The following is a 66,997-nucleotide window of genomic DNA, read 5'->3' on the forward strand; positions in this document are numbered from 1 at the left end:
ACACAGGTAAAAGATTCTGATTAAGCCAGGTGCCCACCTGACAATTCCCCATCCTCATTTTGAGGGCATTTTGGCTTACACCATTCACAAGCACTGTTTTGGTGCAATCTGTCAACCAGTTACAGATCCACCTACGGTAACAGGATCCAAACCACATTTTACCAAGTTGTCAACAAAGATAGTATGTGGAACCTTATCAAAGGCTTACTGAAATCAAGATAAATAATGTCTACAGCATTTCCCCGATCCAGCAAGGTAGTCACTTTCTCAAAAAAAGATCAGGTTAGTCTGACATGACTTGTTCTTGAGAAACCCATGCTGGCTCTTAGTAATCACATCCATTCTTTCTAAATGTTCCAGGACCGACTGATGATTTGTTCTAAAACTTTTCCAGGTATAGACGTCAAGCTGACGGGTCGGTAGTTACCCGGATCGTCATTTTCCCCCTTTTGCCCGCCTCCAATCTTCCGGCACCTCCCGTTCTCCAAGCATTCTCAAAAATAATAGCCAGAGGCTCAGAAATTACATCTGCAAGCTCTTTTAGAACCCTTGGATGCAATTCATCTGGCCCGGAGGACTTAGTTTCATTTAAAGAAACTAGGTGTTTATGTACTACCACTATGCTGATCCTAGGTTGGAACTTCATACCCTCCTTATATGTTCTGTTTTTGCCATGTTGAGCACTGTTTCTCTCAGAAGAGAAGACTGAGGAGAAGTAGGAATTGAGAAGTTCCACCCTCTCTTCATTACCTGTTACAATTTCACTTTCCTGCCCTCGCAATGGGCCTACCATGTCCTTGCTCTTTTTCTTACTCTAAACATAAGAAATGAACCCTTTTTTGTTGTTTTTAGCATCTTTGGCCAGCCTAAGCTCATACTGAGCTTTAGCTTTACTAACTTTTTCTCTACAAGCATTGGTGATTTGTTTATATTCATCCTTGGTTATAAGGCCCTCCTTCCAATTCCTAAAGGAGGTTTTTTTATTTCTCAAGTCTTTAGAGAGCTGTTTATGGAGCCACTTCAGCTTCTTTAGGCTTTTTCCATTTTTTCTTCTCATAGGAATCATCTGTGATTGTGCTTTCAGTATTTCGCTTTTAAGCGAACTCACCTTTGAAGCTCCAAGGCTGACAAAGTTCTCCGCTCGATCTGCCTTGTCTTTTCCCGCTGCAATAGGAAGCAAAGCTGCAAGGAAAATCCATTTCACATTTTCCTTGCAGCTTTGTCTGTGCTGCAATATGTTTCAATGGTCACTTTTCAGCATTCCTATATCCAGCTGAAGCTCATGCTCCCTGGGGTTGTGTCCTTGCAAATAAAGGGTTGGTGCTTTGCGCCAACTTGTCTCTGTTGAATGGACTTAACCTACTGAGTAACCTGGGAACCCACAGCCAAAGGGGGATATTACACTGGAGAGCAATTGCCAATCTGAGTAGACCACAGGTGGTGCGGGGGTGGGGGGAGGAGAAGCTTGCAATGCCGTTTGTTTTCCCAGGCTCAGAGCATTTTGTATTTTTAGTTTGTATTGTGATCCTTGTGCTTTTTTCTTGATGTTTTATTTTTAAAATGGCATTGCCAAATCCCAGTATTCCTCCATCTTTTATGTTTTCCCAGGTTCACAGCATGTTCATCATTGTGCTTTTGCTTGATATTTTATTTTTAAAATTGCATTGCCAAATCCCACTATTTCCTCCACCTTTTCATTTTAAACGAAACATTGGCAAGAGTTTTAAGTATGTTGTATTTTAAGTTTAAAAACTAGTATCTTTAGTTGTGTTTGTGTCTTTTATAAAGTTTACATCTCCGCTTCCTCAGATTACACTTTATGACACACATGGCCTGGCCCCACAAAGTCCCATTTCTGTCAGATCAGGTCCTCCTAACAAATGAGATAGACACCCCTGAGGGTAGGGAAAGAAGTACTTTTCTCCCTTTCTTGTCATACAAGAACTTGTGGGCACTAAATGAAATTAATGCGCAGTAGATTTAGAACCCCGTAGCACAGAGTGGTAAGGCTCCAGTACTCTAAGCTCTGCTCACGACCTGAGGAAGCTGGTTCAGGTAGCCAGCTTAAGGTTGACTCAGCCTTCCATCCTTCCGAGGTCAGTAAAATGAGTCCCCAGCTTGCTGGGGGGGAAGTGCAGATGACTGGGGAAGGCAATGGCAAACCACCCCGTAAAAAGTCTGCCGTGAAAATGTTGTGAAAGCAACATAATTCCAGAGTCAGAAACGACTGGTGCTTGCACAGGGGACTACCTTTACCTAGATTTAGAACAGAGCCCGATGGCACAGAGTAGTAAGCTGCAGTCTAAACTCTGCTCACGACCTGAGTTTGATCCCGGCAGAAGCTGGGTTCAGGTAGCCAGCTCAAGGCTGACTCAGCCTTCCTTCCTTCTGAGGTCGGTAAAATGAGGGGGTAAAGTGTAGACGACTGGGGAAGGCAACAGCAAACCACCCCATTAAAAAGTCTGCCATGAAAACGTTGTAAAAGCAACGTCACCCCAGAGCTGGAAATGACTGGTGCTTGCCCAGGGAATTACTTTTAACTTTTTAGGTTTAGAACACATAAATGAAAGTCCTTCACCCAAAGAGTAATTAACAGGTGGAATTAATTGCTACAAGTAGTAGTGGTGGCTACAAGTACAGACAGCTTCAAGGGGGGATTGGATGAACATATGGAGCAAAGGTCCATCAGTGGCTCTTAGCCACAAGGTCTAGAACAGGGGTCCTCAACCTACGGCCCGTGGGCCAGATGCGGCCCGCTGAGGACGTTTATGCGGCCCGCCGGGTTATGGCAAAATCAGACCGGAAGTGACGTTCGACCTAAACTTGCATTAGCAACGCACACTTCCGGCACTGGGCTGAGGCGGCGGAGACAGAGTGTGAGGTGATACCGAGGTGAGGTGAGTTCCCAGGCCGGGGTGTGTGGTGTGGGGAAGGGAGAGAGATGCAGAAGACAGAGAACTGACGGCCCGCGGCCTTGTACAGTAACGGCAGTCCGGCCCTCCAACAGTCTGAGGGACAGTGAACTGGCCCCCTATTTAAAAAGGTTGAGGACCCCTGGTCTAGAAGATGGAACACTGTCTGTTAGACAATGGAACTTCAAATTAAGCAAACTCCATTTGTTACAATGTTAAGCCTTTATTTGATAGTTCATAGTTTCTGAGTGTAGCAAAAGAATGGAATTGATACTCTTCCCTAGAAGCATAGATATTTTAACGAGTTGTACATCAAAGGTTTCTAAACAAATCTACATTCCCACAATAGAGTGATACATTTCACACAGTTGTTGTCTCTTATCTCGTTGTGGTTCCCATTCTCACAGGGACAGCTCAACTGGCCTTCCCTGAGGCATTTTATCTTCAAAGGGAGTTTGCCTTTGTTAGTATCATGGACAGGAATTCACACCAGTGTTAGTAGCAACTTTGCTTCTGCTTTGATATGCAAGGTTTCTACTTGGGGTCAGTGACATATGTTAGAAAACGGAGTCAGTTAAGCTAAGCAGTTCATTACATTTCAGATCCAGCATCATATCATATCATGATAACTTTCCAGTGTCTGACACTGTCTGGGACAGTGATGCTCTGTATTCTTTGTGCTTGGGGGGGGGGGGGGGAGTGGGAGGGATTCCAGAGTTCTGACCTTGCTGGTGGACCTCCAGATGGCACCTGGGTTTTGGCCACTATGTGACCCAAAGTGTTGGACTGGATGGGTCATTGGCTGGTCCTGTTGCTTTCTTATGTCTGGGACAGTGATGCTCTGCCTTTTTGCTGCTTGGGGGACAAGAGTGGGAGGGCTTTTGGAGTTCTGACCTTGCTGATGGACCTCCTGGCGGCACCTGGTTTTTGGCCACTAAGAGACAGAGTGTTGGACTGGATGCGCCATCGGCCAGATCCAGCATGGCTTCTCTTACGTTCTCAAGTCAACCCCAGACGTCTTTCCTTCCGGTGCTTACGCAACCAGGCGCAGCTGTGCCCACCCTGCCTTCAGAACTAGGTAGGTCTCGCTTCGCCTTTTCCTTTGTTCTGTCCCTCTCGGCTGACCGTAGGAGGAGTGCCCGACAGGGAAAAGGGGAGGCGCCAGCGCGAAGGGAGCGCGCGACGGGCATTGTGAGTCGCCCTTTCCCGGCCGGGCCCTCCAGCGCGCCTGCGCCGAGCACCGCTTGCCTCCCCGTCCCCTCCCGCCCGGCGGCCGACCCCGAAGAGCCGCCGCCGCCCCCCTTCGCCCGCCGGAGACGGAGGAGGAATCGCCGCGCGGTGCCTCCCTCGCCCCCGCCCGCCCCGCCTGCAGGTGAGCGAGGGAGCGGCGCCTGGCAGGAAGCGCCGCCGGTGCGCCCCGCAAATCCCTCCCCGCGGCCGCGGCGGGGAGGAAACACCGGTGCCGCCTCGGGGGCTAGGCACGCTCCCGCTCGGCCCTGCACCCGCCCCGAACGCCATGGCGGCCCGACCCACGTTTGGCCTGCAGGGGAGGGAGAGGGCGCCCCACGTGCCAGTCCCGCGTTGGGATGGGGGCAGCGGAGGGGATGGTTCACGTAGGGAATCGTGGAGGACTGATCTGGGGGGGGGGGGGCTGTGTTTTGAGGTAAAGTAACCAAATTTTCAGCATCGCATTCAGTGCCTCTCCCCGAAATACCCCCAAGTTTCAAAATATTGGGCCAAGGGGTCCAATTCTATGAGCCTCAAGAGAAGGTGCCCCTATTCTTCATTGTTTCCTATGGAAGGAAAGCGTTTAAAAGGTGTGTGGTCCCTTCTATGTGTGATGGTCAGATCTCCCTTGCTCCTGGCTCCACCCCCAAAGTCCCCAGATATTTCTTGACTTGGACTTGGCAACCGTGGGGGAGGCGGCTCTAGCCTCACGAGGAGCACTTCTGCTACCGTGGCTTTCCCTGCTGCCAGCCAGAAGGTGCTGGTGATGCGGCTGCTGCTGCCAGAGTGCGGCTGTTGCTGATGCAGTGGTTTGGCTCTCAAGACTCGGAGGCTGTGGTAGCATTGCTGCGAAAGGCACCCTGGAGCACCCTGGCTGCTGCTGCTTCTCCCCAAACACAGAAGCACTTTGTACCAGAAGAACACACCCTCCTCCACTGCCCTTCCCATCAAAAAACCCACTCAGAGTATGCTCCATAGAAACCCAGGTTGTTCAGGAGAAAATGCACAGGTTACAGTGCTTATAGTGGAATTTTGTGCAGCAGTTTGCACTGCCGAACAGAATATTTTAGACAACAATGAATAGTAGGAATGTGTAGTAAGAATGGATTTTTAATTTGAGATATAAACTGGTTTAGTATATTAATTTTACAATATAATATTGTTATTTATCCACAGTTCCCTTATTGGTACATAATTTGTAACATATATTTGTATCACTTTTTAAATTGAAATTTATGTATTGTATTATCTTGTCTAGTGTTTACACTAGTCTATGACTGTAGTAAATTACTGCATTGAATTGACACCTGTGCTGTTCACAGCCTTATATGCTAAAATTGCTCAAATGCTTCAGTAGTGTTGCCAGTAATACAAGAGTAGTGATGTTGCTGCAGCTTTACTGTGAATACTATTGCTTCATTAGTGACTTGTAGTGAGCGCATCTTTTTTCATCTCTGCCAAGGAGAGATGTTTTGCTTTTATGCCTTGCTTCTGCTTATCCCCTTTTCTTGGCTTTTTTTGTTCCTCTGCACAAGCTCTTTTAAAAAATGCATGCTTAGCACTAAAAAAGTGTTAGTTCCTGTGACATATTTTGTTTTCTCCTTAAATAAGTTTAGTAAGTTTAGGGCATGCACTTTTTAAATGCATACACCAACCCAGAAGTGTCTCATGAACACACATGAAGTTGCCTTTTACTGAATCAGATCCTTGGTCCATCAAAGTCAGTCTTGTCTACTCAGACCAGCAGGGTCTCAGTCAGAAATCTTTTGCATCACCTCTGACCTGATCCTTTTAACCAAAGATGCTGGGGACTGACCTGGGACCTTCTGTATGCCAAGCAGATGCTCTACCAGTGAGCTATAGCCCACCCCTAGAAAAAAGATATGAAGTTCTAAGGCATTGATAACTGTGGCAGATTCCAAATTCTGTGGCTTTTCAGGGTTTATGTGGAGACCTAGAATGTACACAGATCTGTCGTCTTCCATCTCCTAGCTTCTCTCCTGTTTTCTCTAGTCCTCCACATTGCTATACATGCCAAAGGCAGTTTCCATCTGTGCTGTAAGTGAGAGAGAGCCTCCTGCAGTTATGGTTCCAGTTTCATAGAATACAAACACGGTATTTTGAGGTTGTGTTGGAGACAAAGTTTTGGTGAAACAAATGCCAGATTTTATCCATGTTCTGAGTAGATGGCTTGCAGATGGCATTAAGCAGCAAGGTGCAATCCTTCCAGCTTTCCTGTATCTCTTCTAGTGATGCCTTTGACTCAGAAGTCATGTTTTGATGGTCAAGAGCATGTATGTTTCCTGATTTTCACTGATATTTGCAGTGTTCTTGGAATCTGCCTATGTGTGCAGCTTAGTGCAGAGAGCCAGTTTGGTGTAGTGGTTAGAAGCGCAGACTAATCTGGGAGAGCCGGATTTGATCTCCACTTCTTCCCTTGCAGCTGCTGGGTGATCTTGGGTCAGTTACAGTTCTCTCAGAGCTCTCTCAGCCCCACCAACCTCACAGGATGTCTGTTCTGGGAGAGGAAGGGAAGGAGATTGTAAACTGCTCTGAGATTCTGCGTTAAGGGTGGGACATAAATCCAATCTTTTCTTCTCTCTTCTTCAGATGGGTAGGCAGGATTTACACAGTCATCTTTGGTTTTTTTAATGGAAAAGGATATGCACAAAGTGTAAGTAGAGAGAGAATTGGTTTTAAAAGACAAAACGTGTGAAAGAATATCAATTTTATGGAGTAAAAAGCACAAGCACACCCCTCCGGTTCCCTCTCCCCTTTTGGAGGTGTCTTATACCTCTGAGACTTCAAGAGCAGAGGGTGGTCTGTGCAACAATGAGGTTCAGAAATATGCATTTAAAAAGATTAAATTTCAAGTTCATATGTACAGTAGCCGCATTCTTCTAATCATTTGTATGTTGAAATCTTAGAAATTCCTGACATGCTGAGCATAAAAATGAGTCCCAATGTCAGATAATCAGGGGGATATGCTAGAAGTTTTATTCCAGTAGTTGCCGTTTGCAGAGTGCTCAGCTATAGAGGAGGCTGCCTCCTCTGTCTCTGGATGATTTGCAACCTTGGCTTTGCTACCTTTCAGTTGGGGCTGGATGATTCTGCTGTGTGTCTCCATGCAGTTGGTGGGGCACACTTAGTATGATAATTTTGTTCAACATCTTTATCAATTATTTTAATGAAGGAATAGAGGGAATGCTTATTAAATTTGCAGATGATACTAAATTGGGAGGGGTTGCAAACACAGATGGCAGAAACAGGATACAGGATGACCTTGACAGGCTGGAAAACTGGATTAAAATCAATAACATGAATTTTAACAGGGATAAACGTAAAGTTCTGCATTTAGGTAGGAAAAATCCAATGCATGGTTGTAGGATGGGGGAGATGTGTCTTAGTAGTAGTATGTGCAAAAAGGATCTAGGGGTCTTAGTGGATCATATGCTGAACATGAGTCAACAGTGTGATGTGGTGGCTAAAAAAGCAAATGCAATTTTGGGCTGTATCAACAGAAGCATAGTATCCAGATCACGTGATGTGATGGTATTGCTTTACTCTGCTTTGGTAAGACCTCACCTGGAATATTGTGTTACGGTTTGGGCACCACATTTTAAGAAGGACATAGATAAGCTGGAACGGATCCAGAGGAGGGCGACAAAAATGGTGAGGGATCTGGAGACCACGTCCTATGAGAAAAGGTTGAAGGAGCTGGGGATGTTTAGCCTGGAGAGGAGGCGGCTGAGAGGTGATATGATCACCATCTTCAAGTACTTGAAGGGCTGTCATATAGAGGATGGTGTGGAATTGTTTTCTTTGGCCCCGGAAGGTAGGACCAGAGCCAATGGGTTGAAATTAAATCAAAAGAGTTTCCGGCTCAACATTAGGAAGAACTTCCTGACCGTTAGAGCAATTCCTCAGTGGAACAGGCTTCCTTGGGAGTTGGTGGGCTCTCCTTCCTTGGAGGTTTTTAAACAGAGGCTAGATGGCCATCTGGCAACAATGAAGATCCTGTGAATTTAGGGGGAGGTGTTTGTGAGTTTCCTGCATTGTGCAGGGGTTGGACTAGATGACTCTAGTGGTCCCTTCCAACTCTATGATTCTATGAAATATGGGGGGATGGTCTTACTGCACGTAGATTTTACTGTAACAAACTAGAACAAAGTTTGAATCCAGTGGCACCTTTAAGACCAACAGAGTTTTTATTCAAGGTGTAAGTACATTTCTTCATATATAATGGAATGGAAGTTACCATACATATAGGTAGAGGGTGAGCAGTAAATTAACATACAATATACTGAACATGTTTAACAAATTCAAGGACCAACGGGAATAACAAACTTAGTTTATATGGTTACCCTTTGTTTGGTTTTAATCCAAGGAGGAAACATAGTGAAGGTAATTAATATGTCAAAATTGGAGATTGATGGGCAGATGTATCCTTAATAGTGAAATGCTGAGAGTAATTAACTGAAGCCTTGCCAGTATGCTCCATTTGTCTCCTCTCAGGCATGGAGGCAGCCTTAAAGCATCTTCTTTTCGTTTGGTATTTTTGTATATACTGGGTGTGTGTGTTTCTGCACCTCGAAGTCATGTTGACCTCTGGTGCTGACCCCTACTGGGGGCCTGCAGGATATTCAGAGAAGTGACTGAATACAGCCTGCCCCTATCCTCCTGAGTGAGTATTTCAAGGAATTCTCCCATCCCAGTACTTGCCAGAGTCACCCCTGCTTAGCTTCTGAGATCTGTCAAGATTGGGCTTGCCTGGGTTATCCAGGTCAGGGCCAGCATCCTCTTCTTTGATGTGGGGTGATTGGCTGTGTAAAGTTATCTCCCCTGTCCCCAGGTCTGAGAAATACTGTCAAGTCCCCAGATGCTTCAGTAAAAGAGACTCTTTGTAATTCAAATAAGCATTTTAATGGGAAGCAACATGGTATACTTTAGACACGGATCAGTTTGAAAACTGACCCGGGCAAATCATGACAAAGGTTATATAGGCTGTTTCTGGCAATTAATAGCATGCTGCACACAAGATGCAAAGGCATTTCAAACTACAAATGTTACAGGTTATACTAACAATTACATAGCCGGTTGGAATAGATAACATCCAGAGGTGGGGGAGCTGGCTTTGGTTCCCATTGTAAGGAGAAATAGGTTCTCAGGTTTCACTTCTCGCCTCCCCAGACGAAGCACAAGAGATACAAAACAGAGTTAAACAATAAACAGGAGTTGCTGCAACAGGAGGATCATAAAACAAAGGGACTTGACAAATACTTTCCAATCTACCATTCCAAATTACATTACATTCTACTATCCATTATGTTGCATTACAATCTACTATTCTACTATTTCAAATAAAAAATAGGATGTATGTCCTTTCTGGGTGATTGATACAGATGTAAGGACTGAATGAAGTTAACATAATGAGATAAAAAACCAATATCTCTGTTAAGTCCTGGGGATTCCATTATTCTGAGTGTTGCAATAACTTGTAACTCAGCAATTTCCCTTTCTAGTCTGTTCCTGAACATGGATATTCACCCAAATCTATGCTGTAACACTGTTTGAGTGCAGTGTGCTTCCACTTGGGAGGGGTGGGGGAGATGGATCTTGGCTGACAGAAGCTTGAGCAGTGTAGAGTTTAACAGTTGTATTCAGGTTGCTGGTTTTTTGTCTGTCATGCTGAACTGGGGCCTCTTTCTTTCATTTCTTTAGTGGGAGACATCCCTCTTTGAAATAGTGTTCTCATTCATCTCCTGAAGCATCCGAATCTGGCTTTTTGGTTTCCAGAGCCATGGCAACAGAAGAGAAAAAACCTGATGCGGAATCCACCAAAGCACAATCTACTCCTTCCTCCTCAACCAATCAAAGCAAGGTGTGTTTCAGGTTTCTGGGCAATAAGTACTTGGAATAATATTTAGACCTGATTTTTGATAGTGAGTGTCGTGTTTGTAGTATTCAGAATCTCTGCTGAACTCTTATAGCTAATCCTCAGTGCCAGTTGGATTCCATTGATAGAGTGAGCAGAGCTCTGCCTGATTTTCTAAACATATACAGTACAATGTTATCAATAAGACTTGGAAGCCTTTTTCTTCTGCTGGCTTAGATCGCATTTTCATTTAGTCCAGTAATGCATCCTCTGAGAGAGCCAGTTTGTTGTAGTGATTAAAGTGTAGGGCTAGGATCTGGAGGGCCCAAGTTTGAATCCCCACTTTGCCATGCAGGCTTGCTTGGTCCCATTGGGCCAGTTAAACCTTCTCATGTTAACCTACATCACAGGGTGATTGTGAGCATAAAATGGGCAAGATGGGACTGAGGTACACTGCTGAAAGCTCTTTGGAGAAAGGGTGGGATAAAAATGTCATAATTATGTAGTAAATAGACTCTCAGCAGCTCCCCAAGATCTCCAGCAAGGACTTTGCACCCTGAGATGCTTCTAAGCAGGGCAGGAACCTGATTCCCGACATGTGCAAACCACATACTCTCAGCACCAACCTGTCACTCCTTTCCATGTCTAGCAGTGTGTGTTCCGTTTCCCCCCCCCCCCCCCCCAACAATAATACAGTAATAGTACAGTGGTTTTCATAGTTATTCCAAATGCTGGATTTTGCCTTTGGACACTGAGATTGCTTTTGCATTTCTCTCTGGGTTTTCTTCCAAGGAGCAAACATCATTTTTTTTTCAATTTAACATTTTATTAAGCTTCAAAAAGGTACAATCAAAACAATGTTAAGAAAACATTATAAGAGAAAACACAGAAAATTAGCAAACATCTTCCATTTTATTCTCACAATAGCTCTGTGTGGTAGGTTAGGCTGAACGTGAGTGACTGGTCAAGATAATCAAATAAGCAAGTAGGGCTCTGAACCCAGGTCTCGTCTTAATCCAAATTCAGAAGAACATCCTGCCTCAGGCTTTACATCTCAGCCTCCAAGATCTTTCCAGGGAGGAGTGAAGTACATTCCATTTAAATATCATATATTAATATATGAAGCTGATATGTTCTGAATAAATTGTGCCTTACATCATGCTTAAGCTGAAACTCCGTATATTGCTCCGTTTGGAAAGACAGAGAGGGGCTCACAGCTGTGTCGTAGAGCATGTGTTTTGCTTGCAAAAAGGTCCAGGTACAATCCCTGGTGTCTTCAGATAAAAGGAAATGGAATGGCAATGGAAAAGACCTCTGCCTGAGACTCTGGAGTGCTGCTGCTAGGGGTGTGCATTTGGCTCTGCCTGAGCTGAAAATATTATCATCATCATCATTATTTTCCACCCATTCGCCATGGGGGCTCAGGGCAGAATATACCCAAAAAATACCTTATTGGAAACCTGAAAATACCTTATTGTATTCCTAGGGTATATTTCAGCTTCCCAAATGTATCCAGGTTTTCTCAGGGGAAAAAACAATCCTGAGAAAATCCTAGATATATTCATGAATTTCAGGTAGATACGAAAACAACAGATTGGTCCCGTCTCTCAGTTGTTTGTCAAGCAGTCTTATGCAGTCCCTTTAAACTTTAAAGATCAATTGGGGTGAGAGGAGTTGAGCCCTCCCTGCTGCCTCAGCTGCAGCTAGCTTCTCTTGCAGGCTGGTTTAAACTGGGCTGCAAGAGAAGCCAGCCCAAGATCAGCTGAGTTGGTGGGGAGTTGAGAGCTCCCTGCTGGTCAAGCTCTGCTCTGCCTTCTCCTACAGCTCGGCTTAAACTGGGCTGCAGGAGAAGCGAAGCCAGCCCCAGGATCAGGCTGGTATTTTTTACCAGTATTTTTTGGTTCAGGTCTATTGGATTAAAAACAATTCCAGATTTTTTGGGGCCCAGTAGACCCAGACTGCAAAAGACTGGTTTAAAAAATTGCTCATCCCTTGCTGCTGCCAATCTGAATAGATAGCCCTGACTTGGATGGTCAGAAAAATGCAGGTTTATATGCTTGTGTGTTCAGGGTTCTTTTGGCTTTTGTGTACTGCCTGAGATGTTTAGCTGAATTTATGGTAGTTGAGAGAACTGCTGATTTGGCCACCGTGATCCATAACAGATTAACTTACATGGTAGATGAAACCTGTATCTATTAAGACCAGCTTTGTTTTGTATTCTGGTCAGCTGGATACTTCTAGACATTCACATGAAAGTGGAAGCTATCCTGGGTTCTTTCCCCCAAATGTCTATATTCAAAGGTATACTGCCTCTAAACATTTAGCTATAATGGCTGCTGAACTCTGTGAATATGCATGATTACTTACAATGCAACAAAATTTGTCGTTGGCTGCCACTACCATAAACTACCAGACAGTGGCCCGCAGTTAGGGTAGGTCTACCCAGTCTGATCTGCCAAGCTAGAAGCAGTCTTCTCTTGTGGCCCACCAAAGGCCTGATAGACTTCCTGTTTGTGCTGCCTATCTGGGGCTACTAAAATGGGGAGGGAGGGTGTTTTGTGAAGTCCTTGACAGGCCTCTGTCAGTGACTATCTACCTGCCGTGGACTTGGTGTCTCCAGCTGTGAGGGATACACTTGAAACATTTCTCTTTCTGAAAACTGGATTTTTTTCCCACAGCCTGCCCCTGTAAAACCAAACTACGCCTTGAAGTTCACATTGGCAGGACACACAAAAGCTGTCTCATCAGTAAAATTCAGCCCCAATGGGGAGTGGCTGGCCAGTTCTTGTAAGTACCTCTTCTTTCCCCTCCACTAACATGTCTGCCAGGCCTTCTTACAGGGCTATTGTGCTCTTGATAAGAAAACTAAAACTCTAAGATGAGGAAAGCTCAATTGCATGTCCTGTATAATATGTGTAATCTTAAACAGGCATAACTTCTGATTTTCATAAATTTGCACTTAAAAATACTTTGCAAATCTTTTCTGGTTCTGCTTTCTGTTGAGAGGTGAGGAGATTCTTTGGTGTGTAACATTCATCTTTTTATGAATGGTGTTTCTGGTTTTTGTTTTTTAGCTGCTGATAAGCTTATTAAAATTTGGGGAGCTTATGATGGCAAATTTGAGAAAACGATATCTGGCCACAAACTGGTAAGTGCTGATCTGCTGACTTCAGAGATTTTGGGGGGCAGGGAGTGGGGGTGTTGCTGTTATTCAGGTATTCATGAATTTTAACAAATTAAACCTTTCTCTGTTACAGGGAATCTCTGATGTTGCTTGGTCATCAGATTCCAACCTTCTTGTCTCTGCATCTGATGATAAAACTCTAAAAATTTGGGATGTGAGCTCGGTAAGAGGCCCGAAGATGCACTTCTTTCCTGTCTCTACTTGTTGAAGAGTTGTCACAGTTACCAATAGTATTAAATGTATTGTTCTGTAGTTGAGCTAAGGCTATTTGTGCCCGAGTTGGGCTTCAGTACAAACATTTTTACCTTGATTGGATCTTTAACTGGTAGTATTTCCCTCAATTCCACAAGAGTAGCTTTGTTAATCCATAGTAGGAAAACGAAATAGTCTTTAAGGTGCCCCTGGACGTCTGACATTTATTCCAGCACAATAAGTAAAGAAGTTCTGACTTATGAAAGCTCAAGCTGGAATAAGTTTTGTTAGCTTCCTAGGTGTCAATGGACTTTTGGTTTTTTTCCCTTCCCAGCCTTGAGCCTCCTCTTGAAGTTAAGGACAGATTGAAAATTCATATGGCATTCTGCTTCCATTCCTTTCCTTCCTTTAATATCCTGCTCATTTAAAATATCTGATGAAGTGCTCAAGGCAGTCTAAGCATAAAACAAATATTAAACTAGCTTTATTTCTTTTTGGAAAGTGTATGATTTGGAAGTTGAGTTTCTCAAAGTTTGCTGTCAAATTTAAGCATCAGGATATCGAAGCAAGCATGTCTGATTCTGGCCATGCTCACAAAAGCTCATACACTGCCACAAATTTTGTTATTTGCTTAGATGCTACTGCACTCTTGCTCTTTTCTACTGCTACAGAAAAGCGTGTGACCAAATTCTGGTGAAGAGGGTCTTCAACTGATAATGAGATTAGAACTCTTTTCATGAAACTTTGCTCCCCAGCTTTTATTCTGTTAAGAGTTATGCATGTTTGTTTTTTGGACCTTGACAACTTATTTAATGTGACTGCCATTCAAATGTAAGAAGTCTGAGAGGTTTCTTTTGGCAGGATTACGGTGCATGTAAATTTGTGAGCACAGTTCCTGGTAGCAACATCCCGGAGTAAGTAATTCTGCCCTTGTGTTTCCCTAAGGACATAATGGCTTTGCGAGATCAGCCAGAGGTCCAAGAAACCTAGGCTTCTGCCTTCATTATCAATTCATTGGCAGTGAGTCAGATGTGTGTGGAAGTTCACAGGCACATCTTCCCATGTTCAACCCCAGCACTTGGTTCTTGCTTCTGAACACAGAGGTCCCCTTTTAAAAGTCACTATAGCCAATCAGTAGATCTTCTGTTCCATGCATTTGTCTAATTCCTTTTTAAAATCTTGTCACCATATCTTATGGCAGAGAGCTCTATAATTATGCATTGTGTGAAATACTTCCTTTTGTTCTGTCTCAGCTGTCAGTCAACTTCACTGGGTGACCCTGAGTAGAATAAGAGGGAGAAAAGAGATCTTGTCCATGGAGGCTTGTGAGAGGAGTAACTGCTGATGTTGCAGATGGGTTGCTGGTGCTGACAAAATCTCCTCTCCACCCCCCACAAGCAAATCTCTGAGTTTAGGATTGCATCTACATCCCAGTCCAATACGTGCCCTTCAGCTTCTGGGGCGACCCTACAAATAACTCTCTCTCTCATTTTAGGGCAAATGCTTAAAGACACTGAAGGGGCACAGCAACTATGTCTTCTGCTGCAATTTCAACCCCCAGTCGAACCTCATTGTCTCCGGCTCGGTAAGCAGGGAGAGAGGGCGTTTGGTGCTCGGGACTCCTGGTGTCAAGGGAGCAGGCAGGGCAGCGCTCCGTGGCTTGGCAGGCATGCTGTGGGGCTGCCGAGGGGGGCTGCTCCAGGTGACACCCATGGATGCTCTGACTTGGTTAGGAGAAAGGCAGGCTTATACATATTTTCAGTAGAGAGCTTTATAGTTGCTGCCGGGGAAGGAGCAAGTGAGCGAGGGCTCCAGGCTACAAATCGAGGTGGGCAGAAAAGACTGCTGCAGTGATGCAGAGTAGAGAGAGAAGCTGGGGGGCAGGCAGGGCTGGAATAGGAGGGGCCACCATGCCAGTGCAGGCTTCAGGGCAAGGTTTGGTTGGGGGGAAGGTGGCTCCAAAAGAGGATAGCCCCAGTGGCAGAGGAGGGGGGGAACTGGACTTGGGCAAGGAACTGGAATAATGCCGAGAGGGTGACTTCTCTCTTGAGGGATGGAATGGCTGTGCTACAGGAGGCGAGGAAAGGTTTGGAGGGAGGATGGGGGGCCAAAAGGCCGAGGAAAGGTGGGTGGGGGAACAAACCAAGAAAGTAGAGAGGCATCCTAAGGCGTGTGGTGGTGTGCTCCTCTTCATTTGGGCTCCAGGGGTGCTTGAAAGGTGACCAAACTGCTTTGGGCAGGAACAGGCCAAAATCAAGGACAGGGGCCAGCAGCAGAATCTGCTGGAGGCAGGAAAGGAAGCTGGGAAGGTCCACAGTTCTTCAGAGGCAAGATGGAGGGCAGTTTTGCATCTTGCCCCATCTCTGGCTCAGCCCAGAAGATGCAGGCTGGACTGCAGGCCTCTGGCAAAGAGGAGGTCCTCCTTGGAGTGGAGCCCAGGCAAGCATCTGGTGCTCCACCAGCAGGGCAGGCAGCCAACTAGATCCACCTGGCAACCCAAGCCTACTCTGAGAGGAGGTGGAATGAAGGGGAAGGGTGGCCTGGGAGCAAGAAAGACCTGTGCCATTTGAAAGGTTTCTCAACTCCATTTGTTGTCAAAGTGAAGGTGATATAGAGAGCTGCTTTGCCTAGTTGAGTTCTTGACTTCCTGCCTCGAAAAGAAGTGGAGAGCAGAGCAGTGCATACTGGTCAGGCCTTCAGGAAAGCATCCCCTGGAGCAGCTCACTGCTGAGAAACGGGGGCTGTCAGTTGTGTGACGTGACGCCTTCTGGAGCCTTTGGGAAATGGTGCGTTCTGAATCCCCTCTGCTTGTTCTTCAGTTTGACGAAAGCGTGAGGATATGGGATGTGAAGACGGGGAAATGCCTCAAAACGCTGCCTGCGCATTCGGACCCTGTTTCAGCTGTGAGTTCTTTGGGATGGGTTGGGCTGCCATTTCCTCTTCCAGTAAGAATGCAGGCCTGCTGCTCTGCCCCCTTCTGGCTTTTGGAAGCTGGACAGGGCTGAGAGGTGGCTTGTTCATATGTTGAGCACTGGGGTTTCACAGACCTGGTTCACCTGCTAGAGCTGAAATCTGAATTCCATGGTACCTGTTCCATGCGCTGGCCCATAGGAGTGCCCTGCATGGGTGGGCGTGTTAGCAGTCTCGTGCAGTGCAGCCATATTTGGAGGAGAACCACCACCTTCAGGCAGACTTGGAGACTGCTTAACTTGAGCCAGCCGCTGGGATGTTTTTTCTCAACAACACACATACAAATATAACAAAATGGGTGATTGTACTTTAAAATATTTCATTTGTAGATGTAAAATATGTCTCATAGGCACACAAAGAAAGACCATTTCAGCCAGGTCAGCATGAGAAACTTAATGTAGAGAAAGAGCAAGATTCATGTTCTGTAGTACTTTAAAGACCAGCAAAATTTCCGGGGTATAAGCTTTTGAGAGTCAAAGCTCCTTTCATCAAATACGTGAAACTTAAAAGAGTGGGTTACATAGCTACTTCAGTCATTCTTTGCCTTTGACTTCCTGTTTGTTCCCAGCCTTGAAGAAAGAGAGAGAGGCTTTCATGCTGGTTTGGTTCCCAATAAATTAGTCAAAGGAGGAAAATGCTCTCTATGCTTGCTGCAGAAGAAGCCGCTGTGCTTAAAATCTGGGTTATCTTTTCCATAGTCTCTGAACCCAAGGGCTTCAGTGACCAGTTCTTCCGTAGTGTGATTTCTGTTAGAACCTCCTTGGCTAGCTGGAGTTTCCAGAATGGTCCCCCGTTTGCCTTGAAACTTACTTACTACCTCACTTTTCTCCCCAGTGGGGACCAAAATAATTTACTACCTTTCACTCTCTATTTTATCCCCACAACAACCCTGTGAGGTAGGTGAGGTTGAGAGTGTGTGACTGGCCGAAGGTCACCCAGCTAGCTTCCATGGCATGGCAGGGATTTGAACTGGGATCCTGGTCTGATGCTCTTGACTACTCACTCGTCAATATTAATGACCAAGCCCTTGGCAAGGCAATCATCTCAAATTATGTATTTAGACGTTATCATCTTAATTCCATGGTAGTTTCTGAGCTTTAACACAAGTTAAAACTATATAGGCTTCCTTGTTACAAATAAATTAGTCAGAGGAGGAAAATCCTCTATGCTTGCTACAAAAGAGGCCACTGTGCTTAAAAGATGGATTATCTTTTCCATAGTCTCTGAACCCAAAAAGACAAATATATATACTTAAAATATTTAATTTTTTATTGTTTAAATGGTTATTATAGATGCTGCATCATCAGGAGAGTGTCTGTTAGATGCAGTGCATGAGCAGTCGCCCAGCAAAGCCATGTTTAAATTAGGCCTTGGTCTGGAGGATGAGGCCGGAGCTGGGCACTCCAGCTGGCATCAGACACCCAAGAAATACAGCAGTGCCCCCTCCCCAGAAGAGAGGGTTTTTCGTTGGTATGACATCTCTCTTCTCCCTTCAGGTACATTTCAACCGCGATGGTTCTCTGATTGTGTCCAGCAGCTATGACGGCCTCTGGTAAGTGGGAGGGGAGAAGTTGGTGACGACATGGCAGTTTGGTCATGGGGGGAGATGCCCTGTGCCTGCGCTGCCACTTCCTGTCAAGGGCTGGGAAGGAAGACTGGTTTGACTGGTGTGTGTGTGGACATCACAGCTGAGAAGTATTTGACAAGCAGAAATGTCACCTGGCTTCCTGAGGTGTGATGTCTGCCTCCCCCAAAACTTGGTGGTCCTCCATGACAAAGGAGAGTGTGAAGGAGGCAGCTTGTCTGGCCAGTGGTGGGTGTCCTGCCTTGACCCTCCTCTGTGGCTTCCAAAAGAGTGGCTGTAGTGGGATCGCTATAAAGAAAGCAACACCACTATGTCTTTTCCAGGGCAAGGATGAGAGATGAGCACACGTTAAAAACGGAGATGAAATTATGAGTCCGCCAAAATGAACATAGTCCCTTTTCTTTATGACCCATAGTTAGGATCTTATGAACTTCAGTTGAATCAGAACTCTTGTTTCTAGTATATCTGTGTTCATCTCTTAAGCTCCAACATGGAAGCTGTCTGCTTTAGACCCCCCCCCCCCCAATAATCCCAGCACATATGTGTGCGATAGACCGTTGCTTTGTCATCTTCACAGTCTGTTCCATTACGCTGATCGTTCACAAACTTGCCTGTAAAAAGGTGGGTAGCTCAGCAGCAAAGTACTTCCTTTATTGACAGCCTCTTCAGTTAAAAGAGGATTGTGTGGTCTGGCAGAGCCATGGTCTCTGCCTGGAACCTTGGAAGTCTGGCACACCACAGAGAGCACGTGAAGCTGCCTTATGCATCTCTAGCCCAACAATATCTGCTGAAAGATACAGCAAGATTTCTTCTGTGTTGGGTCCCCAAGTGTCCTGCCAGATTTTTTTTTAAACTAGACTATTTTGCAATTTCTAACGATGCCTCTCCTTTTAACAGTCGGATCTGGGATACAGCTTCCGGCCAGTGTTTGAAAACGCTGATTGGTGAGTCATGTGTGTTCAATTTTGTGTACTGTGTCCTACCCCAAAAAATCTCTGACATCAAAGCCCAATTATAGAATCATAGTGTTAGAAGGGGACCCCCAGGGACATCTAGTCCCAACCCCCTGCACAAGGCAGGAAATTCACAAATATCTCCCCCTAAGTTCACAGGATCAGCATTGCTGTCAGGTGGCCATCAGTCCTCTAAATACCTCCAAGGAAGGAGAGCCCACCACCTCCTGAGGAAGCCTGTTCCACTGAGGAACCGCTCTAACAGTCAGGAAGTGCTTCCTAATGTTGAGCCGGAAACTCTTTTGATTTAATTTCAACCAATTGGTTCTGGTCTGACCTGCGGCCACAGAAAACAATTCCACACCATCCTCTGTTTGACAGCCCTTCAAGTACTTGAAGATGGTGATCATATCACCTCTCAGCCGCCTCCTCTCGAGGTGAAACATACCCAACTCCTTCAACCTTTCCTCTCAGGACTTGGTCTCCAGACCCCTCACCATCTTTGTCGCCCTCCTCTGGACCCGTTCCAGCTTGTCTATATCCTTCTTAAAATGTGGTGCCCAAAATGGAACACAATACTCCAGATGAGGTCTTAACAGCAAAGTAAAGTGATGCCATCATCACTTCATGTGATCTGGGCACTGTACTAGATGCAGCTCAAAATTGTATTTGCCTTTTTAAGCCACCACATTCACACTGTTGACTCATGTTCAGCATATGGTCCACTAAAACCCTTTTCGCACATGCTACTGCTAAGATAAGTCTCCCCAATCCTATAACTATGCATTGGATTTTTCCTTACTTTATGCATAACTTTACATTTATCCCTGTTAAAATTCATTTTATTGGTTTAAGCCCAGTTTTTCAGCTTGTCAAGATCACCCTAGATCCTGTTTGTCTTCTGTTGTATTTGCAACCTCTCCCAATTTAGTATCATCCTCAAATTTAATAAGCATTCCCTCTATTCTTTCATCCAAGTCATTTGTAAAGATGTTGAACAAAACAGGCCCTAAGACAGATCCTTGAGGCACTCCACTTGTCACTCCTCTCCAAGAGGATGAGGAACCATTCACAAGCACTCTTTGTGTGTGATCTGTCGACCAATTACAGATCCACCTAACAGTAACAGGATCCTAACCACATTTTACTGACTTGTCAACAATGGCAGTATGTGGAACCTTATCAAAAGCCTTATTGAAATTAAGCTAAACTGTCTACAGCATTCCCGACCCAGCAAAGTAGTAACTTTTTCAAAAAAAGAGATAAGGTTAGTCTGACATTACTTGTTCTTGAGAAACCCATGCTGGTTCTTAGTAGTCACAATACAGTAGAAGGAGTAATGGTATAATACAATAATCACAAAGACAAAAAGAACTATCACTAAACAACAATTAATAATTGGCCAAAACACTCAATTCCATCTGATGTTCTGATTGCCCACAAAATCCATACAAAGACCCCGGATTATTTATTCTCTGTTTCAATAATAAAATCTTCCACAGTGGTGCAAACTTAGATCATTCACTGGGGATGCCAAGCGAAGTAACATTGCAAGCAACTGTCTGTTATTGACATCAATTTCTTGTCCTTCACATTAACTCCTAATCAATGACTGGAATCAAGCACAGAATAGTTAGAAAGGTGTCTGAATGTTCCAGGACTGACTGGTAATTTGTTCTAAAACTTCTCCAGATACAGTCACCAAGCTGACAGATCGGTAGTTACCTGGATCCTCCTTTTCTCCCTTCTTGAAGATGGAGACAACATTTGCCTACCTCCAGTCTTCCAGCTCCTCATCTGTTCTCCAATAATTCTCAAAAATAATGGCCAGAGGCTTGGAAATTAACACCCGCAAGTTCCTTTAGTACCCTTGGATGCAGTTCATCTGGCCCTGAGAAGGACTTGGTTTCATTTAAAGAAACTAGGTGTTTATGTGCTACCCCTATGCTGATCCTGGGTTGCAACTCCCTGCCCTCGTTATATGTTGTGTTTTTGCCCTAATGAACACCGTTCCCCTCAGAAGAGAAAACTGAGGAAAAGTAGGAATTGAGCAGTTCTGCCCTCTCTTCATCACCTGTTACAATATCACTTTCCTGTCCCTGCAATGAACCTACCATGTCCTTGCTCTTTTTTTTTACTCTGAACATAAGAAAAGGACCCTTTTTTTTATGTTTTTAACCTCTTTGGCCAGCCTAAGCTCATACTGAGCTTTAGCTTTTCTAACTCTTTCTCTACAAGCACTGGGGATTTGTTTATATCCATCCTTAGCTGTAAGGTCCTCATTCCATTTCCTAAAGGAGTCTTTTGTGTTCCTCAAGTCTTTAGAGAGCTTGCTTAGGCTTCTCCCATTTTTTCTTCGTCTGTGATTTTGCTTTCAGTATTTCACTTTTAAGAAATTTCCACCCTGCTTGAACTCCCTTCTTATTTCTGACCAGCATAGTTCTAAGTTTGTCCTTTCTAAAGTCCAATCAGTTTGTCTGATTACATACAGCTTTTCCCTTTCCCAAGACTGTAAATTCCAAAATCACATGGTCATTTATGCCTACGGTGCCCACTATTTCCACGTCAACCAATTCTTCCCTGTTGGTGAGAATCAAGTCCAAGATAGCAGATCCCCTTGTTTCCTTCTTCACTTTCTGGAAAAGGAAGTTGTCAGCAACACATGTCAGGAATCTATTTGACCTTTCATTTTTAGCAAAGTTGGACTTCCAACAGATGCCCAAGTAATTGAAATCTCCCATGATCGTTGTGTCCCTTCTCTTTGAGAACTTTGCAATCTGTTGTAGGAGTATCTCATCCAAGTCCTCTGCCTGGCTTGGTGGTCTATAGCAAATCCCTACTGATAATATCACTGTTATTTCTTACTCCTTTTATTTTTACCCAAAGTCTCTCAACTGAGCTGCTATGCTCCGATTCATGTATTTCCTCACAAGTATATACCTCCTTCACATATATGCTAAGTCTCCACCCTTCCTTCTTTGTCCCTTTTAAATAAGTTGTACCCCTCAATCCTAATATTCCAGTGTCATCCCACCAAGTTTCAGTAAGGCCTGTTATGTCATAGTCTGCTTCCTGTATTAGGACTTCCAGTTCCTCCTGCTTGTTTCCCATACTCTGTGCATTAGTGTAGAGACATCCCAATCCATGTTTTATGCATCTTGAAGGTTTTGTTTCCGTACATACCTGCAAGTTAATGTTACCTAGCATATGTGCCACTCTCTGCAAAGCTTTAGTGTTCTTATCTCTAGTTATTGGCATAATACTAGGCTTTGAATTATTGTCTCACCCCCATACAATTTAGTTTAAAGCCCTCCTTATTACATTAGCAAGGCTCTTGCCAAACACCCTTTTTCCTACCTTCATAAGGTGCAAACCATCTCCAAATAGAAAACCACCAGCTCAAAACCATGAGCCATGGTCCAGAAATCCAAACTTTTCCTGATGACACTATCAGTGTAGCCAGTATTGTTCTTTCTTGTCCTAAGCCACGGCCTTCAACAGGAAGAACTGACAAAAACACAACCTGCACTCCCAGATCCTTCACCTTCTGACCCAGAGCCACATAGTCTCTTTTAATATGTTCAGTGCTGTGCTGGGCAGTATCATTTATTCCCACATGTATTAGCAAGAAAGGATAATAATTCATGGGCTTGGCAAGTCTTCCTATCCTTTCTGCCACATCCTGGATGTGTGCACCCAGTAGACAGCATACTCTTGAGACAAGTCCAGTTGGCACACTTTGAGCTCTACCTGTCTGAGCAAGGAATCTCCAATTACCAGCACCCTCCTCTTCCTATATTGGGGAGCAGAAGCTCCAGGCTTTTTATCCACAGGGTCTTGAAAAACTTCCCTCAAGCTTTGCTGGGGAAGCAGCCCTTGTTCTAATGGTTCAGAATCAGTATTTGCGGGGAGATCCTGGAACCAATCGCTGAGCAATAGAACATCACCTGATTTTTCTGCTCCTGCGGGTTACATTTTCCCATGAACCCTCCTCCTGTGTTGGGTTCTCTTCTATTTGCTGAGATAACTTTTCCTCTTCCTTTTGTTGTCCTTTCAATAGCACTTCATGGGTTCTGTCAAGAAAATTCTCATCTTCCTTTATACATTGTAGTGTCGACAAGCATGCCTCAGGTCTCTGTATCTTCTCCAGCAGGGCTACCAACTTACTCTTCCAACACTTTCCCTATGAAGAAAAGTTAAAACACTTGGGGCTCTTTAGCTTGGAGAAACGTCAACTGAGGGGTGACATGATAGAGGCTTACAAGATTCTGCATGGGATAGAGAAGGCAGAGAAAGAAGTACTTTTTCTCCCTTTCTCACAATACAAGAACTTGTGGGCACTCAATGAAATTGCTGAGCAGTCAGATTAGAATGGATAAAAGGAAGTACTTCTTCACCCAAAGGGTGATTAACACACAGAATTCACTGCCACAGGAGGTGGTGGCAGCTACATGCATAGATGGCTTTAAGAAGGGATTGAATAAACATATGGAGTAGAGGTCCATCAGTGGCTATTAGCTGCAGCATATTGCTGGAACTCTCTGGGACAGTGATGCTCTATATTCTTGATGCTTGGGGAGAGGGCAATAGTGGGACGGCTTCTAGTGTCCTGGCCCCACTGGTGGACCTCCTTATGGCACCTGTTCGTTGTTGGGGTTTTTGTTTGTTTTTTGCCACTGTGACACAGAGCGTTGAACTGGATAGGCCATTGGCCTGATCCAACATGGCTTCTCTTATGTTTTTACACTTGCTTCAAGTGTAGTTTCTGCTACCCTCAGGTAAAAATACAAACATCCCACAGACTTTACACATCACCAGCACATGCTGCTGCAATCCATTTCAAAATTAGTTCTCTTTATCTTGACTTCCCTGTAAATTCCACTGCCAAACTGCCTCTTGAGACTACTTGTGAGGAACTACTCACCTTCCTACAAGACCCTCAGGCCAAGAGCCCTTTAGCTCCCACAAGGAGGGCTTGCAATTTAAAGGCTCAAGTCTCTACTTCTGACTCAGCAGCTGGAGCAACAGTAGAGGGTGGGGCCAGCAACCACCCCCAGGCAAACAGGCCCTCCTCTCTCAGCAACAAGCACACAGAAGCAGTCAGCAACCCCTCTCCAGCAGACTCCAGTCACTCACACAGTTCTCTCACACAGCAACCCTAAGTAATGCTCCCCAGCAGTTTTGGATATGTATAACATAATTTTCTCTCTTTCTGCATTACAGATGATGACAATCCTCCTGTGTCTTTTGTAAAATTTTCTCCTAATGGCAAATACATTCTAGCAGCAACTCTGGACAAGTAGGTCTCAAATCTGCTGAATTGCTTTGAACAATTATGAGAGGGTTGAGCAAATTTGATGGCACAACCCCAGCATTGAAATGGTTCTTCCTCTCAGAGAGGCAGTTTCCCCCTTGATCACCAAATGTTGGGGGGCAAATGGGGGTGGCTTTTCCTTCTGTGCTTTCCCAGAAGGAAGCAGAATGCTGGATTGATCCTGCAGAGGTGTTCTTTTCCTGCATTTTAACAATGGCCTGGATCCCAGGAACCATGAAGCAGATCTTGCACACAGAAGCATGTGTAAGCAGAGGCTTCTCATGCTGTGTGTGAGGGACATTTCAGAACTCTCCCAGACAGCTCCCATGGGCTCTGTGGGTCCGAACCAAGATAACCCATTCTAGTCTCTCTCTCCAGCCCCAGTTGACTCCATGATCGATTGACTCCAAGTTCAGTTGTCTTGTGCATTAGTATGCTTGGTCAGTTTCTGTTAGGCAGAAGGATTTACAGTGATAGATGCCTGCTATTTGAGGTGCTTCAGAAGGCATTGTCCTATATTTGACTGGGATAAGTTCTTTCCTAAAATGTGCACAGTCAGGATTGCTTCTTTCCTGACTTGCTCAGTGACAACTCAGGAGGTATATGTGACTTCCTCCTTCCATATAGTTTGCATGATAACTTGTCTCTGTGTGTGTGTGTATATAGTACTGGTCCCTTAGGAAGCATGCAGTCTGCCCTCCCAGATGTAACACTTTCTATCTCTGATGCAAAGTAACTTTTCTGCATATGAGTAACTGGATAAGATTTTAAAAAGCTGTCCCAGTCATCAGGGTAGCAGAACACGTGAGCCACAATGACTTAAAAATTGGCTTGGCCACTGATGTACAGGGTGCCAAAAAAAAGAGCAAGAGTCCAGGAGCACCGGAAAGACGAATAAAATGAGCATCACAGCTCACTTCTTCAGGAGGGCCAGTAGGCTTAGTCTTGCTTAAGGAAAGAGAGAGGGAAGGGGCGGGAGAGAAAGAGATGAAGGGTTCAGCAGGAGCAGCGTGCAAGGAAGGAGGCAGCAGGTGTCTTTGGTCTCTTCCTCCAGCGAGCTCGTGGTGTTGGATGGCCCTTTCCCTCCTCCATTTCATCCTCTTCACAACCCAGTGCTCAGAGCAAGTGGCCCAAAGCTTCAGTGCAGAGGTGTAATTTGAATGCTAGTCTCTCAGCTCCCAGGCTCTCTGTTCCACTGTTAGTGATGGGGGGGGGGCACGCAGAGAAAAGGGGGCAGTGTGGGAATGGGAACGGTTGGAGAAGCAGAACAGCAGCAGAGCCAATTCTGGTGTGGAAGCCAGTGGATCATCATGGTCTCTGTGCGTCATATCCTTGGGATCTACGGCACCTGTGTCGGTTCCAACCAGTGTTACGTAGCTCCAGTAGTGGGATTTTTGTGTCCCTGCCTCTGAGCATGCCCAGGGGCTCCACCATGCATGCTCAGGAGGTGGGGCACAAAGATCCTGCCAGTTCTTTTTTGATTGCCATGCAATCAGGACTCCAGTTCCTCGGCTCTCCAGTCAGTGAACTATTTTCCTTTGTGTTTTGTTTTTTTTTTGCTTTTTCCCTAACTGCTCCACTTCTTTGATTTGCTGCATCTTGTCTTTGTCTGTGTATATTAAGAAGGACCCTTTTCACCTTCCCTTTTCCTCAAGGGACCCCCCCCCCTCCTGTGAAGCCCATGTTGGGGGTTTTTAAATGTTGCTCCCAGTGCGGCAGTAAACTCGCACCTTCAGACGGACACTCTCTGTGCCGCCTCTGCCTTGGCAAAGCCCGCTTCACTGACTCCTGCACCCATGGCCAGAAATTCAGCAGAACCAAGCCACTCATCTTCAGACAGTGTTACCTCTGCACTAGCACCTCCAGAACACCTGGACTCAAGCTCAACAGCTGAGGGTGCTGCCCCTTCAGCCAGACCACTCCCTTGAGGGCCACAACAAGCGTGCTGGCCATCAGTGCCTCAGCATCTGCATCAAAGCTGAAGCCAAAAGCAGCTTCAACTCTGAAGTCGGTCTTGGGGGTCACCTAAAAAGCACAGAAAGGAAAAGGAGCATAAGTCAACCAAGGACCATCAGTCGCACTCCAAGCGCAAACCGTCTCCATCTGCTTAATTGTTGTTGCGTTTTCAGGAGGTGATTGCACTCCATTATGATGCTGATTCTTTGTTCTCTTCAAAAAAGCTATGCATCTCTTGTTCACTCCTTATTGTAATCCTTTTTCCATGTTGTTCAAAACCAAGACCTTTGGGTATTATCCATCTATATCTTGTACCCTCTGCACGCAGCTGGTCCGTTAACTTCTTGTATTTCTTCCTGTCATTGATCACTTGTCTTGGTAACTCTTGCATTATTTTAATTTTGCTCCCTTCTATAATCCAAGCTTTTTGGAAACCTTTGTTCAGAATTTTTCCTGCCAAATCTTTTGATCTTAGTCTTATAACAATGTCTCTTGGCAGGCTTTTATCCTTTGCATATGCTGAGTTGACTCTATAGGCACCATCCAACATACTTCGAAATTTGTCAGGGTCTTCCTCTAAATATTCAGTGATAGTATTCACCATATATCCCATTAAATCTGCCTCCTCCTTTTCAGGTATTCCTCTCAGACAAACTTGTGTTTCCATCAACTTGCAATCATGTATTGTGACCTTCTCTTGGAGTTTTAACAAGATAGAGGCATGTGTATCCACTTTTTCCTCTACCTCTTTCACTCTGTTTTTAACCTCATCTTTAAAACCCTCAATGTCTTTCCTGAGATCTCCAACTTCCTTTTTAAATTCTTTTTTCATTGCCAATTGCATTTTGTCCATAGCCTTTAACTTTTTCTATTCCAGAGCATCAAATTGAGATTGCATTTTATCAAATGAGTGTGCCCTTGCACGTGTTACTCTCCCTTCTGACATAAAAAAGTCACCAAATCTTAAAAAGTTTTCCAATTAAAGTTCACCACCCAGTCCAATAGCTTAGAACATGCTTTTTCAAATAAGACTAGTTTCACTTTCCTCCTAGCTTCCTAGGCAGAGATATTGATTTTTAACAAATTTAACAGTTTTTCTCCCTTTTAAAATGGCAATCGTTGTTTCTCTATGGTTAAATTCAGTTCCTAGATAGGTCCTTCTTGATCTTGGTCTTAATTCCTTCCTGGTTCAAATGTCACAGCTTTTGTAATCCTTACAGACTTGTTTGATTGGTTAGTCCCTTTTACTTCCTGGTGCAGGTTGCTCCATTCTCGCGTCTAGTCTCGCAGCCTTTGAGATTTGTGGGAAAATATGGAAATAGTCTTCTTCATCAGCCACAATCCACAAGAATTCAAAACAACTTTTCCTTCAGTTTCTTTTGAGGCTATTGAACTATCAACGTCCAGTTTTAGCAGGCTGAATTTTCTTTCAATTATGCCTTAATTCAGTTCAGTTTGTTTATAAATTCCAGCTTGTAGGAGTGAAAACACAGCAAGAAGCGATCTACATCCCACGTCATCAACCGCAAACCACAGACAGTCATAACAGATTCCTTTTCCTTTCAAGTTCTGCTAAAGCCGAACTTGAAGTTCAAACCCGACAGGTAATTATCTTTATTCAATTACGCTTCAACTCCAACTGTTTATAATCCACACAACATTTAGATAAAGTTCAAGGACTCTTGGAGTAGAAATACAGACCAAAGTACCTTAAACAGATATTCTCTCGTCACTCCGGCTTTCTGTTATCTGTTGTCTTGCAATCATAAGTCAGTTCTTAAATGTCTGGATTCCGACAGGCTGAAGTCAAATTAATGACTTTTAATCCTCTGCAGACAATGGCAGACGTACCCCCTGTAGCCGGATCTCAAGATCTGAAGAAGGCAGTTCCCCTCCTTCCCCAAACAGAAATCAACAGCAAAAGGTGCTTGACGTTGTCTTGGATTAGCCTTTAACTAAGATTAATGGGCATAGACCCCCCCAGAGGGGTCCTTTATACCCTGAACAGAGAAAAAAAAATCATCCTTACTAGGGAGCTGCAGCACTGTCCAAAACCCAAACAGGAAGTCTCCAGGAGGTGATTGCAGAAGCCCTACCGGACCTGACACCTCCTAGGTCGGTGCCACAGAAGATCTTGGCATCCCTCTGTCAGGTGGACTCCCTGGTGATGGCTACAGCCACTCAATTGGTTCCGGTTCCAACATGGAACGGATCGACTTGACACAGTGCTCCCATTCCTCTCCAGCAAGCAAAGCGGGCTTACCTCAGCTTCGACTCTCTGACTCCAAGCAGCATGTTCCTCCACCAAGGGATTTTGGTCCCAACCCTTATTTCAGGAATCACTTTGAGGATAAAAGCTACTTTTGTTGACATCCACCAAGTCCTGCTGCATGGGACCAATGTCAGTTCAGCTATGCCTATAGATTCTCTCACCCACCAATGCCATGGCTCTCACAAGGCCCCGCTGATTGGGACTGGTACTCCTCCTACAGATCACCTGGTGCCAGTTGGGACGAGGCACCCCTAAACACGGTCAAAAACGCAAGGCTCCATTGGCTCCAGTCTCCATTCCTTGAAGATCTAGACGGGCTATGACCCCTTGGGTTCTGAAACCACCTTCAGAGTCAGGGTCCTCCAAGCTCTATGAAACCCATAGCACTGACGGAGTAGACCACGAGGGTTCAGAGAATCCATCGAATGATCCCTCGCCTCTAGTTACCGAGGATGCTCCTATTTCACCATCTAAAGACCTGAAATCATACGGTGATCTTTTTAAAAGAATTACCTTCTATTCAGTGATCTCAGCCTGAGGTGGACGACCTTCTTTTTGACATTGTCCAGAAAGATGTCTCCACTGCAGTAGTTCTTCCACTGACCAGAATAATTCTCTGTGCTGTGAAAGTTCCATGGGACAAACCGACTTCTACTGCAGTCTCCACCAAGGGCCTTGACCACATGTGCAAAGTTCAGGAAAAGGATGCAGAGTTTTTATTTTCCCACCTGAAGCCAAATTCTATGGTGGTTTCCTCTTCCTCCAATGGAAAGCACTCCACCTCTCCCCACCCCCATAAGAAGGGCAAGAAATTGGACTCCTTTGGCAGGAAATTTTATTCCACAGCAGCTTTTGGGATCCAGAATGCCAATTATTTAGCCTGCCTGGGATAATATCAGTTCACTGTAAGGGATCAGCTCACCTCCATCCTGAAATCACTCCCTGACAACCAATGTTGTGGCCTCCTGAAACTATAGAAAGCATGCCGGTGGCCAAACAACAGGTCAGCTCTTCTGAGCATAATGTTGACACCTTCACCAAGTCCCTAGCATCAGCCATTGCCCTGTGACGCCACTCCTGGTTCAGGTCCTCCAGCTTTAACCAGTGTACTAAAGTGGCCATCAAAGACCTTCCCTGCTACCACCAACTTTGGTCTCCAGGAGATGGACAAGAGTATCAAAGCATTCAGGACATTCAGTGTATCTTCATCCTCTAAACCATTTATGGGCAAGTCCTACAGCAGATCTTGGTCTCTGTTTCTCCCCAGAACAATTGTGGTGCCCCCACTCTGGGGGCAAGGATCCAGGCCCTACACCCCGAAAGCTAAATTTCCAGGTAACCAAAGACAGGCTCAGCCAAATGGAATCTTTGACTCTCCACCAGTCAGCTCACAACAACCAGTCAAATCCTCCACCCAGGATACCCGACTCTCCCCATACTTCCACTCTTGGGAGAGCATGACATCAGACTAGTGGGTACTCTCCATCATTGCCCAAGGGTATGCAATTGAATTCAAGCAGATGCCATCAATTCCAAGAGATGGAGTGTTGTCCCTCCACGCTCTGAGGACCTTCACAAAGAAGTCCGGTTTCTTCTCCTCAATGGGGCCATTAAACCATTTCCTCCTCCTTCCAGAGGTCAGGTGTTCTATTCCTGCTACTTTACTGTCCCAAAGAAGGATGGAGGCCTCTGCCCCATTATGGAACTGTGAACAAGTTTATAACCTACCGAATGACAACCCCCTTCCACACCCTCCATCTTCTTGACAAGGGTGCTTGAATGACCACGATCGATCTGCAAGATGCCTACGTTCATCTCCACATCAGGCCATCACAGACAATATCTCCGCTTCACCAATATACTTCGCTCCCCCTCCTACCAAAGAGCCTGTCCCTTTGTGGAACCTTCACCTCGTTCTGCAGCATCTCACTGGAAATCCATTCAGACCAATGGCAACCTGTCCTCTTCATTCGCTGTCTTGGAAGACTGCCTTCCTTGTCGGCGTCACTTCAGCCAGAAGGGTCAGCAAACTCGCAGACTCTCCGTATTTAAGATTTCATGACCAGGAAGTGGCGCTCTTGGTGGACATTAAATTCCTTCCCAAACTGGTCTCTGACTTTCACTGCCATTCTGCCATGCTGCCCACTTTCTTCTCAACTCCTCAGAATCAGGAGGAGGGGGCTCTTCACTCTTTGGGCGTTAAAAGGGCCTTACTCTTACCTGCACACACAGCTAAAGAGTTTCGTCACACTAAGCTCCTTTTCATAGCCTACTCTGGTCCCTCCAAAGGTGACAGGATCTCTTCCCAGAAACTTTCAAAGTGGGTAGTTGAAACTATCAAACTATGCTACTTGTTGGCTTTGTGCGCACTCCACCAGAGCCTTGCTATCAAAGGATTGCCCTGCAAGACATCTGCAGTGCAGCAGCATGGGCAACTCTGAACACCTTTGCCAGACACTGTGCTCTTGATGTTCATGAGCATGCTCATATGGCTGTGGGATGCTCCAGGCTGCAATGCTGTGACTGCAAACCCGCTCCTCTAAGTGGGCTACAACTTGGTGTTCTCCCAAGGGTGTGATGCACAGAGACCACAGAGAAGATAAACAGGTTGCTTACCTGTAACTGATGACCTTCAAGTGGCCTTCTGTGCATTCACACCACCTTCTCTTTCCTCCCCTCTGCTGTCAGCTCAGTTGCAGTCTTATCTGGGGTTGGACAATGGTCAGAAAGAACTGGCAGGATCTTCGTGCCCCACCTCCTGAGCATGCGTGGTGGAGTCCCTGGGCAGGCTCAGAGGCAGGGACACAAAAAAATCCCTCTATTGGAGCTACATAACACCAATCAGAACCAATGCAGGTGCCATAGGTGCCAAGGGTGTGACTGCACAGAAGATCAGTTACAGGTAAGCAACCTGTTTGTTTCTTTGTTGTTTTAGCTCTGAATGATCGATGGGGAAGTGTTCTGTGAACTTCCCTCTTCTCTACCAGCCTTTCTAAGTTTGTGTCTCTCTTGCTTTCCTTCCCATCAGCACTCTCAAGCTTTGGGACTACAGCAAAGGAAAGGTGAGTGTCCATCTTTTTTCCCTCAAAGAGATTAACACTCTCACAAGGGAGAGAGGAGGCTTGGTTACCTTTGAACTTGCATGTGAGTGTCCCTTTGAGAGCTTTCCTTTCCTTGTTCCCTGGATGAGGATGTGGAGAGGCTACTCCTTAAATTTGTAGATAACACCAAATTGAGAGGAGCAGTGAACACACCAGAAGATAGAGATGGGAGAATATGAACAAGATGCAATTTAACAAGGATAAGTGCTGAGTTCTGTATCTGGGTAACAAAAATGAGGAACATGCATACTGGGTGGGGGACTGTGTGTGTAAACAAGATCTTGGGGTACAGATGGACTATAAATTAGATATGAGCAGCCAGTGTGATGCAGCAGCAAAAAAAGGCTATTGTGATCTTGGGGTGTATCAACAGAGGCATAACATCCACAACTAAAGAGTTTCGTGGATGTTATGCAAGATGTCCTAGTCCCACTGTACACTGCATTGGTCAGGCCACACCTGGAGTATTGTGTGCAGTTCTGGAGGGCTCACTTCAAGAAGGATGTGGACAGAACGGGGCAGGTGCAGAGGAGAGCAATGAGGATGATCAGGGGCCTAGGAGGAAAGGCTGAGGGACTTGGGACTGTTCAGTCTGGAGAAGAGGAGGTTGCAGGGGGGGGGGGCGGACATGATTGCTCTCTTGGAGTTTTTGAAGGGCTGTCTCTTAGAGGAGGGCAGGGAGCTGCTCCTGTTGGCAGCGGAGGAGAGGACTCATAATGTTGGGTTTAAATTAGGCTTGGGAAGGTGCTGACTGGATATTAGGAAAAGCTTTTTTATAGCAAGAGCTCAGCTCCCAAGGGAGGTGGTGAGCTCCCCCTCACTGGCAGTCTTGAAGCAGCTGCTGGACAAACACTTGTCAGGGATGCTGTAGGCTGATCCTGCATTGAGCAGGCAGTTGGACTAGATGGCCCCTTCCAAGTCTGTGATTTGATGATTCTTCTGTCTCAAAAGCAAAATGCACATATTTCTGTTTAGTAAGTGTTGCAAGACTTGACACTTGCAGTCCACCATCTTTAAATGTTGTTGAAGTTGCAAAGGGGGGAGGGTGAATATGTTAGTCACACGGACTCTTCGGTTGTCTGAGGCCAAAGTGACCTGGGTGTTCAGGGAGGGGGTGGGCATCTGATCAGATAGGGGGACTTGTGAATTTCCACCCTGATGCCCCTTGCGGGCAAATCTGCAATTTTTGTCTTTCAGTGCCTAAAAACATATACTGGCCACAAGAATGAGAAATACTGCATATTTGCCAACTTCTCCGTTACTGGCGGAAAGGTGAGCAGCTCTCTGTCCCGAGGGCCGGATTTGCCAGGTTCTGCTTGGTGGGCCAGTGAGGTAGTTGCTTGGCAGTTCTCTGCACTGTGTCAAAACAGGGGCTCTGAGGAATCTCACAATCCTGCTTATTCTGCTAAGCTGGTTGACACCCCCAAGATGCCATCATTCAGCAGGTTTCTTGTGTCGGGAGTGGGCAGAGGGTGCCAAGTGTGGAACAACCTTCTAGCCTTTTCAGAATGCAGCTTTATTGTCTCCCCCCCCCCCCCCGCATGTGTGGAATGGTGAACATGTCAGCTGGTTTTGAAGACGGGTGGGGTGGCGGCAAGGCTTCGAGACCGGGGTGGGGGGGGGCTGGTTCTGCCTATCTGCAGCCTGACTGGTTTTTTCTCGGTTTGCTGCTCAGTTGCCCATCCACATCATTGGCCTTCACCTGACCCACTTTGTCATGCCCTCTCTCCAGAGCCACCCTTTCTTGGTGCCAGTGCAAACACCCAGGGTGCCCTTCTTCCCCCCTTGACATTTTTATGGGCCCGCTGAGAGCAGCAGGAGGAGGGCAGGTGAAAAGGACTCCTCCCAGATTCTGGCCCTGGGCTCATTCCTTGTGTTTCTGGGCTCCAGCCTTTTTTCTCGGTTGCCTAGATGCTGGGGAGGATATGGGTTGCAGCTTGGGGAGGGGGGTTCTGGAAAGGTTGCAGATCTGCCTAAGCAATAATCTGGACATGACGAACATGTTTGGGGCCACCTCTAAATGCAGGCTTCCTGAACCTTTTCCTGATTCTTTACGTCCCACCTCCTGGAATATTAAGCTTGTGTCAGACCAGTAAATTAATGAAGGCTTTCTGCAGTTTTTGCTTGGCTTTGACCTTCTTGGTCAGAAACCTGTTTTTGTTTCTCTATGCTTTGCCTGGCTAGTCCTTTGTAAACAAAGATGGGAATAAAGTTCAGGGGTGGCTCTTGTTCCGGAGCACCACTTGTAGGACTTTTGTTCCACTTTCCCCTCCTGCACCTCCCTCCTTGTGACTGGACAAGGCCCAATAATGGGTTTGGGAGAGACGCCTGAAAGAGTGGAGCCCCCCTCCCCCCGGTGCTCTGCAAGAGGCATGGAAGGCACTCTCCTCCAGGTGTAGCATGCCACGGAGCAAGGGGAGACCCCAGGTGGGCAGGCAGGTGAACCTCTAACTGCATGACTGTGTTTTGTCATTCAGTGGATCGTGTCTGGGTCAGAAGACAACCTGGTTTACATCTGGAACCTCCAAACGAAAGAGATTGTACAGAAGCTGCAAGGACACACAGGTGGGACAGCCCTTCGTTTTCCAGGCCACGTCCTGGTGCATAGTGATGTCACCTTCTTCAGTTGCTGCTGGCTGCCAGACAGTGAGCTGGGGCAGTTCTGGCTGGTGAAGGCACCACATCCTGCCTCATCCTGCCCTGACTCATGAGGAAAGGCGATTAACATTGAAGGGTGTGCCCTGAGAAAGGCTGGATGCTCCGCATAGATCCTCTGTTGCAGGGTCTGGAAGATTCGGGAGCAACACAGCTGAGTCTTGTGGTGTTTTGCCTGCAGGAAGCTGTCTTACAGCCAGTGTGACCCTCCAGCCCACCCAGTCCCTGCTGCTGAGTGTGGCAGCTGCTCTCCGGTACCTCTTCAGGGCAATCCAAGCTGCTGGCCAGGTTTCTGAAGCAGCAGGTTCAATGATCACAGATGTAGCCCTTTGCCACTTAGATTTTTCTGCATCTGTACATCAGGCTAGGAGGCCTTTCCCAGCCCTACTTCTTCAGACCCTTCATTGTTAAAGATGCGAGGCTTTGAACATGTGAGAATCAACAGAATGAAAACAACCCAAAACCATGAAAACATTACTAAGTTTGAACTTCTGTGTTACTAATAAACACAACTTTAAATTGAAAACATTAATTATGAATAGTTCTTAAAGTGCATTTAATGAGTTCCTAAAGTGTACCAAACATGCCAAATACACTAATTCAGAGGTGCAATTCATATGCCAGATCAGAATCCTAGAGTTGGAAGGGACCCCCAGGAATATCTAGTCCAACCCCCTGCACAATGCAGGAAACTCACAAACACCTCCCCCTAAATTAATTCTTGGGAGTCCCGAGGTGCAGAGTGGTAAAGCTGCAGTCCTGCAGTCTGAACTCTCTGCTCACAACCTGAGTTCAACCCTGGTGGAAGCTGGGTTCAGGCAGCCGGCTCAAGGTTGACTCAGCCTTCCATCCTTCCGAGGTCGGTCAAATGAGTCCCCAGCTTGCTGGGGGGAAAGTGTAGATGACTGGGGAAGGCAACGGCAAACCACCCCGCCAAAAGTCTGCCGTGATGCATCATCATGATGCGACATCACAATAGAGTCAGGAAGGGCTGATGCTTGCACAGGGGACTACCTTGACATTTTTAAAAAATTAATTCCTGTAATATTCCTGTGGTTGAAAGTATGTTTAGTCCAAAACTCCAAGCCCACTCCTCAGTCATTGAACTCTTAAAGTATCTTTTGCTTCAAACTCCTTAGATATGATTGTCGAGTGTATGAGTGAGCGCTCAATGAGGTGTGATACCATCAAACGTCATCACAGTTGCCAGTGCTTCATTGGAGAAATTGTCCTTTCCACATCCATATATTTCCAAAAGGTAGACAATAGTGTTCCAACACAAAATTCCAATAATATCAATGCTATTCTTGTTAAAGAGCTGCTAGCATGAAGCCGCCATTTCACAGAAATACTTTCTCGAAGGCGGGATTGTCACCACTGACTTCAGTTCCACAGCTCACATTTCTTCATCCATTACACACGCAAGACTAGATCTCTGTCTTTCTGAGTTATTGAATGTTTCTGGTTTGTTGTGTTTATTACAGAAGTTCATTCTCGGTAATTTTGTCACAGTTCTGGGGGTTTTGTGAGGGTCTGAACAAGTGGCATTCCACTGGCGCCCCTTCCGGTAAAGAGGATGTGGCTATACTTCTGTTGAGAGAGTCAGAACCTGCAAAGTCCCCTGGGCCCAGTGCTCTCTGGCAGTGGCCCTCCAAAGACTGACCTGGGCAGGCCTGGCAACTGCAGATGAACCAGGGACCCATTGCACACAAAACCGGTGCTCTGCCATTGAGCCACAGATGAGTGGAAGTTCATGCTGCAGCCAACTTGAATGTTTCTGTGGTTTATGATACAGTGAGGCAAGTTCCAAGCTGGAGATCGCTAGGCCCAAGGGCTGATTATCTGCCTGGGTGTTTTTTTAAAATCTGGCTCTTCCTCTAAAGAGCTTAGAGCCGTGTTCACAGTTCTTTCTCCCCCATGTTCTCCTTACAAAGTGTGATGTGTGTGGATGGCCCAGCACTCCTTAATTGCTAGTGCCTGTAGCGGCTCACGTGTATAAGGCTTATGAGCAGGTGAGGAAGGCGACTGCCATTGGTAGGCCTTGGAAGTGGGCTGGGAACCGGAGAGGTGGTTTTGAAAGGCCCCCCTTTGTGGCCAGGCTGGTGTGATTCCTTGCAAGCAGGTGACGGGTGCTTTTTTCTTCCCCTGCAGATGTTGTGATCTCGACAGCCTGCCACCCAACAGAGAACATCATTGCCTCAGCGGCCCTAGAAAACGACAAAACAATTAAACTTTGGAAGAGTGACTGTTAAGCGCTTTTGACATCACTTGAGAGACTGCGGGGGAGTGTGGAAATTGGGGGGGGGCATATTTTGTGTTTGTGTTTTTTTTAAAAAAAAAGCCACGTGAGAACATTTCGACCCCATTTGACAAGAAACCTGCAGCAGCCTTCCAGAGTTTGCTCTCGCCCTTGGCCCTGGTCTTCCTCCTCTGGGGGTCAGAGGGGGCCTGTCTCCTCGGCTGCCTTGCCTGCCACAGGGTGGGGGCGGGGGTTCCTTCCAGGGCACATCTCCCTTCCACTGGGACCCCCAGAGTTTAACTGCTCAGAGGAAGGGGGCTGCCCCTCTGCTTGTTTCTCATCTCTGGCACATCATGAACTTGGAAATAATCCAGATCTCTTTATTTTTTTGTTTACAGAAAGTAGGCCTTGGTCAGTCTCATTTTAGATAGGGGAGTTATGTGAGTTAAGATGCCTCATACTTTAAAAACATATTTTTAACATGACCAAATGAGAGTGCTTTGTGGTTTGGCTGTTGCTTTCCCTCTTTGGTTCACCTTCTTGCCCCAGCCTGGGGCTTGTGCTGCTTCCCTTTCCTGGGGTGCCGAGAGATGCTCCTGCAGCGAGTCTTTCAGGATTCTTCTCCTTTCATTGTTCAAAAACCCACAGCCCTGGCTTGTAGTTATTGTACCTTTTTTACTTTTTAAACTCATTCTGGCAAATTTCAGAATATTTGTACAGTTACTTCAATGTAAAAAAAAAGCAAAACCCTAAAGTTTTTTTATCTTGAAAACTTCATTGTAAAAACTTGTATTTGCTAATGGTATGACTGTATCTTTTGTGCCATTGGTATTCCTCTCCCTCCTCCCCCCCCTTGGTATCTTACACATCAGTACTGGTTACCATGTGCCATAATAAAAGGTGGGATTTTATGTGGATAGCCAGAAGAGGAGTGGAGTGATATCTTGTGTCTTGGCTTATCCCACACCCACCATTCCCAGAGCTTTCAGAAGATGAAGATACATTTATTTGAAAAGTGAAAAACACTCTTGGTTAACTTTATTGAACAAAGCTTGAGTCCAGTCAGGCACCTTTAAGGCCAACAAAGATACCAACTTTGTTGGTCTTAAAGGTGCCTGGCTGGACTCAAGCTTTGTTCTGCTTCAGACTAACTCAGCTGCCCACCTGGATCTGTTATTGAATCCGTTTGAATCATTGCACCCTGACGTTCCCCTAAAGAATGGTTTTCTTCTCCTTTCTAATTGTGTGTTGTTGTTTTTGCCTATAACCAGGCTGTCGGTGTCAGTAGGCTAAATTCAAGTTGCATAAGAATGTGAGCAGAGCTCCCTCTGGGTCCTAGTCTGGATCCTGTCGCCTGCAAGAGACTGAGGCATCTGTGGCACTTCCTCTACAAGGACATCAGTGTGCTGGTTTTAACCAGTGGGCCCCCAAACCACATCAGCCCCTGCCAGCTTACAGAACATGGCAGTCCAGTCCCCATGGTTTGAAGTTGGAAAAACTGCCTGCTCTTAGGCTGGGGAGGGGGCGGGAGAGGTTGTTGGTTGAGAGGGGTGTGGCAGCACTGTTCTAAAAGCCATGGGCAAGTCATTGATAGTGTCTGGCGTTTGCAAAGGCTGGGCAGGGCCAGTGTATGTATTATTGAAGGACACATGTGCCCCTGGCCTTGCTTTTCTTTAGAAAGTTTTGCAGGACTCCCCCCACTGGTCTCCCAGCCAGGCTCCAGTTAGGTCCACACCTCTGCAGCTTCTGGGAACAGCTGTTTTCTGGCAATGGTTTCAGCTCAGACATTTCTCCCTGGCTGGCTCCTGTTCCAGCTGAAGATTCTGAGGCTTAGTTGCCTTGTTGGCCTGTTTGCTGCAGGTATATGTGGGGCAGTGCCCAGGGCTGTTTGGGGATCACTTTTGTCCTGTTTGTCTTGGGGATCCAGTTTGGCGTAGTGCTTAAGTGCACAGGCTCTAATCTGGGAGAACCAGGTTTGAGCCTCCACTCCTTCACATGCAGCCAGCAGGATGACCCTGGGCCTCATAGCTAGTCTCAAAAGAGCTCTCTCAGCCCCATCTACCTCACAGGGGAGGGGAAGGGAAAGGAGATTGGAAGCCACTCTGTGAAGGATGGGGTAGGGATCCAATCATCTCTTCTCCCTTCCCCCCTGCTCAAAGGCTTTCAGGGGCCCTTCTCTCCCCCACCCCCTAGGGTGAGAGGCTGCTGGCTTCAGTGAATGATATCATCTGCCAAGCCCAGTTTTGTGCTGTCCCAACAATCTCTTCAACTCTGAAGTACCTGCACGGGGCCTCCCCGCCTTCCTTCAAGCTCTTGGGTAGCCCGGCTTAGCCTGAGCTTGTCAGAAACGGAGCTAAGCAGAGTCAAACACAGTAGTTGGACAGGAGAGCACCATGGAAGACCAGGATTGCTTCCTGCTGGAAGATGGTGGCAGAGCACCCAGTGACCGTCTCTTGCCTGGGACACCCTGTGGATGGTGTTGCCATGAGTTGAGTACCACTCTACACAGTCTTTGTCAAGCGCTTTCTCTCCCCCTCCCTTGCTTTGAACATGATGCCGATCAGAATGCAGCTGAAGGATGACTGGCTTCCCCTGTCCAGCCTGCCTCCCCCCCCCCCACCTTGCTGTCTGCTGCCAGACCTGTTATTGTCTTCTCTGCTGGCAGTATTTTTGCCTGCCAGGTCACAGGCAGAGCCCTCCTTCTGTGCTGGCATATGTTGCTCTGGGAAGTCCTGCTTGCATGAGTGGGATGCAGTCTGGTAGATTATTGTAGATAATCAATACTTTCTCATGCATTATTTTCCTGCAGTTCCTACAAGAGGCCTGTAAAGTAGGTCAGTATTATCCCAGTGCTGTGCGGGGACAGAGGCAAGCTGACAGTCTGAGTTTTCCTGCAAGTTCTTGAAAAAAGCTTGAGTCCAGTTAGGCACCTTCAAGACCAACTAGCTTCTTCAAATATGTTGGTCTGAAAGGTGTCACTGGACTCAAATTTTGTTCTGGTGCTTCAGACCAACGTGGCTACTGATGAATGTATCTATCTTGCAAGTTCTTGGTTGATAGAAGTAAAATTATAATGAGATTAACCATCCTGCATTCCCTTTCCACACTTGCACTTCGTAGCTTGTCTGGGGTTTCTTTTAATCATATATGGATGATTGCAGAATTTGGGTTGCTATCTTCGTGCTTTGTGGGTTGTTTAAAAAAAAAAAACTGGAATCCAACACAAGCTTGAAAAAAATCAATTCTCCTGTGGCAGCTAATTGCCCTGCTCAAGAGTGAGGAGGCTGAACCAATGTCCCAGGAATGTGGTGAAAACAGAAATGCAACCGATTCAGAGCATAGAGGTGTGAATGCACAGACCTACCCCTACAGTCACCGTGCACCTTTGCAAGCAACTGACAGCAATCCAAGTCCCTGTGGTTCTGACTACTGCCTGCCCATCTGCATTCAAGGGGGTTGGGTTTCCAAGGGAAGAAAGGCCCTGCTGCCCATCCAGCGCAGCAGCCTTTCCCCCAGCATCAGTGAACCTCTAGGAGAGGAGTCCCTAACCTTTTTGAGCCTGCATGCCCCAATGGGATTTGAGGAGAGTGCCACGAAAATGGCTGCTGCAGGGGTCAGAGGCAAATACTAAAAAGGCTACCACAGAAGATGGAGCCAAAGCCAGTACCCCCCTCCCCACTTTGCAGCCATGAGAAACCCCTTCATCTGAATGAGGGGTGCCAGGAACAGGCCCTGCCTTACAATAGCTGCACTCACTGTTTGAAAACGTTGGCAGGTGCCACAGTGGGCACTGTGTGAAGAAGGCTGTTCTAGGATGTTTCCAGGAAGCTCCCAAGGAGGGCAGGAAGGCAGCAGTCTCCCCCCCCCCCCCCCCCGTCTGTCCCAGGCATCTGTGGCTCAAGCACCTCTGCTCTCTTTCTGCATAACGTGACTGCCAACAAAAGGGAGCTTCCATTTTCATACAGCGAAGGGAGTTATTCACTTTGTTGAAGGAGCAGCCCCCAAATGCCGCATCTGGATTGTGGGACTGGGAGGTGCAAATAAACTCACCTACAAGCACCAACGAAATGACCTGTGCAGCTGAGAACAGCACCCCAGCAGGTCTAGCATCACGGCTCCAAGAGGAGTTGTTGGCTGCTGCTCAGCATTTTGCTAGCAGGGCATGAAGGAGGCAGCCGGCCCTCTCCTTTGTTCCCATCCTATGGTATTCAGCAATATCCCGCTTCCAACCATACAGGCTTTGTTGAGCTAAGAATTGATAGGCACTCTCTATGAACTGAATGTGGGGTGGGATGATCCCAAAGAATGCTGTAATTGTTTAAAATAAAATTGGTGGTTCATAGAAACAATGCAAATAAAGTCCACATGAGGTAGGATATGAAGCTGTTTTTAAGAATACAAACAATATCCTCTAGAAACACATTCTTGACAGTTTTGGCTAACCCTTGTGGCATAAAATGGAAGGAGAAAGCTGTAGGGTTTGTTTCCTGCCTGTGCAAAACAAGAGTGCCCGAGAGCTTATCAAAATAATGTTGCAGAGAAAGAGAACACCCACAACAGAAGAGCGTGACAAAAAAAACGTGGTTAGATGCCACAACGTAAGTGGCAGTGCCTTAACCATATGCGTGTTGTACAGGCCACTGGGACCTCTTCCATCCTTATCAAGGGGAGTGCTAACCTTCTCTCCTTTCATACAACACAGTGCCCTCTACTGATCAACACTGCATTTAAACCCCACAAAGTAAAATATTTTCAAGTTATAGTGATGAATATTTTCCTTCTTATTTTTAGATTGTAATCGAGCATAAGTGTTGAATTACAGAGATCGCAACTATAAGACAATCGCATAAGCAAACAGTTCTGCGAAGTGCCTTTAAAGCGCTGCTCCGGAGCCTTTGCACTAATGAGATGCATCCTTTCGTCCAATCGGGATGCTCGCCCGCAAACTGAGGCGAATCAGCGAGCGAGCAGCAGAAACTCTTTATTTTGCCGCCTTTAGGATTCTTCTCAGAATGTCGGTCTCGATTCTCTTTTGAAAAGAGATTACAACAATTTGCTCCAAATAAAAGAAACTTCAGGGACATCGCAAAAGGTTGAATCGTCGATCTCGAAAGAGCAGGCAGGTTTGCTCACCAGATTTGCTTGGGGCAAAAACCAGCCGCCCGCTTGTCCTTTTCCCTCTTCCAAAATGGCGGCCGGAAATGACCGACAGCTCTTGGAGGGGAAAGTTCGAGTCCCGCTCGGTCACAGGCACAACACTTTCCCTTTAAACAAAAGGTGCAAGAAAGAAAGAAAGAAAATCGGAAAATAGGCAGCAGGGTTTTTTTTTTAATACTGTGGAATTATAGAGTTGGAAGGGACCTCCAGGGTCATCTAGTCCAACCCCCTGCACAATGCAGGAGACTCACAAACGCCTCCCCCTAAATTCACAGGATCTTCATTGCTGTCAGATGGCCATCTAGCCTCTGACTAAAAACCTTCAGAGAGCCCACCACCTCCCAAAGAATCCTAGAATCATAGAGTTGGAAGGGACCTCTAGGGTCATCTAGTGCAACCCCCTGCACAATGCAGGAAACCCACAAATACCTCCCCCTAAATTCACAGGATCTTCATTGCTGTCAGATGGCCATCTAGCCTCTGTTTAAAAACCTCCAAGGAAGGAGAGCCCACCACCTCCCAAGGAAGAAGCCTGTTCCACTGAGGAATCGCTCTAATGGTCAGGAAGTTCTTCCTAATGTTGAGCCGGAAACTCTTTTTATTTAATTTCAACCCATTGGTTCTGGTCCTACCTTCTGGGGCCACAGAAAACAATTCCACCCCATCCTCTCTATGACAGCCCTTCAAGTATTTGAAGATGGTGATCATATCACCTCTCAGCTGTCTCCTCTCCAGGCTAAACATGCCCAGCTCCTTCAACCTTGTTTACTGTGTTTACATTATGCAATTCTTCCCCCCTTTTTTACCTTTGCGGTTCCCTGGTGCAGATGGCAGACCGTTCAGGTGTGTTTGATATGCAAGCTTAGGGTCTCTGTAGCACCCACGGGGGTTAGCAATTTAGGTCTGGACCTACGGAATGAAAAACATTCCAGGAGACAGTGCCTGATTAAACCCTGTGGAGGCCCCTAGGCAGACAAAATCTTGGGGCCCCCTCACAAATTGTCTCAGAGTCGGAGTGCCCACCGCGTTGCCTGTGGCCCCCACTGCAGCCTGCAGGCACCTTCTCAAAAGCCCCATGGACACAGCTGTGGGGGCGAGGCAGAGAGAGGCAAATGGTGACGACAGCAGCAGCATCCACACCAGGCAAGCTGGGCAAAGAGCGGCTCAGTTGCTGGCTGCACAAGCAGGCTGAGAGGGATGCAAGCAGGGGGGGAACGGGGGGGGGGGGAGCTGTCTGTGGCCTGATTGTTCAAATGGCCCTGCCTGGAGAAGGTTTAATTTCTCCCAAATAGGGTTGCCAAGCTGTAGAGAGGGGATGGAGATCTCCTGAATGACAAGGCACCATCTCCAGCTTCCAGAGATTAGTTGCCCTGGAGGAAAATGGCTCCTTTGGAGAGTGGACTCTCTGGGGCATTATTAACCTCCGAGGTCCCCAAATGGGGACGTTCCTGGAGATTTGAAGATGGTGCCTAGGGAGGGATCTGGGGAGAGGAGGGAGTTCAGCAGAGGCCTGATGCCATCCTCCAAAGTAGGATTGCCAAGTTCACTTAAAGAAATATCTGAGGACTTTGGGGGTGGAGCCAGAAGCAAGGTTGTGACAAGCATAATTGAACTCCAAAGGAGTTCGGGCCATCACATTTAAAGGGATTTTAAATGTCTTTTTAATGCCTTCCCTCCACTGGAAATAATGAAGGATAAGGGCACCTTCTTTTGGGGCTCATAGAATTGGAACCCTTGGTCCAATTCTTTTGAAACTTGGAGGGTGTTTTGAGAAGTATCGGATGCTATGCTGTGACGTTGGTGCCTATACTTCAAAAAAGCCCCCCCCCCCAGAGCCCCAGTGGATCAATTCTCCATTATACCCTATGGGACTCAGTCTCCATAGGGAATAACAGAGTGCCCAGTAGACATTTCCATTCCCTCCCCCCCATGGCTTTCTGATGACCCTGAAGCAGGGGGAGGGCCTCCAAACTGGGGGATCCCCTGCCCCCACCTGGGGTTGGCAACTATTGTATAGTGGGTTCTGTGCATTGATGAGTCGTGGTATGAGTGATAACAGGCTTTTTATTTGTTACAGCACAGTATAGGGCTGCATGATTGAGACTGGAAACTAGGCCATGGGGCCAAACTTCTATACAACTCTAGGTTCCTGTGCAAGCACGTTATTGGGTCATTCAAACCGGTGGGGGCTTGTGATTGGTCCAGAGCTGCAGAGATTTTGATCCTGCACCCCATTGTTCCCAAGTCTCCAAGCTCAGTCTGTATGGCTCCAATGAGCCAGGCAGGAACATCCAAAGTCTTCTCTTGAGTCCACATACATAACAGCAACCCTACTCCAAAGCGGCCACTTTCTCATAGTCAAGGGATCTCTGTTGGCTAGAGATCAGTTATAATTCCAGCCCTTACCTCGAGGTTGGACTACTGTAATGCCCTCTACATGGGGCTACCCTTGTGCCGGACCCGGAAGCTGCAGTTGGTGCAGAATGCTGCTGCCCGGCTGTTATTAGGGCTCCCAAGATGGGAGCACATCCGGCCGGGGCTCCGGGATCTGCACTGGCTGCCAGTAATATTCCGAGTCCGGTACAAGGTGTTGGTCATTACCTTTAAAGCCCTATATGGCCTAGGACCTGCCTACCTTAGGGACCGTCTCTCCCCACACGTTCCCCAGAGAGTACTACGCTCGGGTTCACAAAACCTGTTGGTAGTCCCCGGGCCAAAGGAGGCCCGTCTAAAATCCACCAGGGATCGGGCCTTCTCAATAGCGGCACCTTACTGGTGGAACCAGCTGCCGGAGGAGGTGCGGGCCCTGCGGGACCTAGGGCAGTCCCGCAGGGCCTGTAAGACAGCCCTCTTCCAGCAGGCCTATAACACCTAACTGAAGAGTAGAACATCTTGGATGGAACAAAATGCTTTTATAGACCGCTGGTTTTATTTTTATTTTTATCTTGTTTTATCAACTGTGGTTTTAACTGTACTTGTAAATGTTTTAAATTGAACTATGTGAATTATTGTGTTGTGAGCCGCCCTGAGACACTTCGGTGAGAAGGGCGGGATATAAGTCCATTAAATAAATAAATAAATAAATAAACACTGCCCTGAGCCACTGGAGTCAGGCTGGCATAAGAATAAACAAGTAATAAGAAATATCACACTCTTGTTTCACTTTTCAGGCCTACCTTTTAATTCCTTGCCAGCGAGAGAGAAATACAGCTACTGGTATATTGCCTGGAAGTGCAGTCAGACAGAGAGGCGGAGGTAAGAAGAAACTGAAGTGTGGGGTGTACACACAGGTGCTCTGTACGCTTATTTCAGAAATGAGCCTGTTTCTTCAGCACCTTCATAGTCTGAAGAAATCCCACTTCAAAGAACAGCAAGGCCTCCATTCTCCTAGACAAGTTCAACCTACAGAGCAGTGGCTGAGTTATGGCCTCTCAGAGTCTAATCAATAGAACAAGTAATTGCCACACTTCTCCAAACCCTCCTGGGGTTGCCTGGAGATTGAGTAATACAACACCCACTTTCAGGCTTACACCCCATGGAAGACCCAGAGCTTTTCCAGACAGAATTGCTACTGGGCACCCGGCACCATGGGAGATTTGAGGCTGGCTCAAGCTGGGCCTCTTCAAAAAGCTGTCAAGCCAGTGTTGTGCCTCGTACGTGGCAAGAGCAAGCCAGCAATGGATATGAACAGAGGAGGAGGCTGCAGAGCTCTTTAGGGCCCAGTCCACACAGGCTCTCCTCTCTGACACTAAGGACCTTTGGCTGAGTGACCAGCCTTGGAGAAGCGAGTCTCAGCCAGGGTCTGATCCCATCTGGGTTCACATTGCTGCAAGGCAGTCAGCGTGGTGCTGCTCTGAAAGACTGGCAAGAGAACCCAAGTAGTAGCGAATGTACCAGCCGAGTTGATGCCTGGCGTGAGTTGTAGGGAACGCAGCCTTGAAGAACTATTTTGGCTGCTAACATGTTTCTGGGCACCATTCATCATTTCCCTTTGCGAGCCAGCTATGGCCTGGGACCAGGGCATTTGGAAGGCCTTCTCCAGAATCAGCCAAGCTGGCCTCTGCAGGGATGTTGACAACAGACACGGCTTTGCCTTCAAAACTGATGGCCCCTTTTAGTCGCCTGGATGTTTTGTTGCAGTTGTTGCCTGGTGAAATCCTGACACCTGCTGTTGTGGGCTGCTCTTGTCTGACAGGTATTGTTTATTTAATGGCTTCATGCGTTTTAGTCTGCTTCCTGCTTTCGAAGAAGAAGAGCGGCTCACAATCTCCTTCTGCCAGAGCTATGGCTGACCCAAGGCCATTCCAGCAGCTGCAAGTGGAAGAGTGGAGAAACAAACCACTACACCAAACTGCTTCAGGCATATCTTGTGGAGACATGACAAATCCTAAGTGAGATGCCTTTGACTGATTCAGGCCATTGTCCATCAGGTGCAGTATTATCCATTTTGGCTGGCAGGACAAAGGGTTTCCTCAGCAGCAGCACCTGAGATCCTTTGAATCAAAACCTGAAGGCCAGGCCACCTGTACCTGAAGCTCTATGGCAGTTTGGGCATCTCAGCTGGAGCTGTCTTCCTTGGGTGGAAGGAGGTAGGGGCTAAAGAGCCCTTTGCTTGACTCCTGGCCCAGGCAGGGGCGGACTATCCCAGGAAGGGGATGCTGTGAGGCAGATGAGAACCTCTGGGGCCAGGGTTAGATTCCCATGTCCTACCACATGCCCATCATCTCAACTCATTCTTTCCAAGTGATGACCATTTTCAAATGTAACACTCTTTTCTGGGTGCTGCACTTTAAGAAGGAAGTAGATGAACAGGCGTGGTTTTAGAGAAGAGCACTGAAGAGTTTGGAAAACAAGCCCAAGAGGAACGGCAGAAGGAACTGAGCAGAGAAGACCAATTGTGTTCTCCAAATATTTGAAGGGCAAATTCTGTTCCTCCAGCAGGCACAGCACGGGGGTCAGCCACACATCACCTTTCTTCACTTGTTGGTCCCAGCAATGTGCTGACTCTTGACACCTGCCAGGAGAGCCAGTTTGGTGTAGTGGTTAAATGTGCAGACTCTTATCTGGGAGAACCGGGTTTGATTCCCCACTCCTGCACTTGCACCTGCTAGCATGGCCTTGGGTCAGCCATAGCTCTGCCAGAGGTTGTCCTTGAAAGGGCAGCTGCTGGGAGAGCCCTCTCCAGCCCCACCCACCTCACAGGGTGTCTGTTGTGGGGGAGGAAGGTAAAGGAGATTGTGAGCCGCTCCGAGACTCTTCGGAGTGGAGGGCGGGATATAAATCCAATATCTTCTTCTTCTTCTTCTGCCCAGTCCCTCTGTGTGCAAACCAGCTTCCTTCTGTCCTTCAGCATCTCTGCTTCTGCTCCATCTCCAGAACTGTGAAGACAAATAAGTCTGTCCTTAGCCCCAAAGCTTGGGTGATGACCCACACATACCCACAGAGGTTGCTTGTGTCCTCATGGAAACAGAACTGCCCATGCCAATCTTCTTGTCACCTTGCTGCACTTCCTAATCACTTTAGGTGACCCGGTAGCATGAAGAGGCCCTCCTGGGTTAAGATGCCTGAAGCCCTTCTGCTCCCACTGGAGGTGCCCCTGAGTTAGCCAAGTTGAGCTCAGTCTCTGACATCCTTAGAAACAGGCTAGTAACAAGTTCTTTCTGGTGCTGTTCTCCTTTCAAATATGTCAACATTACATCACGGCTGGAAAGGAAGCTATAAAGCCAAAAAGTCAACTGGGAAAGCCAGGAATATTTCACTCAGCAGCAGAACTCTTGCAATGCTTTATACTTGGATGCCTTTGGGAAAGTTGCAAACACTGATAGTCTGAAGACTGTACTGCATCTGCCTTCTCTATGCTTCATTTAACAATAAAGTCCTTCGGCCCCGCCTCTCCCATGGAACTCCTTGCTCATGGCTGCTGTGCAATCACACACATTTGTTGGCAGGATGCAGAAGAGACTTTTGAGTTACCTTGAGTTGCCAAAAATCAGAATGAGAAAGCACAAGCGCAGACTCTCACTTCCTCAGCCATTGAGCTTCAATGCATGTGTGCAGCCGCAGCAACAGTGTGCCATACTTTGTGCCAGAACGGATGAGTTCTTCTTTTTCTGTTGAAATAACAAAGTGCCAGTGTGGCTGTTCTAGTTACCCATTTGTTGCCATGGCCATATGTGCCGAAGCTGCATGGAAGGATCTTGTTGAAGTGGCAAACAAATTATCTCCTGTTTTTGTAAAGGCAAGTTTAAAAAACAAACAACATCTGCAGCTTCTTTGCACTAAGAAGCCTCCTGCACATAAAAAAGGATTATGGCCATGAGATCATCAAGCCTGGCTTGCCAAAGGGAAACTGATGTGTGAAGCTGGTCCCAGCCACTCTTTTATTTCATTTTGGCTTTCTGGTGGGGGAGGGGGCAACTTCCAAAACATTTATATAGTTGCTAAGTAACTTCTTGCAGATTACCTCACTGAAAAAAACAACACAACCCCCCCGCAACCCACCAACAAACCAGTGAAGATGACACACACACACACGCATGCACACGTCTTGGCTATCCAGGGGAAATGGAGTCAGCCTGGAGTTTCTTCTGCCCTTTGGAGATGGGGAGCTCCATTTCCTGTGGCAGTAAAGGTGGATAAGCCAGGGTAGCAGGAGTCAGGTATTTTCCACATCTGTATCTACAATAAAAAACAGAAATCAGGCTCCTGAAGAGAAGTGATAAACTTTGTGATTGAAGTTGCAATGGCTTTGCCTTTTGACTACAAGTGCATGAACAATTATTGTGGAACAATACTGTCAAGCCCGGGTAGTCATAATAATAGAGTCCTTTGTTATGTTTCAAATGAACTTCTTTATTAAACTCCACGGTGCATACAGAACATTGTCTTTGAGAAGACTGAGATATCAGAGGTTACAAGATGCTGTATAGGGTATCATAAAACGTTACAAAAAGCACAGCATTCAGATCTGGGGTTCAAAGGACACAGCAGTAAATTTCCTCTACCTAGCAATAGCATTCTATCACCAACCCATGAAACTGATAAGGCTTGTGAAGCACCTGGAATTGCAGGGGAGTTTGGGCATTAGACATAGCAAGGCAGTTTCCATTAGGTAAACATCCATTGCCAGAAATGGGAAATGGGAGTGTAGGGAATGGAGGAAAACCAGAACTCTTACTTGACATTACTTCAGCCATCTTAAAGGGGAAATAGCCGGGCTTGACAAATACAAATGAAAATACAATACAATAAAAGCACTGTAATAAGTCTTACGAACTAGCTACAATTTGATGGTTCCAATGGGCTCTGCCTATGACCCTCCGCACTCCTCCTCAGCTTCCCATTCCTCAGGCTGTCCTTAGGCCACAGCAGGCCTTGGCATCTCTACAGCTCTGGATTCTGCCACCCTGACATCAGCCTCACTGGACCCAAGAGAACTGGCACCTCAAAGCGAGGAGCCTTCTGAAAGGCCAGGTCGGAGATATCAAGCATGGCTTGTTTGAAGATGGAGATATATATATGTAAAAGCTTTGCTCTGGTGTTTCATCACTGGCAGGGGTGATCAATATGATATATATTCCTGGTTCGAACATGCATTGGAATATCCCCAATGTTGCTCCCTAACCCTCCACAAACTTGTATGAAATGACTGCTTTAAGCCCCCAAGAAGTATCAGGATAGTTGTACAGCTTCTCCACTCTGCAACCCCATTTAAGAATTACTGCTGATAGCAGTGCTTGTACAAGGCAAATGTATTCCCAGTAAATCAGCCCCAAAGGAGGAGTCCATTAAAACAGGTCTATGGGACAAGCGATGGAATCCTTTAGATTTATCTTGGGAAGCTTCAGACAAGGGTTGACCTGCTGGTTCCTTGTATTGGCGGGGGGAGGGCGGTTGTGTGTGCGTGTTAAAAGACACTGCCCTTTCTCTTTTAAGAAAGCTCAAAAGCTATCTTGTAATCAAACCAAATCTGAAGCAAAATATTACTGATTACTGAACTGAAGCAGCGTCTTTTGTGCTATTATTTGAGATTTTCAGTGGAACTAGAACCAGGACAGAGCCTTTAGAAGTGGGCTCAATATAAAGAGTCACTTGGAGGGGAGAAATGAGTAGAGTTGCTCACCTGTTTAGGAAATTCCTGGAGATTTGGGAGTGGATCCTGGGAAGGACAGGGCGCAAGGGGGGGACCTCGTTGGGGTGCAATACCAAAGAACCCGCCCTCCACAGCAGCCATTTTCTCCAGGGGAACTGATCTGTGTAGAGCCTGGGCATCAGTTGTGATTCCAGGAGGCCTCCAGGCCCCACCTGGAGGCTGGGAACCCTATGAGGATGACAGGGGGCCCCCCACCAGAATGGGTGCACCTCCAAATGAGGGCCGTTGAGCCAGTTCAGGATTGCACGCCACCCTTTCTTGCTCCGATGTCTCCTCTTCCTTGCAGGAGAAACCAGTTCAGCTTGTTTTCAGCAGAAGCCAACTTTGCACAGCTTGCCCTTGGGACATAATGAAGTCTCTTTCATTTTTCAGTTTCAAAAGCCTCTGTGTGTGTGTGTGTGTTAAAAAACAACATGCTGAATAAACATTTACTTAAGTGCTGTTTCAAAGTGACTGAAAAACTTGATCAGGCAGACAGCCATATGAAGTGTGGTGGGAGGGGCAGTGAGGGACAGGGTGGAATCTACCTATTTTTTGAGTGGGGGCAAAACTAAAAAATGGCGCCCCACTCAAAAATGGTGTGGGCGTGCCTGCCACCCCAGGCAAAGCACCCTCCCACAGGCAACTGGGAAGGAGAAAGCCCCAGCGTGTGCTCAAGGCGTTCTTCCTCCAGGCCCTTGATCATCCTCGTTGCTCTCTTCTGCACCTGCTTGACTTTGTCCACATCTCTTTCGAAGTGAGGCCTCCAGAACTGCACACAGCATTCCAGGTGTGGCCTGACCAAGGCATGTATACAGTGGAGTTATGACCTCCTGTGATATTGATGTGATAGCCCCTTTTGATGCAACCCAGGATGGAATTTGCCTTTTTTGCCACGGCATCACACTGACTGTTCATATAGTTTACAGTTCACAAGTACCCCAAGATCTCTTTTGCACACACTACTTCCCAAAAGTGCATCCTCCATCCAGTATTTGTGCTTCACATTTTTGTGGCCCAGATGTAGGACTTTGCACTTATCTTTGTTGAACTGCATCCTGTCCATAACCACCCACTTCTCCAGATTATTCCGATCTTGTTGAATTTTAACTCTGTCCTCCTGGGTGTTTGCTACTCCTCCCAATTTGGTATCATCAGCAAATTTTATGAGCAGCAGTGTTCCCTCTAAGCTGAGTTAGTGTGAGCTAGCTCACAGATTTTTGCCCTTCAACTCGTGCATTTTTGTCTTAGCTCAGAAAAAATAGCCCCAGAGTAAACTAATTTATGCAATAGCTCACAACTTTAATGCCAGTAGCTCACAACTTTCATGCCAGTAGCTCACATAGTAGAATTTTTGCGCACAAGACTCCATGGCTCAGAAGGAACATTGATGAGCAGTCCAAAGAAGAAAAAGACAACGCATTCTATTTGACATGATATAGCACATACACCTGTATAGCCTATATTTCTATACCTCCATCGCTGGTGTTCAAAGTTCATTTCTCTCAAATAGGAAATCAAATGTGGTCAAACCATAACTGGGTTAATTGTAACTTAACACTGGACAGTGATCACAAAAAATCCAGATCATGGTCCTTCAACAATTCTTTATTATTAAAACATTCTGTAACAGCTGATATTGAGACTAAATATAGGACTTTATATTTATCCCCATTAAAGTTCATTGTATATGTTTTAGCCCAATTTTCCAGCCTGTCAATATCATCCTGTATTCTGTCTTCTACTATATTTGCTACCCCTTCCCAATTTAGTATCATCTGCAAATTTAATTAGCATCTCCTCTATTTTTTTCATCCAAATTATTTATAAAGATATTGAACAAAACAGGTCCCAGGACAGATCCCTGAGGCATTCCACTTGTCACTCCTCTCCAAGAGGATGAGGAACCATTCACAAGCACTCTTTGTGTAATCTGTCAACCAGTTACAGATCCACCTAACGGTAACAGGATCCAAACCACATTTTACCAACTTGTCAACAAGGAGAGTATGTGGAACCTTATCAAAGAAAAGGCATGCACCTGCCTCACAAAGTGTGCAAAGACTAAAGCTTGCATGTTGGAACATCAGAACCATGCTTGACACAGTAGACAGTGGTCGCCCTGAACGATGCTCTGCTCTAGTTGCCCACGAACTTCTCAGGTTGAATATTGACATAGCAGCTCTCAGTGAGGTCCGTTTCCCTGAGGAAGGTAGTCTTCAAGAACATGGTGCTGGCTATACCCTCTACTGGTCGGGTAAGTCAAAGGCTGAGAGCCGCCTTTCTGGCGTTGGCTTCATGGTCAGGAACTCCATTGCCTCCAAACTCGAAAACCTGCCAACAGGTCACTCAGATCGCATCATGTCCATGCGCCTCCCACTTCAAAACAAGCAGCATGCAACACTCTTCAGTGTGTATGCCCCAACCCTTCAAGCAGATCCTGCAGAAAAGAACAAGTTCTATGCTGATCTACGCAACCTCGTACGGAAGACCCCTACAGAGGACAAGGTGATCATCCTTGGCGACTTCAATGCCAGAGTAGGTAAAGACTCGGAAGCCTGGAAAGGAGTACTTGGCAAACACGGCATTGGCAACTGCAATGATAACGGGCGCCTCCTGCTAGAATTCTGCACGGAGCACCAGCTCACCATCACCAACACTATCTTTCAGCAGAAGAACAGCCTGAAGACAACCTGGATGCACCCACGGTCCAAGCACTGGCACCTTATCGACTACATTCTGGTGCGCCAGAGAGACCTTCGAGATGTCTTACACACCTGAGTAATGCCCAGTGCGGAATGTCATACGGATCATCGTCTTGTACGCTGCAATCTCCGTCTTCACTTTAACCCACACCCAGGAGAGGAGGTATCCCTCGGAGGAAGCTTCAGGTTGGCAGCCTTCAGTCAGCCGAAGTTAAAGCTGCCTTCCAGGCAAAACTCCAGTCAAGAATTGAGGACCCCAGTTGCCCCACAGACCCTTCTCCAGAAGCACTCTGGGAACACCTAAAAACTACCATCCTGTTGATCTCTGAAGAAGTCCTCGGGTTCTCCACAAGGAAGAACAAGGACTGGTTTGACGAGAACAATCAAGAGATCCAAGAATTACTAGCGAAAAAGAGATCTGCCTACCAAGCACATCTTGCTCAGCCCTCCTGTCCCGGGAAAAAAGCAATCTTTCGCGCTGCATGTAGCAACCTCCAGCGCAAGCTTCGAGACATTCAGAACGAGTGGTGGACCAAGCTTGCAGAGAGAACCCAGCTGTGTGCAGACACTGGTGATTTAAGAGGGTTCTACGAAGCCCTGAAGGCAGTATATGGCCCATCATATCAGGCTCAGAGTCCCTTGCGTAGTGCAGACGGCCAAGTGCTCCTCACAGATAAGGCATCCATACTGAACCAGTGGTCGGAGTATTTTCAGGTTCTCTTCAGTGCCAACCGTGTAGTTCAAGATTCAGCAATCCACCTCACCCCACTTCAACCAGTGAAAACAGAGTTGGATGAGATACCCACCCTAGAAGAGACTGTTAAAGCCATCAAGCAACTGAAAAGTGGCAAGGCAGCGGGAGTTGATGGAATCCCACCAGAGATCTGGAAGCATGGGGGCACAGTACTACATAGCACACTTCACAAAGTACTTGTCACCTGCTGGGAACAAGGCAAACTACCACAGGACTTTTGCGATGCAATCATCATCACCCTACACAAGAACAAAGGGGAAAAATCAGACTGCTCCAACTACCGGGGGATAACCCTGCTCTCCATCGCAGGCAAAATCCTTGCCAGAATACTCCTGAACAGACTGGTGCCCACCATTGCAGAAGAACTCCTCCCAGAGAGCCAGTGCGGTTTCAGAGCTAACAGGAGCACCACCGACATGGTATTTGTTCTCAGGCAGCTCCAAGAGAAATGCAGGGAACAGAACAAGGGTCTATATGTGACTTTTGTCGACCTTACCAAAGCTTTCGATACCGTTAGCAGGAAAGGCCTGTGGCAAATCTTGGAACGTTTAGGATGTCCCCCAAGGTTCCTCAGCATGATCATCCAGCTACATGAAGACCAGCGAGGCCAAGTCAGACACCGCAACGACCTCTCGGAGCCCTTCCCAATAGGCACAGGTGTAAAGCAAGGCTGCGTTCTCGCGCCAACTCTCTTTACAATCTTCTTTAGCATGATGCTTCAAAGAGCCGCAGTAGATCTAGATGATGACAATGGTGTCTACATCCGCTATCGCACCGATGGCAGCCTGTTCAACCTGAGGCGACTAAAGGCTCACTCCAAGACAATGGAAAAACTTATCCGAGAGCTACTGTTTTCTGATGATGCTGCACTCATCTCCCACTCGGTATCAGCTCTGCAGCATATGATGTCCTGCTTTGCAGAGGCTGCCAAGCTATTCGGCCTAGAAGTTAGTCTGAAGAAGACAGAAGTTCTCCACCAGCCTGCACCCCAGGAAGATTATCATCCTCCCTGCATCACTGTGGGTGAATCAGTTCTGAAGACAGTCCAGCAGTTCAGCTACCTGGGGTGCATCATCTCCTCAGATGCCAAGATCGACAAGGAGATTGACAACAGGCTGGCAAAGGCAAACTGTGCATTTGGCCGACTGCACAAAAGAGTGTGGAGCAACAAGCATCTGAAAAAAGGCACAAAGATCAATGTTTACAAAGCGGTTGTGATGACAACCCTCATCTACGGCTCCGAATCGTGGGTTTTATACCGTCATCAACTGCGACTCCTTGAGCGCTTTTATCAGCGCTGCCTTTGCACCATCCTCAACATCCACTGGAGTGACTTTGTGACCAACACTGAAGTCCTCAAGAGGGCGGAGGTTACAAGCATCGAGGCACTGCTGTTGAAGACACAGCTGCGCTGGGCAGGGCATATTTCTAAGATGGAAAACCACTGCCTTCCCAAGTTTGCTCTGTATGGCGAACTTTCCACCGGCCATCGAAATAGAGGGGCACCAAAGAAGAGGTACAAGGACTCCTTGAAGAAATCCCTTGGCACCTGTCGCATCAACCATCACCAGTGGTCTGACCTAGCCTCAGATCGCAAAGCATGGAGGCACACCATCCACCTGGCTGTCTCTTCCTTTGAGAACGCACGCATAGCTGGTCTTGAGGACAAAAGGAGATTGAGGAAGAATCGCACTGCTACAGCACCAACCCCAAATCAGACTTTTCCCTGCAGCCACTGTGGCCGGATCTGCCTGTCCTGCATTGGTCTTGTCAGCCACCAGCGAGCCTGCAGCAGACATGGACTACTACACCCTTCTTAAATCTTCGTTCGTGAAGTCAAGCCGAGAGAGAGAGAGAGAGAATGTCCTGTTAGGATTAAGCAATATTCAATTCAAACAATATCAGCAGGGAGTACACACATCTGTGGCAAAGGTGGAAGAATGAAACCTGATCTTTCTAACTCTGAGTATGTGTTAATTTAAAGAAGGCTCTGCGGAGAGTTATTTATCCCTCAAAGTCTAAACACTTAAAGGCAAATGTGTTTTCCTGTGGGAAGCGTGCTAACAGATGCAGATTCTGAATATGCCTGTTGTGTCTGTCCCAAAGCGATAGTCCCAAATAATAGAGATCATTAATGCAATAGGTTCATTTAGGCAAAAGAAAAAAAAAGAATCTGAAAAAAGTTAGATAGTCTTCAAGGCATGTATGTAAAAGAATAATGACATGAATTTATTTAAAATGTTATAGATTGTATATGCCAAACACTAGAAAAAGGGATACTATGCTGGGACAAAAGGAGCATCATGTGCAAATCTGGTGCACATTGGAAATGGGAAAATCTATGCAAGAAATGCTTGTAGGCATGGAGGAACCTATGAACTGTCTCTGAATATTGTCTGAGTTGTGACCCAATGCGCTGTAGTGGTTAGAGTGTTGAGACCCAAGTTAAAATCTCTATTCTGCCAGGGAGTGACCTTGGGCTAGAAACTTTCTACCGCTCTACTGGACTTCACAGGGTCGTTGTGATGACAAAACGCAGGAGGGGAGAATCATGTATGTCAACGTAAGATTCCTGAAGGAAGAGTGAGACAGAACCAATGGGTGAACAGATAGGTTGAAAACTGGCATAGCTCTTTTGGCCAAATCCTTCTATAGTTTGCAAGCTGTAGTCATTAGAAATATGCAAAGGGTCAACTCCTCCATAGAATTGCTGTGGGTGACAATACTGGGCCCCAAAGGTAATTTTGCACAGGGAATATGCTATCTGGCCTCCTGATCAAAACCCTCAGTGTGATCTTAAAATGGAATATGAAATCAGAGAGGCATTCAAAGGACAGGGAATTGTAATAATGGGCAATTTTAACTGCTGTCATATTGACTGGATAAATGCATGATCTGAGCACACTAAAGAGGTAAAATTTCCAGATACTCTAATGACTCTGCCCTACAACAGCTGGTCATAGCACCAACCAACAGGGGAAAGACCTCAAGTGTAATCCCCAGTGGCACTGCTGGGGACCTAGTGCAAGGTGTGGAGGTGGTTGAACATACTGGGGACAGTGGTCACAATAGTATCAAATTTAACTTACATGTATGTGGGAAGGTGCCAGGGAACTCCAACAATGTCATGTTTGGCTTCAAAAGTGGAAACTTCTCTAAGATGAAGAATCTGGCAAAGAAGTTAAAAGGAACAGTCAAGCAGGTCAAATCTCAAAACCTCAATATTAGAGGCTCAGTTAGAATGTCTACCACAGGTCAGGGAAGATAGTACAAAGTCTATGAGCTTAGCTAAAAAGCAGTTTAGAATGAAAAAACTTCCTTGAGAAACTGGAAGGCTTACCCAAGCGAGGCAAACAAAAAACAATACAAACTTGCACAAAGGAAATGCAAACAGATAATTATGGATGCAAAAAGGATTTTGAAAAATGTATTACTAAAGGCATAAAGACCAGTTGTTCCGTTCTTTATTGAATTAGATAGAGTAGGAGCAGGAAACTGGCTAGGGAAGCAATTGGAGCATTGGATGACAGTAAAATTAAAGGAATGCTAAAGAATAAAGGGATTTCTGAGAAGCTAAATGACTTTTTCTTTATTTTTTATTTCTGTGGATTTGTATTCCGCCCTTTCCCACAAGGGCTCAGGGCGGATTCCACTTCTTCTCATCTGTCTACACTGCTGGAGATAGAAGGTAAAAACCTGCTCCTCGTATTTGTTCAGGAGGGGAGAATGTGGAGCGTAGGCAAATAGTGGTGACAATGGAAGAAGACAAACTGCAAAGTAACAAATCACCAGGACCAGCTGGTATCAAACCAAGAGTTCTTAAAGAACTAGGGTGGCCAGACCGTCCCGGTCTCCCGGGACATTCCCGGATCTGGCCACCCAATCCCGGATCCCGGGCTGCCTATACCGGGACCATTAAAGGTCCCGGTTTAGGCAGCCCCGGAGCCGGTGGGCCGCGGGCGCCGGCGGGGAAGGCGGCGAGGGAGGGAGGGAGCGTCCCTGCGCGGGGCCCGGCGGCAGTGGTGGAGGCGTCTCCGTGGCCTCCGCTGGTCGCTGGAAGCCCTCCAGAGACTCTGGAGGGCCTCCAGCGACCAGCGGAGGCCGCGGAGAGGCCGCGGGGCACCCGGCGCTGGTCCCGGAAGGCCTTCCAGAGCCTCTGGAAGGCCTTCGGGGACCAGCGCCGGCCAGCGAAGGCTTCCCCGCGGCCTCCGCTGGTCCCTGGAGGCCCTCCAGAGTCTCTGGAGGGCCTCCAGGGACCAGCGGAGGCCGCGGGGAGGCCGCGGGGCACCCGGCGCTGGTCCCGGAAGGCCTTCCAGAGGCTCTGGAAGGCCTTCCGGGACCAGCGCCGGCCAGCGAAGGCTTCCCCGCGGCCTCCGCTGGTCCCTGGAGGCCCTCCAGAGTCTCTGGAGGGCCTCCAGGGACCAGCGGAGGCCGCGGGGAGGCCGCGGGGCACCCGGCGCTGGTCCCGGAAGGCCTTCCAGAGGCTCTGGAAGGCCTTCCGGGACCAGCGCCGGCCAGCGAAGGCTTCCCCGCGGCCTCCGCTGGTCCCTGGAGGCCCTCCAGAGTCTCTGGAGGGCCTCCAGGGACCAGCGGAGGGCCGCGGGGAAGCCGTGGGGCACCCGGCGCTGGTCCCGGAAGGCCTTCCAGAGCCTCTGGAAGGCCTTCGGGGACCAGCGCCGGCCAGCGAAGGCTTCCCCGCGGCCTCCGCTGGTCCCTGGAGGCCCTCCAGAGTCTCTGGAGGGCCTCCAGGGACCAGCGGAGGCCGCGGGGAGGCCGCGGGGCACCCGGCGCTGGTCCCGGAAGGCCTTCCAGAGGCTCTGGAAGGCCTTCCGGGACCAGCGCCGGCCAGCGAAGGCTTCCCCGCGGCCTCCGCTGGTCCCTGGAGGCCCTCCAGAGTCTCTGGAGGGCCTCCAGGGACCAGCGGAGGCCGCGGGGAAGCCGCGGGGCACCCGGCGCTGGTCCCAGAAGGCCTTCCAGAGGCTCTGGAAGGCCTTCCGGGACCAGCGCCGGCCAGCGAAGGCTTCCCCGCGGCCTCCGCTGGTCCCTGGAGGCCCTCCAGAGTCTCTGGAGGGCCTCCAGGGACCAGCGGAGGCCGCGGGGAAGCCGCGGGGCACCCGGCGCTGGTCCCTGGAGGCCTCCAGAGGCCAGCGCCGGTAGCGGAGAGGCCCGGCGCTGGTCCCTGGAGGCCTCCAGAGGCCAGCGCCGGCAGCTCCCTCCCTCCCTCGCCGTGAGGCCGCCGCCGGAGGACTCCCCGCCGCCGCCGCCGCTGGACTCCGCCGCCCTGGAATAAGGTAAGGGGGCCGAAAGCGGGGGGGGCGGGGGGCGGCCTTCCTTTCTTCCCTCCCTCCTCCCTCCCTCCCTCCCTTCCTTCCTTCCTTCCTTCCTTCCTTCCTTCCTTCCTTCTTTCCTTCCTTCCCTCACTCCCTTCCCTTCCTTCCCTCCCTCCCTCCTCCCTTCCTTCCTTCCCTCCCTCCCTCCCCCCTTCCTTCCTTCCTTCCCTCCCTCCCCCCTTCCTTCCTTCCTTCCCTCCCTCCCTCCTCCCTTCCTTCCTTCCTTCCTTCCCTCCCTCCCTCCCCCCTTCCTTCCTTCCTTCCCTCCCTCCCTCCCCCTTCCTTCCTTCCTTCCCTCCTTCCTTCCTTCCCTCCCTTCCTTCCTCCCTCCCTTCCCTCCCTCCCTTCCTTCCTTCCTTCCCTCCCTCCCTTCTTCCTTTCTTCCCTTCTTCCCTCCCTCCCTTTCTCCCTTCCTTCCTTCCTTCCCTCCCTCCCTCCTTATGTTCTTATGTGACAGGGCTTCTCTTATGTTGTTATGTGACGCAGAGTGTTGGACTGGATGGGCCACTGGCCTGATCCAACAGGGCTTCTCTTATGTTCTTATGTGACGCAGAGTGTTGGACTGGATGGGCCACTGGCCTGATCCAACAGGGCTTCTCTTATGTTGTTATGTGACGCAGAGTGTTGGACTGGATGGGCCACTGGCCTGATCCAACAGGGCTTCTCTTATGTTGTTATGTGACGCAGAGTGTTGGACTGGATGGGCCACTGGCCTGATCCAACAGGGCTTCTCTTATGTTGTTATGTGACGCAGAGTGTTGGACTGGATGGGCCACTGGCCTGATCCAACAGGGCTTCTCTTATGTTGTTATGTGACACAGAGTGTTGGACTGGATGGGCCACTGGCCTGATCCAACAGGGCTTCTCTCATGTTCTTATGTGACACAGAGTGTTGGACTGGATGGGCCACTGGCCTGATCCAACAGGGCTTCTCTTATGTTCTTATGTGACACAGAGTGTTGGACTGGATGGGCCACTGGCCTGATCCAACAGGGCTTCTCTTATGTTCTTATGTGACGCAGAGTGTTGGACTGGATGGGCCACTGGCCTGATCCAACAGGGCTTCTCTTATGTGACAATACTGACTTTGGTGGACCCAAGCACTGATTCAGTGTAAGGGAGCTTTGTGTTTGTGTCTTCTAGTGCAATTTTGTTCTCAGATCCTGTATTTACTTCATCAGTATATGGGATAAGGCACTTTCTCAACTGTGCTGCATAATGCAGCCTATTTATTTTGTCCTGTTGGCTCTGTTGGCTCTATCTGCGCCACCTTCATCACTTTCGGGGTGTGGATCCCCCAGTGGAGTGGTCTCCCGACTCCCTCCGCCGGCTGTTTCTGATAGCCCTGCGCCCCCTCTTTCATTTGATATGTGTCCCGTGCGGGTGCCACCCTCCCGCCGGGAGATGCCGCAAAATGAGCCCCCTTGAGGCTTATGGCGGCAGGGCTCGGGGGAAGCGAGCTAGACTGCTGTTCTTTTGAGGGGTTATAGAGTGTTTCGAGCCCGTCCCTGTGGCATCGGTCCCATCATTGTGGGGCCCAGGGGGCCGGCGCAGCGGCACGCTGAAGCAGCCTGTCGGTCACTTCCAGGTTCCTGTCCTGCATCTCGACCGGTGTTATTAGTGACAGGCTGCTTCGGCGTGCCGCTGCGCCGGCCCCCTGTGTCCCACAACGATGGGACCGATGCCACAGGGACGGGCTCGAAACACTCTATAACCCCTCAAAAGAACAGCAGTCTAGCTCGCTTCCCCCGAGCCCTGCCGCCATAAGCCTCAAGGGGGCTCATTTTGCGGCATCTCCCGGCGGGAGGGTGGCACCCGCACGGGACACATATCAAATGAAAGAGGGGGCGCAGGGCTATCAGAAACAGCCGGCGGAGGGAGTCGGGAGACCACCCCACTGGGGGATCCACACCCCGAAAGTGATGAAGGTGGCGCAGATAGAGCCAACAGAGCCAACAGGACAAAATAAATAGGCTGCATTATGCAGCACAGTTGAGAAAGTGCCTTATCCCATATACTGATGAAGTATATACAGGATTTGAGAACAAAATTGTTTCCGGCGGTGATATTTGGGGGATTTTTGGGGACGTCACAGGAAGTGCTGTGAAGTCACTTCCTGTTTCCGGCAGGTGACGCGGGGGAAATGATGTCACAGGAAGTGATGCCACTTCCTGTTTCCGGTGGTGGCATGACATCACCGGAAGTGACGTCACCGGAAGTGACGCCACTTCCTGTTTCCGGCGGCGCGCGCGCTTCACGCGCACCCCCCCCCCTCCACAGTGTCCCTGGCTGGCCTTCAGACATTATGGTCACCCTATAAAGAACTCAAATATGAAACTTCTGATCTTCCAGAAGGCAACATGATCCTAAGACTAGCCTCTGTACTAGAGGACTGGTGAGTGTCCAATGTAGCTTCCATTTTTAAAAAGGATCCAGAGGATAACTGGGAAATTACAGGCTCGTTAGTTTAACTGCTGCTCCCAGTAAATTCATGGTGAGCATTATTAAAGGTACAGTTACATTCAGATAGGTAGCTGTGTTGATCTGAAACAACAGAACAAAGCTTGGATCCAGTTGCACCTTTACAACCAACAAAGTGTAATTCTGCACACTTGGTCAGATACAGTATAAACCAGGGGGGTTGAACTCATTTGTTATGAGGGCCAGATCTGACATAAATGTCAGGCTTGGCCGGCCATGTGTGTCGTAAAATGCAATGCCAGGTAGCGGAGATAAAAATTTTATAAAGCACACAGACAACACAATTAAAGATTTTTTTTAAAAAAACCCTTAAAATAAAACATGATTAAAACGTTACCACTCGTTGGTCTTAAAGGTGCTTTCTTTGTGTCTCTTCCATGCAATCCAGGGAACTGGGCAAAGGAAGCTCTGGCTCTTTCCTTCCTTCCCCAGGGGACCAGGAGGGGGAGGAGCATCAGCCAATAGAAGGAAGAGAAGGTTGGCTCAGTAGCTCTGCTGTGCAACTGAGACAGCCCGGCAAAGCAAGATATCTGTCCTCCCCAAGGGAGGAGCCTCAGCCAATGGAGAAAATAAAGGCTTTGCTCTGTAGCTCCTGTGTAGCTTGCCTGGAAAAGCAAGTTGTGATGCAGAAGAAAACAAGAGAGGGAGAAAGAAGCAGATAACAGCCAGTTGTTCAGGGGGGCTGATAGAAGCCCTCTGGGAGCCTGATTTGGCCCCTGGGTCGCATGTTTAACGTCCCTGGTAAAAACTTTGTTGGTCTTAAAGATGGCACTGGACTCAAACTTTGTTCTAAAGATAAAATTTTCAGACGTACAGAATTATAAGCCCTTCTGAATAGAAACCAACGCAGCTTCTAGGACGGTAAGTTCTGTCTCACTAACCTTTTAGAATTTTTTGAAAGTACCAATAAAGATGTTGACTGGAATAAGCCAATAGACATCGGGGGGTTTTTATTTTTTTTTACTTCCAGAAGGCTTTTGACAAAGTCCCTTACAAAACACTGCTGAGCAAATTTCAGAGTCATTAGATAGGAAGACAAGGCCTCTTATGGATTGGAAACTGGTTAAATAACAGGAAGCCGAGAGTAGGAATAACCGTTCAGTTCTTGCAATGGAGGCTGTGGCATAATGGCCCTGTTCCACTCTGGCCTCCCAGGTTTTCATCATACCTGGAGAGAACAGCAGTGTCCCTCAGGGATATTTACTGGGACCCATGCTTTCCCACTTGGTCAGAAATGACTAGTCAGCTAAAAGGTGGGAGATTCAGGACAGACAAAAGGAAGTATACAGTGTATACAGTGTATAGTTAAATCTGTGGAACTTGCTACAGGATGTAGTCATGGCTCCCCATTAGAAGACTTTGGAAGGGGAGTGGACAAATTCATAGAGGACTGGGCAGTCAGTGGTTACTTGTTATGATGGATATCTATTCCCTCCCATGCCAGAGGCAGACTGAGGGCACTTCAGATTAGGTGGGGTAGGATGCTGTTGCAGTCATCCTGCTCGTGGGCTTCCTGGAGGCAGCTGATCGACCACTGTGTGGACAAATGAGATGAGCCTTTGGTCTGACACAGCTGAGCTCTTCTTATGTCCCTTCTAGGGGTGTACAAAAAAAAATTGGTACTATTCGGATTCAGAAATATTCAGGGGCGAGGTATTCAGCATAGCTAAATATTTCCAAATAACATATTTGGAAACAGCAGGTTTGGGTTCTGTTACCGTTAGGTGGATCTATAACTGGCTGACAGATCGCACCCATAGAGTGCTTGTGAATGGTTCCTCATTCTCTTGGAGAGGAGTGACAAGTGGAGTGCCTGAAGGATCTGTTCTGGGACCTGTTTTGTTCAACATCTTTATCAATGATTTGGATGAAGGAATAGAGGGAATGTTTATTAAATTTGCAGATGATACTAAATTGGGAGGGGTTGCAAATATAGAAGAAGACAGAAACAGGATGCAGGATGACCTTGACAGGCTGGGAAACTGGGCTAAAATCAATAAAATGAATTTTAACAAGGATAAATGTAAAGTTCTGGATTTAGGTAGGAAAAATCCAATGCATGGTTATAGGATGGGACAGATTTGTCTTGGCAGCAGTATGCGTGAAAAGGATCTAGGGCAGAGGTGTCAAACATGCGGCCCGGGGGCTGAGTCAGGCCCCCAGAGGGCTCCTATCAGGCCCCTGAGCAACATTGGGGAAAGAATTGCTCCCTGTGGCACACCACATTGTAATGGGTACCGCTGGGATAGTTCATCCCCAAGTGCCACCCTCTCTCTCCGACCTTGGAGAAAGGACACCAGTCATTGTAGGGCCAGCCCCTGTATCCCTGCGTTGGTGAGGCAGTGAGCCAACAGTTCATGGCTGATCGTATCGAACACTGCTGACAGATCAAGAAGGGTCAGCAGCGCCGTACTGCCTTGATCCAGATGCCTTCGGAGATCATCCACCAAGGCGACCAACACCGTCTCCATCCTATGGGCAGGGTGGAAGTCGGACTGGAAGGGGTCCAGGACATCAGAATCCTCCAAGAAAGCCAGAAGCTGCGTTGCCACTGTCCTCTCCACTACCTTGCCCAGGAATGGCAAGTACAAGACTGGGCAGTAGTTTGCTAGGATCAAAGGGTCCCAAGATGATTTCTTCAGGAGAGGACAGACCACTGCCTCCTTCAAGGCCCCTAGGAATGCCCCTGTTGAGAGGGACAAGTCGATGATCTCCCTCAGGGGAGTTTGTATGCTGTCATTGCAGGCTTTAACCAGCTATGATGGACAAGAATCAAGGGGGCAACTGGTTCTTTCGTTGCTACCTCAGATTCATCACTCATGTGACAGTCTTTGCAGATTTAGTCAATTAATTCAGTTGACACACATTCAAATGATTAAACAATGCATCACTTTAGTCAAATGAGGACATTCCTAAGATTTTCTCTCTGTTGCAAGCAAAGCACAGTCAGAACTTGCACACACATTCCTAAGCACCTGACAAAGGGAGATGACTGGTAAAAGCTCATTCTCTTTCAGGTGCCACTGGACTCCTGTGTAATTTTTAGACCGTCAAGAGAAAACCAAACTGCAACAGTCTCTTTCTTCATACAACTCTTCTCACAAGAACCAACAGCCACCTTAGTAAGATGAGTCATAAACCAAAAGCAGATTCTTGCATGTGGAAAAGAATTTTCTGCGGCTCCATGGTAACAAAGCAATGATTTTAAAAGGTGGGAAGATAAGAAGTTTTGGTGCATTTGTGTGTGTGTGTGTTTAAAATCAGAGATGGAAAACTTCCTCCAGGCTCTGCTGCTGGTGTTCACACTAACAGACAGAGAAGGAGCTGCCTTGAGGAAGCTTTGAGGCAACCTGATCTGCCACTGCCCTTTCCCCTTGCTACCCCTCTGCCTTGAACTCCTTCCCTTGATATGGGCCGGGGGCCACCTCTCTCACTGTTTTCTGTTCCCCCCTCGCAGCCTTTGTTTGAAATGGTCATTCTTTATTTCTAATAGGGTCTGATCACATATTCTGTTTCCACCCCCAACCCCCTTGAGGACATTCCCAGGTCAGGTCAAGGGATGTCTTGTCTTCTGTGTTTCTGTCCTTCACAGAAGTGCTGGGTGGATCAAGGGTTGACAAGTCTGGGTTGGGAAATTCATGGAGACTTGGAGGTGAAATCTGGGGGAAGGGGAGCAAGCTCTGCAGGGATGGGATGCCATGGAATCCCCCACCTCGAAGCAGGCGTCTTCTCCAGAGAGCTCTGTGGCCTGGAGATCAGTTGTAATTCTGGGATATCTCCAGGCCCCACCTGGGGCTGGCAATCCTATGGACCTGATTGGGAGCAGGCCATGGTGCCCAGGAGAGAAGGGACTTCAGCTGCAGAGGCTGCTTCCATACAGGTTTCCCCCGCTCTGCCTTTGGTTCCAGTCCAGAGCATTATTTGGGGGGTCATCCACATGACATCATCCTCTGAAGAGTGAATGCCAGGCTCTCCTCAGTGCACTGTTTCCTCATACCTCCTTTGGTACAACCTTTCCAAGCACAGAAGCCAGTCAAAGAAAGGTACACATTTAGGGTAATTCAGTCGCTTACAGTACTGCCACAAGGCAGGCCAAATTGTATGGAATTGGATATCAGCTGTGAAGCTTTTGTGAATTTTTTCACAGACAAGATCTTGTCGCTCTATCACGACTTTCCTACTACAGTTGAAACAGTATGTGAACTCGAGGCTCCATGCCTGTCTTCCGGACCAGCTTTGGATCGTTTTAAAACACAGTTTGGAGGAAGTTGACAGAATACTCTCTGCTGTATGCCCAACAACATGTGATTTGGACCCGTGCCCATCCTGGCTGATTAAAGACTGCCAGGGAGAGCTCCGATATCCTATATGGGATATCGTAAATAGATCTCTCTCAGAAGGGCTTTTTCCAACGTCTCTTAAAGAGGCAGTGGGCCGCCCTCTCCTAAAAAAGTCCACCCTAGACCTGGCCAAATTGGCACACTACCAACTGGTCTTGCATTTACCCTTTTGGGGGGAAATTATTGAGAGGGCAGTAGCGCTACAGTTACAGTGTTTTCTGGAAGACGCTTCCATCCTAGACTCCCACCAGTCCGGCTTCCGACCAGGCCATGGGACGGAGACAGTTCTGGTTTTCCTAGTGGATGACCTCCAGTGGCATCTGGATCGAGGCAGCTTGGTGGTACTGATGCTGTTAGACCTATCGGCTGCGTTCGATACAGTCTGTCAAGCATGCGGGTTCAATGACGAGTCGAAGTTGTTACAAAGACTACGTTTATTGATAGACCGATACTTTGGCCAAAGCCGTTCCTTGAGAAGAATGAAACCGATACATTGATACAAAACTTTTAAGGCTTACTTCAAAGGGATTCCAAAGGTGGGGGGATGCGGGAGAGCGTTCACACATGAAATATCAAAACTACATACATTCCCAGGGTGTTATCAGACATTCGTCCTTGCTATGCCCAGATGGCTCATCCTCCCAGAGGAGAATTCATGGGAAGGTGCTGATTACTTTGTTCCCTTCACACTACTTCTAATTGTAACAGCCATAAAGCGGGATGAAAGCCAGGAAGGAATAATAAACTAACAACATTTGGTTCTCGGGGACATTTCCCAGACCTGCCTCTGGCAAGGCCCTAAACCCATCAGTTATTGATCAGAATTAGCCATGCTCGACATACTGCCCCCCCTAAACTCAACCCTACGGTCTCTGAGGAAACTTTCTATGAAATTTATTAACCAAATCTGGAGCCAACACATCCTTTTGGGCTACCCATTCATTTTCGCTAGGAGGGAAATGTTTCCATGTGATCAAATAATACAGTGTCCCATGTTTCATTTTGGAGTCTAGAATTTCCTGCACCTCATGGTGACTCTGATTCCCAATCTGGATAGGATGCGGAGCTGTCGATCGAGGGTGCCAAAGAGAGGCACCGGGGTCTCTTTGCAGCAGACTGCAATGAAAGATAGGATGCATTTTACTAAACATTTTTGGTAGTTCCAATTCTACCCGTTTATTGTTTATTACCCGTTTGATTTTAAAAGGGCCCAGGAACCGATAAGCCAATTTCTTGGAAGGTTGATTCAAGGGGAGGTTTTTTGTTGACACAAATACAGAGTCTCCCACCTTGAAGTCCCACATAGGCACAGGGGACTTGTCGTACTGCTTTTTGTATGCTTCTTTCGCGGACTCCAAGTTCTCCTGAATCCCCTTCCATCCATCACTCAATTTTCTCCACCATTGTTCAAACGAGCTGGGTTTCCTTGTTGGTCCCCCCCCCCCCCGGCAGTAATGGGACGGGTTTCCCATCATACCCATTGGCGATTTGAAAGGGGAAGCTTTGGTGAAGCTATACACGCTATTGTTGTAACCATACTCGGCGAAGGGGAGCAAGTCCACCCAATTTGATTGCTGGTGATTTACATAACACCATAAGTATTGTTCCAACAAGGCGTTCACGCATTCCGTCTGCCCGTCTGTCTGGGGGTGGTAGGCAGAACT

At 47.4% G+C, this 66,997-nt stretch overlaps 1 protein-coding gene and 1 non-coding gene across 2 annotated transcripts; one reads left to right on the plus strand and one right to left on the minus strand.

Annotated features, from left to right (window-relative positions):
* The first annotated feature begins 9,839 nt into the window (after positions 1-9,839).
* WDR5 (WD repeat domain 5) lies at positions 9,840-37,361 on the plus strand. The gene is made up of 13 exons (XM_060251161.1): positions 9,840-10,020; positions 12,693-12,801; positions 13,089-13,162; positions 13,272-13,361; positions 14,886-14,975; positions 16,210-16,293; positions 17,857-17,912; positions 18,843-18,889; positions 24,122-24,197; positions 31,469-31,502; positions 32,739-32,813; positions 34,019-34,106; positions 36,348-37,361. The coding sequence occupies exons 1-13, from the start codon at positions 9,940-9,942 to the stop codon at positions 36,446-36,448; spliced, it is 1,005 nt and encodes a 334-aa protein (XP_060107144.1). The 5' UTR covers positions 9,840-9,939; the 3' UTR covers positions 36,449-37,361.
* Positions 37,362-41,007: 3,646 nt separating this feature from the next.
* On the minus strand, positions 41,008-41,135 carry LOC132580824 (U6atac minor spliceosomal RNA). The gene has a single exon (XR_009556098.1). It is a non-coding gene; the product is annotated as a U6atac minor spliceosomal RNA (small nuclear RNA).
* Between the last annotated feature and the right edge of the window lie 25,862 nt (positions 41,136-66,997).

Source organism: Heteronotia binoei, chromosome 12 (assembly GCF_032191835.1).
Source record: "Heteronotia binoei isolate CCM8104 ecotype False Entrance Well chromosome 12, APGP_CSIRO_Hbin_v1, whole genome shotgun sequence".
Lineage (NCBI taxonomy): Eukaryota > Metazoa > Chordata > Lepidosauria > Squamata > Gekkonidae > Heteronotia > Heteronotia binoei.

What these genes read in the sequence shown, in the direction of transcription:
- WDR5 (XM_060251161.1), top strand. Translation starts at nt 9,940, where the DNA reads ATGGCAACAGAAGAGAAAAAACCTGATGCGGAATCCACCAAAGCACAA. An exon ending in GGAGTGGCTGGCCAGTTCTT is followed by an intron (nt 12,802 to 13,088) that starts GTAAGTACCTCT and finishes TTTGTTTTTTAG; the next exon opens with CTGCTGATAAGCTTATTAAA. An exon ending in ATTCGGACCCTGTTTCAGCT is followed by an intron (nt 16,294 to 17,856) that starts GTGAGTTCTTTG and finishes TTCTCCCTTCAG; the next exon opens with GTACATTTCAACCGCGATGG.